At 41.2% G+C, this 72,089-nt stretch overlaps 1 protein-coding gene across 1 annotated transcript; it reads left to right on the forward strand.

The window, feature by feature from the left end:
- Positions 1 to 18,502: 18,502 nt before the first annotated feature.
- On the forward strand, positions 18,503 to 46,146 carry LOC126385830 (solute carrier family 2, facilitated glucose transporter member 1-like). The gene is made up of 10 exons (XM_050037839.1): positions 18,503 to 18,924; positions 32,032 to 32,127; positions 39,045 to 39,205; positions 40,587 to 40,827; positions 40,996 to 41,158; positions 41,335 to 41,522; positions 41,769 to 41,873; positions 42,180 to 42,281; positions 42,382 to 42,585; positions 43,146 to 46,146. The coding sequence occupies exons 1-10, from the start codon at positions 18,910 to 18,912 to the stop codon at positions 43,344 to 43,346; spliced, it is 1,476 nt and encodes a 491-aa protein (XP_049893796.1). The 5' UTR covers positions 18,503 to 18,909; the 3' UTR covers positions 43,347 to 46,146.
- Positions 46,147 to 72,089: the final 25,943 nt, after the last annotated feature.

The following is a 72,089-nucleotide window of genomic DNA, read 5'->3' on the forward strand; positions in this document are numbered from 1 at the left end:
TCAGGCCAATCAGTACCGCAATGCGGTCCGACCCGTTGAAACACAACCCACAGCCCGACCTGTAACCCGGATTTAAAGTAATCATTTTGGGTCATATTGGCTGAATATTGAACAGCAGTGAGTAAACAACGACCTGAATGAAGCAGCTCTCACAATAAAAACCTGACTTCAGCTCCATCATCAACCCTCTGTGTTCTTCTCCCATACGAGTGTAAAAGCACTCATTTGTTAAGTTTAATGCTTTTAAACTTTTAATCTATGTAAAGGAACTTTACATGTGTAATAATAGACTTACTTTCTGTCCAGAGCGACGTTCAGCAGTTACGAGCCGTCACGTGTTTTTAGAATCCATGGAGGAGAGAAGTAATCATCAGGGAAACACTTGAGAAACATTATAAAGTGATAGTTGTACGTTTTATCCACTTATTTCTCAAATACCTAAATAATTATTTACTGTTTTGGAAGCGGCGCTTGTTAGACGGTGGCAGCCATATTGATTCTGTCGTCCAATCACAAATTGTGTTATTAGATGGTGAAACGCGTGTAAACAGCTGAACCAGTGACCGTTGCGAAATAGCGGAGGCGATCCTCAGAGAGTAAATAATGACCAAGATAGTTATCTGTAGTTTACCGAACTAATGACTGATGTGTTTATCTAAAACCCGCGATCCGATCCGCATGTTATTTTTTCCACCCGAACCCGGGAAAAAATGTTTTTTTAAAAAACACCCGCAAATCAGCTGTTTTTGCGGGTACCCGACCCAGTGCAGGACTCTGCCTTGAAGTTAATGTGTTCTTTGAATGGGTTTTTGGTAAGAGGCCTGAAATAAGCTCTGTGGTTGACACAAGCTCAAGATACTTTGACAATTTGTTCTAGGACATAAAATACTCCAGTGAATACCCCATTTATGAATTTTGAAGTTTTTATGTGCCTTCAAAAAGGCAGTTGCCAAAAAGTGGCTAAATGAGACCAAAGAACGTCATCATGCTGACCACGGCTTGTTGTCGTGATGACGTTAAATGATGCAACCATTTGCTTTTTACTTCTGGCGATTGCATTTACGACTTAAAAATCATAAAAGTGGTGTTCATTTGTGAAGATTATCTTGCTGGATAAAACATGTAAGACTCAGAAATGTTTGATTGCAACAGAAATACATTTTCTATCCCACAGGCTTTTTGTTAAGGGAACCAGGGCGACGTTAACTTCTGTGGTGGCCTACACATAAATGTCTTCCCTGCAGCACTCTATTACCTAATAAAAATTAGCACATTAGTCTTGTAACTGTGTGCATTTTAGCATGCTGATGTTAGCATTTAGCTCACAGATCTGCTGCTGTTGTTGCAGACTCTCAGTCCTGTTTCAGTATAAACACTGTCGTGCAGGCTACAGTGGAATGCAGTGTGTAAAAGTAAGTCTGCAGACACTCCAGTTTATATTCCTGTTGACTGTAGATAAAGCCTTTTGTGCGACCTAACAGGTATGACACAACACTGTGGATAGGTTTATCTTCTTAACACTGACAGATATTGAATGTTTCAATAGGAGCGAGTGAGTGTGTGTGCACATACAGTCCAGGTTATCGATACCTGCTGAAAAGGAATGACACAAAAGAGATTAATCAGCCTGATGTCCCAATTTTAGGCGTGTTGGCATTGTTGCGCAGCAGCTCCAGTTTCACAGTAGACCAACTGACCGACATTGCCATCCCGATAGCAGTGACGCTAGTGTGGCTAAAACAGACGTCCAAAGGACTGTGTCCCTCTTTGGTTTATTCCCTTTGTCCCACAGTACATTTCTTTGGATTAGCTGTATCCATGGTTATGTAAGACGTGCCCCTGGGAGTAACGGTTACCCTGTACAACCCCATTCAGCGCACGGACATCTCTCACTACAGCCATGGCATGAGATCCTGTCGGCCAGTTACATTGCTTACGCCTAAAAAGGATAAATGACAGGTCAGCCTATGGCCTTGGCCCACCAGACATGTTAGTGAGGAGCCAAGGGAAAAGATTCAATCAAGAGGCCAAGTCCACAACTCTTCTCCAGTGACAGAAAACAAGGTCCACACGAGGGTCAATGTTACAAGCTTCCGTATACATTACAGTCTAAATAAAGCCCCGAATCTGTGACAGAGACTCAAGTCATAATAACTCCCAGATGATTTATTGTTAATGCATGATTTAAAGCTTCTGTAATCAGTCTTTCTATCATAACAATGGATGACTACTTGCATGTGAACGGGCCGGGGTTGCTCTTAGTGATGAACCCAGAGATTTATCACCCAACTCTGCAGTTTCCCTGAGCTCTACAGACCAATTCAACATCTTTCAGCTTATTGTTTCAGCTTTATGGACCGCTTACTGTTTTTGTTCACTCTCATCACTCTCATCAGTGTCTTTTCTCAGATGTAGCAGCAGAGGCGGAGCCAAAGGTTATAAATATTTGGGCATAAGCCCACCCTAGGGAGGTCTGAGAATTTTTTCCATCTACGGCAGCATATGTGCTATTTTATAAGCCAGTTGAGAAAACAGAATGTCCATAAATCTTGACATCGTTTGGGAGAAATAAGATAGTTGCCAAGGTGAAAAAAACATCCTGTTGAACCTACAGATTATTTTACTTCATCATTCTGAAACCATAACACAGCAGATGTTGAGGATGACTGATGTTGAGGAAGTTCCACTCTTGCCACCTGATAAAGGGGAAAAACTGTCTGGAGTTACTGTTTTTTATCACAGGACATAGGTAGGGTAGGAATTTGGCATTAACAGAATTACTGATCTTGAAACCTATGTTTTGTTAAACTTGCGGCTGATGTAGAGTTCACAGACAAATCTGCTGCATTTGAATGCATGCCATAATAACCTGGGCTGCTCTGAGTGCAAATCAAAGATCCCCAACAATGCCAATTGAATGTACTCTATAATACTTTGAATTGGATCTTAGGCCGACACTTACTCAATTATATTAGAATTCTTTGAGGAGTAGCACATGCTGCCTTCAAATGAGATTGTGTTTACTGTGTTCACAAAGAGTCCATATGAATGCCGCCCTCTTGTGATATTCACAGCTTCATAAGTGGAAGTCTTCCAAAAGCACAGTGTTCCCAATTTGCAAAATGTTTGCTGAAATTTTAAGAAATGGCCAATCTGGTCTCACTACGAAGTTGGCGAAATTTGGCGCTTGGGCAGTGACTTGCGGCGTCAGACACTGATGAAAAAAACTGTCCTTTAATGCTGGCATGATACGCCAGAAGAGTCAGCGGGAAATGCGGCAGGACATGAATGAAAGTTGGAGAGCGGTGTTCGCGTCCTGTCAGATTATAAAGCCAAACCCTGGTAATTTTTCCTAAACCCTTTTGTTACCTAAACCTTACCACGTGTTTTCGTTGGCTAAACCCAACCACATGCGTTAGTTGTTGGAGAAAAAAAAAAAAACGTCAATTTGCGGTGTTGTACCAAGGTAGTGCCTTTATTTCAAAAGAAACAGTATGTAAACCGTAAATTTCCTGTAAAAACAGTATTTTGAAAGAAGACAATGCATGTAACCAGCACAACTTGAAAGTGCATCCCAGAATGTCAACAACCAATGCACCCAGGGTACCTTTCACATTGAATCTGGGCATGGAAAGTCCATGACCAAAGTTGATATGTGACGAGATGGAGTGAGAATGTCTTGAAATGGTAGAGGTCAGTGATCAGTTACTATGTTGTAATTTTAGTTGTATAGAGTTTTTTTTTTTATTTGTATTTTCTGCATTAGGTTACCTGCTTGCTGGGGTGTTAGCTTTGGTGAACGTCAAGCATATTGTGTACACAACCTCCCATGTCGTAACCACAAGCTCATGAGATTAATTTGAAGGCAGCAATAGATTTGGGGCTTTTGAGAAAACATTGTGGTTGGAGCCCAATGCTGGTTGTAGTGAAAAAGCTCTAAGAACTCACTGGATGTTGCTGACCCAGAAGTGAATTTGCAAATCCTAGCAGAGCAAGGAGTGGCCTGCCTTACTCTGCCTAAATCTTCCTCTGATTGGCTTGTCCTGACATTCTTATGCTAACCCTAACCAGTCCCACTCCTCATCATTTAATTAAAATATTAATATGTTTCCAACCACACAGCGTAAGTAGCCTACTTTATGTTACAGTGTGTAAGTATAAGTATTAAGTATCTCAGGCTACTAAAGGGCAAATCTGACGTCTTGGTTTCTAATCTCTCAGGCACAACTGATGAACTGTTATGACCCCACGATGAAAGGAGGCCTTTGATGCATTTGTATTTTGCAGGACAACAACCCAGGCTGCGCAGAACAGGAAACAAACCTGTTTTTTTGATAGACCCAAACCCAGGCTCTTGGGAGTGTCTGTATTGCGTCTGCATGTTTGGATTTCGGAAGAGCTCGTACAAAGATGCAAAGTGTGCCAGACAGGTGGATGCCGTTACTCGCATCCTGCTGTCGCATTTCCGCTCATAGACTGAATTCCTTATCTTTGTACAACGAATCTTCAAGGTTTGAATGGCGTGGTCAAATAAGGTCAGTTTTACAATTGGGCCATTATTATGCAAAGATAAAAAGTAGAAAAGCAAGAACCAGGAATAATGTGACGCAGTGTTCTGTTTTGATGTAGATGTCGGAAATAACAACAGTGAGAGGCAATGATGTGTTCACTTGGAGTTGATAATAGTTTGTTAATCACTCTGCCTATTACAGAGTTGCGTTAGTCACTGTAACTTTTAAGGAATAGTTTGACATTTCGGGAAAAATCTGTATTTCGCTTTTCTTGCCTAGAGTTGGACAAGAGGATCGATCGAAGTCTCTTGTCTGGGCAGTAAATATGACGCTTCAGCCAGACATCGGATTAGCTTATTTTAGCACAAAGACTGGAAACAATTCATTTTTTCTTACAGATTAAATAAACAACATATAAATGCTAATCTGTGAGCTTTAGGCCCTGCACACACTGTACGATTTGAGCCAGTTCCTGACCCGACTTTTAAGCTGCGCGACTAATTTTAGGGTCAGGACGAACTTCAGCTTCGTTGGGTGTCGTCTTTCGTGCAGTGTACATAGGGGAGTGAGGACTGATCATGGCCCCATCTGCTGCTCCCAATCAGCCGTCAGAAGTGAATTTATGATGTCAGAAATTTTGGTTGGCCATCGTCAGGCTCCTGCACAGTAGAAGCAGAGCCACGAGTCGATTCCCCAAGATTAGCGCTTTTTTATCGTACAGTGTAGCTGATGCCCAGCTAGTTTGTTGGTGCTGCTAACTTGTGGAATCAAAACTTGGATCAAACCTTGGACCGACCCAGTTTTGCTAACTCGGTCTCACTCCAAAGTCTTCGAAAACCGGCACTTGCTCAGTGACTACCAGTGTCAGACACTGACAAAGAAGGTGACTTTTCACATCGGCATGACATCCGGCCAGTCACAGTTGTTGTTTAACAGCGCCCCGCGGTGTCAGGGGTAAAAGTGGCAGGACAACAAATAAAGTTAAGGTGGTGGCAGTCTGAGTAGGGCAGGTGGGAGGGGTGGCGGTCGGGTCCAACAACCACTGACCCTCACCCGGAAGGCTGGTATTCGCTTCCCATTAGATTGCTTAGATTAGATTAGATTTTTGTTGCCTAAACCCAACCATGTGCATGTGTTGGCAAAACGAAGGGAAAAACATCAATCCCCAGTTTTGTACCAACGTACTGCGTTTATTTTGAAAGATACTATATGCAAACTGTACATATCTTGTGGAAATGAAAGTATATTTTAAAATCAGACAATGCATGTAACAGGCAGAATTTGACACAGTGTCCCAGAACGTCAACAACAAACACACCCAGGGTACCTTTCATGTCATATCTCGATGTGGAAATGTGAGGAGGTCGGCGTGAGAATGTGTTAGTTTTGCAGAAATGGACTTTTTTTTTACAGATGTCTGTTTCTACATTATTGTGAACCATACTTCTGCAAGCAAGCAAATGTCGACCTGCCCGCAGCCCCCGAGCCCTCAAATAAATCTTAATCTAACTGTCAAGAGCCTGAACAGTCTGCAGGGAAGGACTGGCTGTTTTGTTGTCTATTTTAAACGTACAGTGTGAGCACTTAAGTCAGGGGTTCACTTTTGGACCTACAGTGTGTGTACGCAAATTGTGAGCTTTGGCTTCACGTTGCAGGTGATTTACTTGTACAGTGGGAGTTGGAATTAAACAAGATAGGAGAGATAAGATAAGATACACCTTTACTGATCCCACAATTGAGAAATTCCAGTGTCACAGCAGTCGAGGGGAAAGAGTCAGATTAAAGATTTCAAAATTTAAAAACTTAAAAAACTAGGCATGCAAAAAAAAGTACAAAAAATACAAGAAACAGCAATAAATAACAACAACAACAACNAACTAGGCATGCAAAAAAGTACAAAAAATACAAGAAACAGCAATAAATAACAACAACAACAACAACAACAACAACATTCAGTTCACAAAAGACCTTCAGACGGAGCTAGGCTAATTGTTTCCCTCTTTCCACTCTTTATGCTAAGCTAAGCTATCTGACTGCTGGCTGTAGCTTCATATTTACTGTACAGATACAACCCTTTGCAAGAATGGGAATAAGAATCTCAAACTGCTGTCAAGGTCACAGCCATGACCCTGGGGATGGTCCTTGTGCTCCCTTGTGTGTTGCTGTCTGTCTCTCTGTGTCTGTGGGAACAGCCCTCCTCTGCTCTCCCCTGGCTCCTGATTACTGCTGATTACTAACCCACACCTACCTCCCACCAAGCTCATCAAGCTTCAGTATATCTACCCGGGTCATTCATCCACTCATTGGCAGAACATTCAGTCATCTAGTGGTAGTAGCTCACTCAAGTTTGCTCATCATATTCTAGTATTTGTGCAGATTCTCCTTGTGTGTTTTTGCCCTAATCCTGTTCTCCTCTGTTTCAGTATCATCTTCACTGGTCAGTCCTTCCAGCTAACCACATTATTTCCTCCACGCCTGGCCTCACCCTCTCCAGCCATTACTCCACTCCCAGCCATCTCATCCCACCCATCGCCCTGGGTTGTTTACATGCCTCTACCATCCACATCAATGCCCTGCCTACATACCAACAGAGCATGATGTGAGAGCAGTATGTCCTCCGGGGATTACTAGGTGAGTGTTTTGCTTTTGTGTTTGACACTTTAAGGTGTGTCATGTAAACAAAGGTAATCTGAGCCTCTCTCTTGTGTTATACAGTGAAAATTTACTATGTCATATTTATTATTAAGACTTACAATTTTAAAAATACAACTACGAGAAAATTAAATTAATTTCCCTTGCACTTATTCACTGATGTGTCACCAGTTCGCTCAATAGGAGGGTCACTTGTGTCACTCATATTTAAGGAAGAAAAAACTCGTGAGCATACACCCCAAATCAAAATCTGCATATAGGATTCCAAGAATTTGACTCAGTTTGAAGAAAAGAGGAAGCTGCTTACCGCTTATTAATTTTTGAAGGTAAAGTACGGGTGTAGCTCACAGCGGATACGTACAGAGGATTCATTGAAAGTGACTGAGAGAAAACCGTGAGCTCACACAACACTGCAAGCTTGTCCTGGGAGCAGAGAGTGGCACAAAGGCTGGTGATAGACACCGACTCGCTAGAATAACATAGCAGGGGAGCCTACGTGCAGGCGGGCACACAGAGTCCCGTGCTCTCATTCAGGATAGGAGAATTTGATCTGCCAGGTGAGTCAGGTGAAAATTAGACAAGGCTTTCAATTGGGGCACAGCCAGGCACATGAGAGCTCGACACATACAGTTAATCAGCCTGCAGCGTGAGGAGCTCCTGCCGTGAGATCAAGATCACAACAACAGATAAAATGACGACAGCCCACAATTTAACTGTTCTGATTCAGCTTACTGCTCTTGCAGTCATAGCAGGCAGCTGTTTTGTAGAGAAAACAAAGCCCTAAAATCCCACTGTATGCCAGCTGCCCAGCACCACACAGCTGGTGAACACAGTAGAGCATTCAGTAGCTACAGAGCCAAATATTTTCCTCAAAAGTTAGTGGAGAAAAACCTTTAAAGATAGTACCTTTTGAACTTCATCAAGTAGCCAAGATTGCAACTTCAAAGATCTGCTAATGTTCCTCTGCTAATGACATTGTGCTTTCAGGAATAGTCCCACACTTTGGGAGGTATGCTTATTTCTTTCTTTACCCCTCGATTTCACATGCTAAGCTTCACTAACTGTTGGGTGTAGCTTCATATTTACCGTACAGACGTTAGAAGTGGTTTAGATGTTCTGAATCCAACTCTGGGAAAGAAAGCAAATACATATTTCCAAAATGTGGGACTAATCCATTCATTAGAGAGCTCTAGAGACAACACATTCTCACTCACCTTGTCACATATCGATGGTCAAGGACTTTTAAAGTCAAGATGTGACGTCCAAGGTACCCTGGGTGTGTTGGTTGTTGACGTTCTGGGACACTGTGTCAAGTTCAGCTTGTTACATGTGTTGTCTGGTTTCAAAATACACTTCCGTTTTTGCAGGAAATTTACAGTTTGCATGTCTCTTTCAAAATAAATGTATTACATTGGTACAACACCTCGAATTGACGTCTTTTTTCCTTCAACACAAACTCACATGGTTACGTTTTGCCAATAGGTGGGAAAACTTCCGCCAGCATAGCCTATATATGGCTACATCTATGCACGCCGATGTGGACCCCCAGCTTGTAAAAGCAGACAAAAAGATTTCTGACCTGAAAGAGGACATTCGGCTCATGAACAGTCGCTCCAGATCGCCTCACTCACGGCGGCCCTCCAGGACACGGTGCACTGGGATCCCAGCGCTTGGCCTCCACCGTCCTCCGGCTCAACACCGAGTCGCCGGTGGTCTTGGGTGGAGGTGGTCGGCGTAAAAGAGGCCCTGGCTGTGCTGCTTCACCTCCGCGCCTCAGCCTGTCAAACCGCTACAGCGCCCTGGCATCGGACAGAGATCCAGACGCTGGCACTGCAGACGCTGCCGCTGCGGCTCCTTCCCCGCCGACCGGTGCTGTTCCAGCCGCTCCCCGCTTGGAGGAGTCGGCCTCGTGCTGTGGCTCCCTCTCCGCCGGCCGGTGGTACACCTGTAGCGCCCTGCACGGATGGATCCGTGTCTTCCTCGCTGGCACCTGTGGACCGGAGTGCCGCGGCTGCAGGACCCGACCATCGACTCCCATCCCGGACATCGGCTTCCGCGGCGCATCGGAGGCTCCTAAAGGAGGCTGTACGGAGACGCTCCGGGGGACTCCTCTCCCACAGACGGGATGGCGCTGCTCCGGCCGGGGCCGGGGCCGGGGCCGGGGCCGCCGAGTTGCCGCCGCTCCTGCCCCCCCCGGTCACGCAGCATGGACCGTCCACCTGCCTCATGTGAGTCACCCAATCCCCATCGTGTTCCTCTTCGTCCTCTTTTCCCTCCTTCCACCGTGTTGTTTGGAGAATGCATCATCAGGAATATTCGTTTTTTCAACGCCACAATGCTTTCCTGGAGCCACAGTTCCGGTCATCGTTGACAAACTTCCAGAACTGCTTCATTCACTCCCTTCCTCCATAAATCAGCTGATTTTCCATTTGGGCTCAAACAACACGGCCCGCCGGCAATCAGAGCAGACAAAAATGGATTTTGTTGATCTTTTTTAACCTTTTAAAAAACTGTGGTAAGTCGGTCTTTATCAGCGGTCCCCTGCCAACACTGTCCCGCGGGGCAGAACGCTTCAGTCGGCTACTCTCCCTCAATTCATGGCTCCAGGCTGCCTGTAGCACCTATGGTTTCACTTTTATCGACAATTTTAACTTATTTTGGAACCGGTCCTCTTTTTTCAGGGCTGACGGGCTTCACCCGAGCAGGCTGGGCAGCCGCATGTCAGCGGCTAACATTCAGCACACTGTTCAGTGTGCCCCATGTGACTGACGTACATTGGAAGCACACGCCCCCCTGCTTTCCTCTTTGGTTCATCCCCAACCCACTCCCACATCCACATCCATCCCAGTCAGAATTTCAAACAGATTTAACAGAACAACTTCACCATGGACCAATAGCAACCCCAAAAACTTAGTTCCCCTCACACCTGCTCCACACTCACCACATTGTGATGATGAGCGCACGTTCGGCACAGACATTAACCTGGCCGTGCTGAACGTGCGCTCTCTTTTAAATAAAACTTTTATCATAAATGACCTGATTTTAGATAACAAGTTGGACAGTATTCTTTTAACAGAGACATGGCTTGGCACTGACGCACCTGTTGTTCTCACCGAGGCCTGCCCACCAAATTTTAATTTTTTATTTTCTACTAGGGGGGGTAAAAAAGGAGGCGGAACTGCTTCAGTCACTAAAAATTCACTGCACTCTACTGAAGTTTCTTTTAACAGCTACTCATCATTTGAGTATCATGCCTTTGTTTTTGGCAGCCCTCCTATTCTTTGTGTCACAGTTTACAGACCACCCCACCATTCCACCTCTTTTATCACTGATTTTTCAGAACTATTAACAATCATACACACCACCTATAACAGAATTTTAATAACTGGTGATTTTAATTTACATGTTGATAATACCTCGGATCCAATGTCCAGAGAATTTTTAAACCTTTTAACCTGCATGGATTTTAAACAGCACGTCACACAGCCAACTCACAACAGAGGACACACCCTGGACCTGGTCATAACCTATGGCCTGTCCACTGGTGTGTCCTCTGTTGTTGACCTGGCTGTGTCTGACCACTACTGTGTGTATTTTAACATCACCAGTTTTAGCCATCAGGAGGCCCCGGTGAGAACGGTGAGGAAACGCTACCTAACTTCTGAAGTGGCTGCAAATTTTATCGAGATTTTACAGAGCACTCCTGCTGAAATTTTACCTGCACCCTGTGATTTTATTGTGGACAATTTTAACAGTAAATTAAAGTCAACACTTGACTCAGTGGCTCCACTTTTAACCAAAATCATAAAAACAAAACCTACACCCCCGTGGAGAAATGATAACATCAAAAGACTGAAAAGAAAATGCAGGAGTGCAGAGAGGAGGTGGAGAAAAACCAAATTGACAGTTCATTTTGAAATATTACGCAAACAACTCAAAACCTACAATAAAACAGTCAAACAGGCAAGAATATCCCACTTTTCAAAACTCATTTCCGATCATAAAAACAACCCCAAATTTCTTTTCTCCACCTTCGATCTTTTAACCAGCACCAATTTTAATAAACCATCCAACATATCAACAGATGCCCTCTGCGAGGACTTTGCAGACCACTTCAGAAGTAAAATCGATGATATCAGGTCCAGTCTTTTATCCCAACAGAATGTAATTTTTAACACACCTGGATCATTGCTTTTACCTGAGGAAACACTGGAGAGTTTTGTCCTGGTTGATGCAAGGACACTTGGTCGAGTTTTCTCCCAGGTAAACCCAACAACTTGCCTTTTAGATCCGATTCCCACATCACTTTTAAAGACATTTTATGGATTCTTTGAGGAACAGATTTTAAATATAGTGAATTACTCTCTTCAGACGGGTGTCTTCCCCGCTGCCTTCAAAACGGCGGTGGTGAAGCCCCTTCTGAAGAAGAGTAATTTAGATCCCAACATTTTTAATAATTACCGACCTGTATCCAACTTACCGTTTTTAAGTAAGATTTTAGAAAAACTGGTTTTTAACCAAGTAAATGATTTTTTAAAAAGAAACAGTATTTTAGAGAAATATCAATCTGGTTTTAGGATGAACCACAGTACCGAGACAGCCCTTTTAAAGATTTTAAATGATATCAGGTTGAATGTTGATTCACAAAAACTCACAGTCTTGGTACTACTGGATCTAAGCGCCGCCTTTGATACAGTAGATCACCACATTTTATTAAACAGACTCAGAAACCTGGTGGGCCTCTCTGGTACTGTTTTTAACTGGTTCAGCTCTTATCTCACAGATCGTTGTTTCTTTGTAAGTATGGATACATGTTCCTCCAGAACGCATGAAATTAGGTGTGGGGTGCCCCAAGGGTCAATTTTAGGTCCAATTCTTTTTAATCTATACATGCTTCCCCTTGGGGACGTCATCAGGAGGCACGGCATCAGCTTCCACAGTTACGCAGATGACACACAGCTGTACATCGCCGTGTCTCCTGATGACACAGGGCCAATTGATACCCTTTTTAACTGCATTTTAGATATCAAGTCATGGATGGCAGTGAATTTCCTACAGCTCAACCAGGACAAAACAGAGGTTTTAATTATTGGTCCTGAAGGCCAGAGAGAGAAACTTTTACCAAAACTACAAGATTTTAAACCTTCACAATGTGTAAAGAACCTGGGCGTCATTTTTGACTCTGAGCTTAGTTTTATTCCACACATCAAAAATGTAACAAAGACAGGTTTTTATCATCTTAAGAATATAGCCAGAGTCCGCCCGTTTCTCTCTCAGGCTAACACGGAGGTGCTGATGCATGCTTTTATCTCTTGTCGTTTAGATTACTGTAATGCCCTGCTGTCTGGTCTTCCCAAAAAGACCATCTCTAACCTGCAGCTACTCCAAAACTCAGCCGCACGAGTGCTGACGAGGACCAGAGGGCGGGAGCACATTTCACCAGTTTTACAATCGCTGCATTGGCTCCCCGTGTGTTTCAGGATCGATTTTAAGGTTCTTTTATTAGTTTTTAAATGTCTTAACGGCCTTGGGCCATCTTATTTATCTGACCTGCTTTTATCATATCAACCCTCGCGGATCCTGAGGTCCTCCGGCACCGGCCTTTTAATTGTTCCAAGAGTTAGAACAAAAACCCACGGGGAGGCTGCATTCAGCCATTATGGCCCTCACTTATGGAACAGCCTGCCGGAGAGCATCAGGACTGCAGAGACTGTTGATGTTTTTAAAAGGAGGCTCAAGACTCACCTTTTTAATTTAGCTTTTAACTGATTTCTTTTACTCTTTTAATTCTTCTATTATATGTTCTTTTTACTTTCTAATGCTTTTAAATGATTTATTTTTAAATCTTTATGCATTTTAGTTTCTAAATCTTCATTTATTTATTTATTTATTATTATTATTAATATTATTTTAATCTTTAACTCTTTAATTTTTCCTAATCTCCACACCATGTGTGGAGTCCACCCCGGTCTGTCTGGGTCGGGGTGGTCTCTGTGGCGGCGCTCCCTGTGGCCGTGGGCTGTAGCGCCTCTCAGTGTGGATGGCTCCCCATAGGTGGTTCTTTCCTCATCTGGTTCCTCAGTGCCCAGCCATGTTATTGACTATATTGACTGTGTGTGTGTGTGTGTGTGTGTGTGGACTACTTGGACTTCTACCCCCTTTGACTTACGTTGTTGTCCTGCTGCGTTTCAGGGGGAAATGCTACCGGCTGCATCTCATGCTGATGTGAAAGGAGCCAATGCAGCTTTTTTCGTCGGTGTCGGATGCCGGAAGTCACTGACCAAGCGCCGGTATTCAACGACTTCAGAGTGCAAACGGGTTGCTAGAAATGCTCGAAGCACTGGCAGCAGCCTTGTACATGGGGCGCCTGCTCTACCACTAAGCCACCGATGCCCCACTTTTTGTTATTTTACAGTCAATGTTACCAGTTGTCTAATGTGCATAGACTAACAGTCTACAATCTATGCACATCAGATAATTAATAAGTAAGGAACCACCCATTTCAAGTGTTATCACTTAAGTAGGCGTTAGTAGTGATTATCAGAGTTACTGATAGGGTTAGAAGGCTCCTGCTACACTAATTTACATGTTCAGACTGTCATTATTAGCTATTAAACAGCAATTGGTAAACCCTCACTGTCAACAATGCTGTGGTTAATGTGTTCATAGGCACGGAAACCACTTGGTTATGGTTAGGTAAGGATCATGTTTTGGCTTAATACACCCATATTTGGTACCACAAAAGCTGCTAGAAATGCAACAAGGGGTTGCTAGAAAACCCCCACATTTGGTTGCACAAACAACACTAGAAATGCATCGAACAGTCATTGTTGCTGATTGTTGGTCTGGAACAGTTGTCTGCAGAGGTCTGCAGCTCGGCAGCCCTCTCGCCTAGATGTTGTCTGTTTAACAAGGTGATCATACATACATACATGTTCAGTGTAGCAGGAGTCTTCTAATCTAATGCTGATAACCACTAGGCTACTAACACCTATTTAGTAGAGTGATAACATTCGAACCAGGTAAAGGAACAAGCCAACCTAAGTTCGAAACAATCGCCACATAGAGGACTCAAATTATTTTCACAAGAGGGGCCAGTGATTGTATCAGGGTGGCCATGGCCCCCATGGCAGCTCTTTGGTAGCACCAGTAGCTGGTAAGTGAATTTTTCAGTTGTGTCGCCCTGCGTTCAGCCTTTATGCTAAGCTAAGCTAATCGCCTGCTGGCTGTAGCTTCATCTCTAGAGAACAGTATCAATCTTCTCATCTAACTCTCAGCAGTAAAAGGAATACGTATATTTCCCTAAATGTAAAACCATTGCCTTAAGCCATTCACTGCTTGTCTCTATAATATTATTTTTGGCTGCAGGCCTGGAGGTGTATTGATCAAAGAGGATTCCTCTGTGAACAAGGAAAGCAATTCTCCATGTGTTGCAAACTGTAGAAACGTTTGCAGCAGTATTCAATGTAATGCAAAGGCTTTGTCCAAACAAAACTTGGACTCCTTGTGGCTGGTATCCTGCGCGTTTGATTCAGCGCACAATACTCTCCCTCAGAACATTCGTACATGTCTTTGTTCCAGCAAAATGTCTGTTATTGTTTTCGTTGGGCTTTCAAAGGATTGGCTCGTTGAAACCAAACATAAACAAAGTGTTCCATAATGTGTCATTTTTCCCCCCAGTGTCCCCTCGCCGCTGCTGCCGCCGTATGAATGCACATGCTCTTCCTCTTTCACCATCATGATTATTTTCTTTCCATTTCAGTGTGATTCAACCACCACCTGTAACAAAAGGCAAGTGCATCATCTGTGGAGTGATGACGTCACCTCGTCTCTGCTTGTCTATAGTGGTATGTTTTTTGTGTCTGAAAACTAATATTTCAGTGCGGCACATGAAGTTGGTTTGCATATTTCCTAAAATCCATATATTTGCATTATGGTGCCTTAACAGGAATGGAAAAAATATTTGCTTACTATCACTGAAAAGGCATGACTGAAAAGAGGAAATGGTAAATGTGAGAGTGACGACTGACTTGTTGTGACAATGTTACACCTGTTTAAGGAAAAACTGAAAGTTGTTGCTGTGTTGTTTGTTTCTAATTCTTCATTTAAGACATTTTGTTGGAAAACCGGCGCAGTCCGTCCATGGCTCACACTCAACCTTTTCCTCAGTGTTTCCCTGTTATTGTTTTCCTAAGATTTCAAAGGCAGAAGATAAAATACGAAGGGAACAACTTTTTGACAGATTCCACCCTCTTCTTGGAGCTTTCATGCACTGTGCAAACACATGCATTTCCCATAATTATTTTCTTTTTTTTTTAAACATCCACTCAGACCGGACACCTCCCCTCAACCCCCCCCAAAACAAAAGGTAAAGCGTAGTTTTCATTTGTTAACATTTGTTTTTTCAAGCCTTTTGGTAACAAACATCCCAGATCACAGAGGGGGTTGAATGGAGGGCAGACATGTCGATTCATGTTCGATGCTGAGGATCATTAGATCATACATGTGGATGTTTTCAGTAAGTCTTTGTTAGAAGGCTGAGAACTGAAGGCGACCACACAGATGGTGCGTTCAAAACCAATCAATCAGTCAGTACAAAACACAATTTCATCAATCCATTTGTTTTCAAATATAGCTTCAAGTGGTTTAAATGATTTAATGGTGACACATATGGTGACCTGCACTGATGATGACTTCATAATTATGATTTTGTCTATTTATTTTATTAACTTTTATTGTATATAAAAAATAAATAAATAAAAATATTACTGAATTGTTTGATTTTATGATCTATGGACACATTGTTTTTTTTACTGTGTCTTGTAAGGTGTCCTTGAGTTCACGAAACAAACTAGTTGGGTTACACCTGCGACTGGTATACATTAGAATAAAAGATATTGCAACAATACTTTAGATAACATTGTTCATACACTTAAACACAAAGCATTGTCAGAGTCAGTGAGGGTTGGGCAATAAGATGATCTCCTTTATAACAGTGTATACCTTGTGTGTTTTGTATCAAATTTGAGATTTCAAATTTGATACCACTTTCTAATAAGGCCCCCTTTATAAAGACTTTATAGGTTGTAACTAACAGCTCTGTTAATGGTTAATAAATCATCAATAGATCATGTGTAAACCATTAATGAGAGCAAGGGTTGGGTTGCCAGGTTGTGTAGAGTCAGTATCCTGACACTCATTACACACATTTTTTACTGAAGTAAAGAAAACCACCCTCATACATTTGCAGATTTCTAAATATTTAAATCCAAAATAAGCTTTTTTCTTTCAGAACTGGTTCATTATTTTAGTCATTTTCAATCAAATATGCCTAACCAGTTCACTTAAAACCCCTTTGTCAAAACTAGGAGTGGGCGGATCGATATAAAATCGATTATAGGATCGCTACCAAAAGAGGGATCTGCTTTCTCTTCCACGTTTGTTCTGTTTGAGAAAAACTGTGTGAACAATGTCCTGTTGTCCTGAACACATCTAGAACATGTACTGCTTCAGTGTTGTGTGCACTTTAACAGCATATGGTCACTCACATGCAGCACAGTGTGGGAGAGAAGCTCAGGCAAGGAACATCCAGGTATACAGTGGCCTAGAGAGATATAGTCCAATTTGCTCACCAGTATTGCTTAATGTCAGATTTTCAAAGTGTCACTTCATCATTTTCATTAGCTGTTACTTTCACAGACTGATTAGTCACTTCCCAAATCATGACACACTGTTCCTCCCCAATTCCAATTTAATAGCAATTCACTGATGACCAATACAGCTTATGACCAATACAGCTTCTCAAATGTATGAATGTGACCGTTTTTTTGACCACATATGTCTGCAAGCTGTAGAATTGGCAATTTTGTTTTTTTTCTGACATTTTGTGGAGAAATCTGTACTTAAGTGCACTTTTGGGATATTTGTACCTGTATTCCACCATTCAGTAGGAATTATTGTACTTTTTACCCACGTACCACGTTTGCATTGCACGAGGAAAACTGTCTGTGTGAACAATATGTTGTTGTCATGAACACATCTAGAACATGAACCGCTTCTCCACTGTTGTGTGCACATATGGTCACTCTCACACAATGTGGGAGGCAGGCTCGGGCAAGAAACATCCAGGTATACAGAGGCCTAGTGAAATTAATACTTTGGTCTAGTTTGCTCTCAAGCACTGGTTCATGTGAGCTTTTCAAACTGTAATTGGTCATCACTGTCAGCATTTTTTTATTCACCTCCCAAATCATGACACACTGCTCCTATGTGAAAGTACATACGCTGCTTTTAATAATAAAAAGTGTCAAGATTCAAGAAGTTTGTCATATGCACAGTAAAAACACAGCGGGTTATACCATACGATGAAACCCTTCATAGCCAGTAAAACTCCCCCCAAAAAGTCATTTAACAGGGGAAAAATGGTAGAAACCTCAGGAAGAGCAACTGAAGAGGGGCCCCTCTTCAAGGATAGACAGATGTGCAATAGATGTCATACAGAACAGATCAACATAATAAATGTACAGTGATCCATGCATAGTAGCTAATTACTTTGGTAACTTTTGGTACTTTTAGTGGATTACGCTTCTACTATATTTAGCTAAGGGGTTGAAAGCAGGACTTTTGCTTCTGATAAAGTATTTTATATTACTGCTTTTATTCAATAAGTATAAGTAAGGGAATGCTGACTATTTGCATCACAGCTTGCAGGCATGATAAATATTTTTTTCAAACTTTATTGAAAGGTATAGAAATTTACAGAACAGCAGACGTGCAAAATAAAAATGAAAAAACAAACAGACAGAAAAACAAACAGAAACATACATATTATTCCTCCCTAAAGAAATTATTACTTAATTCTAGAGTTTTAATAGTTTTTCTGAATCAATAAGCTTGAGGGTCTTCAGATATTTCTCAAATTCATGCGTAGAAGCAGTGAAGTTGGGGGTGATTTTTGCTGTTCTACATTTGTGTATATGAAATTTACCACACACACACACACACACACACACACACACACACACACACACACACACACACATAGATAGATAGATAGATAGATAGATAGATAGATAGATAGATAGATATAGATATATACAATATATAGTTTTTTAGACGAGACCAAAAGGAATTTGAATATCTGCAATAATGAAATAAATGTATAAGAGTTTCTGGGTCTGTGTTACAAAATTACAGTTGTTCTTGCAGGCATGATAATTACCATAGCTGCCCTCTGTGATGCAGAAGCCTTTGAGCTCTGATTGGCTGTTTAGGAGGATGGGCCTCGAGCGCGGACACACCCCCCCAAAAATATTGCATCAGCTCCATTATATGAGCCGTGACCCGGCTCCGGTCTGCAAAGAGCTGTTTCCTTAGGGCTGAACAAGGCGGTACTTCACCTCCAACATCCTGGAAGACTTTACACATCCATGAGGCTGCTGAACCAAAACTTGCTGGAGCAGTGACATCAACATATAGAGCGAGGCGCGCGAGAGACTAACGGAAGCTGCCTGGCTTTTAACGACACAGACACAAAACAACTTGACGCTTTTTATTTTATTTAAAAAAAAAACACTCCACTGAAGTTTAAAGTCATTTTAACGGAGCAAAAAACCGTCAAGATGACTGTCTACTGAGTGAAATCCACGGGGAGACCTCCAAGGACGTGCTTCCATCGCCGACAACTTTAACAAAAGAAGAAGAAGAAAACAAAGAAGAAGAAGAACATCTCCGTCTCGTAGCAGCCATGGACTCAGGAAAGGTAAGGATAATTTTATCCCGTGACTCATTTCACTACAAGATGTTTTTAAACCCTGCCAAACCAGTTTGGCTGCTTTCTTTACTCCGGGCTGTCAGTGTGTCCCGAGTTCAACGGGTTCACAGTATTTTTACCCATGAGCCATTTCCACATGTGCTGTGACGGAGACTCATGATGCGGCTAATATTCATGCTAACTATTGCGCCGTTATTACCACTTTATACTATTTAACACGGTTGCTAAGTGCTTAAAACTCTATTTAAAGTACTTTTATTCGCCTTTATCTCCTTATATTATTAACTAAAGTAGCCCAGTACATCCCTGCGCTGAATAATACCCTTTATTATATATAAATTTCTTAAATATTCATATAAAACATAACTTTGCGGGTTAATCTGAGCCCCATGATGCTTGATATCCGTATTTGTCATGACGTCACAATATACCACACTACAAGACAAAAAACTGTATATATCAATACATTATTATGTCAATACTGGTCATTATTTCTCAAAGTGATAGTCAGACTAATTTGCTTTTTTCACATTTGACTAGTAGTTTGGTTGACTTATTGCTTCATAGTATTACTGTGGATTTCTCTGTAGAAAGATTTAAAGAGTTGTATGAATATTTTTCAGTTAAAGAAAATGTGTAAAGAAAGAATAATTAGACCATATGAAGTTGTCAGGAACAATCTGTTTCCTATGTTGGAGGTGTTTGACTTAGTTAAAGTTACGTTAAATATTTGTTGTTAAATAACTGTAATTAACAGACCATCTGTTTCTGTTGTTTATTTATGTTATGAAAAAGGGCAGGCAAAATATATTTTTCTTGTCCTTGCTCCTTTTCGGTCATGTAATGTGTAATAGAGTTGTTTTGATAGTGAATTTGAAGTAATAAAACTGAAGTAAAATGAAGTCTAGTTGGTTGAGGTGAAGCAGATTACAGGTTGTCAGGTAGGAGAAAGTACAGTGTTACCCTCTGAAATTTAGTGTTAGAGTCAGTAGAAGTAAAAAGTAGCAGAAAAAGAAAAACTAAATTAACGTACAAGTGCTGCGACATTGTTCTTGACATTTCACCACTGGCTGAGACACAGATAAATTACATAATATTACTGTTCTGTTATTGAAGTTGTTGAGAGTTTTCTGTCAGTCAGCAAATCAGTTTTAATATTTAAGCCTGTGCTTTTGTTTTGGGATTGTTGGTCAGACAGAACAAAACATTCGAAAACATGATTTTGTTCTCTGAGAATTTGCGAAGTTTAATTTTATTACAGTACATGCTTAAATGCAAAATTATCTAGTTGATTTATTTTCGCAGCCCTTAAATGCAATGCAGATTATTTAAGATACACAAGAAGTGTCTGTGGAAAAATTTGTTATAAGTTCTCCAACAATAAATGCAGCATGATTTTGCTATTCTTGATGTAAACAGTCACTAACCTCATCTATACCTCAGCGTCACTTATAGACTGTAATGCTCGGAAAGTAAACATCACTTATCTGGTATTATTGGTCTCCTCAGACTGTTGTGGTTTGTGGTAACAGATACATACACAGACCGGCTGCACAGTGAAGCACGTACGCCAGGGAGCTTCCTCCTCCTACTTTGTCATTCATTTAAGACCGGTTAAACCCAGTGGATCAGCACAGGGCAGCCCAGTTTGACATTGTGGTCAGAAAATGTATCTGTCACCAGACACAGTGTGCTCACTTGGACCTTCAGCTGGACTGGGGGTTTGTTGTGGACGTGATGGGAACTGTTCTCTCTGTTCCCAGTTTCCACTGTGACACGGACACAGCAGATTTCCAGTGGGAGTGAGACTCTACCGAGGGAGTACACACTTGCCAACCCCGGGGTGTTAAAGCCTTAACCCTTTCCTTCCCAGGCTGTTCGCCTCACTGCCTCTTTTTGTGTTTTGTAGCTTCCAGCAGTGTTGAGCTGTTTTTTTGCGAGTTTGTAGTTAAACAGCAGTGTAGCACGTGCTAATTAACGTCTCGTGTTCGGGATTTTCATACCTGGCTTGTACTTAGTGCTGTGCCCGGGTATGTGCAGATGGAGTCACGTACATGGAAACTGACTCAAGTTTGCGGAAAGCTAAACCATAGTAAAGGAAGTGGTGGAACTACAGTTTGATTTACAGTGAAGTAGCACAGACTCAGACAAGTATTAATGGTGCTGTGTACAATATTAAAACCTGCTCAGGCACCTATTGTTACAGTAAGGTGTTGTCCTCTGATGTCATGCAGTAGGCTTGTCACCAGTTTATGAGCATTTATGTCGGGTAGATTAACTTAATGCCATGTTTCCTTTTAATTCTAAGTGTTTTTTACTAACTTAAAGGTCCAGTGTATGTTTTGTGTATGATCACCTGAAAATAATAATTATTGTGTTGTCGTAACCTTAGAATGAGCCATTTATATACACATAGGGAGCAGGTCCTCGCCCACAGAGTCACTGGCTCTCGATAGGGCCATGTGGGTTTTCGTGTCGGACACCATCATCATTATGAGAGCATCAGAAAACACTGATTTTCAATGTGAAATTACTTTATTCAGTGTTTTTACTGGTTTAAATCACCTGGTCCGTTTGTTTTGGAGAGGAAGAGATGTCTGTGGACACCTTGGCTAGCGGTAAAAACCTCCTGAACGTCCTGATCTTAAGTTATCAGAGTATAAAGATGAGCACACATTAGCAGGTGCTGGGCTAGCCTGTCTGGGACAAGCAAAACAATGTCGGAAAAACCCTGATTTGTAATGTGAATCTGCTTTATTTACTCATTTTTACCAGTTTTTATCACCTGGTCTGTTTGATTTGGAGAGGAGGAGACCTCTTTGGATAATTCGGCTCCTGGTGAAAACCTCCTGAACAATTAACACTGAAGGAATTCTAACCAGGAGAATTTTCAGCTGGTTGCAATCTGCAGTCGTCACTGCTAGATGCCACTTTATCCTACACACTGCTCCTTTGAATCCCTTGCTTTCTGTGCAGCTGTATTCTAATTTTAATGCAGTTATTTCACCTAATCGCACAGCTTCTCCATCAAAACCTGCCATGTTAATGACTTCACATTGTCGGCCATGTCAGACCTTCATTCTCTTTGGGTCTGAACAACTCACCTCAGTGCTCCTATTTTCTCCAGCAAAGAATGAAAATGGTAATTGGGGTCAAGCATACAGTTGACCTGCTCTGTTTTTGAATGAAACAGCCACTAAACATTTTATTCCCGACAGACTTGACAGCACAGGTATTTTGATTGGGACTCCAGAGCCAACGAACAGCCTCACATTGTACATACTTAATTGCACGGGCTTAATTCCTCTCCATCCACTGCCTTTCAGCCACCTGCCAACTCCTGCTCTCCTTAAGACAGTCCAGTAGATTTACTTTTGTCTGCATGACTTGCTCCCTTCACTGCGTCTTATAGTGTAACATGTCAGCTATGTTTTAATGAGGCTTAATGAGGCTTTCCAGTGAAAGTGTGGGATCAAGAGATCTAGGAGGGTTTTAATTCAGATGAACACACAAGCATGTTTAATTCACTTTCTTGAGAAACTGGATGACTTTGCGCATCACTGTAGTGATCACATGGAGGAGATGGATGAATAAAATGGTTCATGCGGGGCATAGCTGTGTCGCTCAGGGCCTCTTCTGACTTTCTCAGGATTCAATTGAAATTAGCGCGCTTTAATAAATCAGAACCCCCTGAAGCATGGGGTGTTAACTTATGTGTTTGACCCTTAAACGTTAGGTCGCACCTCTGATTAAAAACAAACAAACTTGTTATATTAGATAAGACTATTTCTATTAGCCATTGGCTCTTAATGAGAAACAGTTTGTAATTGTTTGTGTTATTGTTTGCTATTTTAGGGTAAATATCCTTTATTTAAACATCGGGTTGTGTAGTTAATGAGCTAACTGGCTAACTTGTGTCTTTGATCCATCCTGACGGCCTTCCACGTTTCCTTTTAGAGTGACGAATACAGTCATGGTGATGAATTATGGATTGTTATGGAGAGTTATTCCCTCCCACGCAAGGGCAGAAAGTACATGCTAGTTGGCCATTGGCTAGAGTCTTTGTGGTGTGTTCATGCGCAACCTTTTGGCCAAGACACGGGTGAATTGAGGTGACACAACAATCGGCCTTTGTCGCCACCAGTTCTTTGATGTCGGTTTGGTGTGACTGGCCCTCTACCGCATATTGTCACCTTTCTCCTTACTAGTGAAAAATGGGGATGACACGATAGTCATCATGTATGTATGACCGTTGAAGGTAAATGCTCTGCTATTGATGATGATACTGATAGTCTTCATTGTAACTGTTCATCAGTGGCGATGTTGAATTCAGGTCGGCATCAATACCCACTTGAACTGATATAAAAATCACTTGAGACCACATGTTGTAAATGCAGTCCCATGTCTCCATAAAAACAATCCCATAATAGTCCTTATAGCCCTTTAGTCTGTATTAGCCACACTAGCTTCCTCAAACATAGGGCCGAACTGTAAATACTTTCTTATCTGATCTCACCATGATGGGCCGGAGTGTCACTGGCCCTAACAGATAAGGGCTTTTAATTTTTGTTTACTAACAGTATATGCAGCACACACAGAAAAATAAACACCTTTTACATTAATTATGTCTCTAAAGACACTGGGAGATGTTTGTGCAAAAAGATAAGTTCCTCATTGTTCTTCAGTGTTTGAATAAAGGTTAATAATAACCAGTACCAGGAAGCACACACAATCACATGGCACATATTCAAGTCTGTGTTGTTTTGCATATACTTGTTTGATATGTAGGGTTTTTTGGTAGGCAAATATGCCCATCCCTTTTACACTATTACATTATTATTTTGCCTTCACTGTAGAGATGAGACTTGGATAGAAGAAGGCTGCACATGCACATGAATACATTTTACCAGAAGTGTAAAAATAAAATTATTTTTTAGTAGTGTTTCAAAATATTCTACATGTAGCATCCATAAGATATTTAGGCCTAAAGAAATAGGGCGATATTAGTATCCTAATTTTAACTTTAAAAACAGCAGGGCCCAACTGTTCTAATGCAGAACGCTATGTCCATACCCTGAACGCTATTTGGAAACTGTCCCTACAGCACAGCTCAGCGTGAGGAGGCTGTACAGCTGAACAGGGCAGAGTGTAGTGGAGATGAGGACAAGACTCCTATTGGATTCCCCACAGCTGTGTAAGCTGACACTGTAGAGGTGACGTGTGGAATAACGTGACGGCAGCAGCCTAGGCCATCACCGAGAATCCGGCTCACACTTAGGAGAAGGAAGTGAGCTGAGCCCATATACAGCCTGCTTCTGCTTCTCTCTTTTTAAACAACTGGACACCGTCTGACCCGATTCCGAGGAAACCCTCGTTGAGTCTGGATGTGATGAGTCACAAACTTGTTAAAAAACACTACAAAGGCCCTCTGTTGCTCACAGGAAAAGAGGCGTAAACTGATGCACAGTTAAGCATAATTTGTTACATTGAACACGTCTGTTAATGGTTATCAAGAAGAGAAAGTCTGACTTTTTGTTTCCGGTCATCTGCTGGCGTTAAATTGACCCACTTTAAGGGTAGTTTTGAAATTAGAAGCTGCCTTCAGGATGTTTGGCTAAATGTTTTTCCTTTGTCGGCTGCTGTATTGACTTTACTAGTTAAACAAAATGTCTGTTTACTCAGCATGTTTGGATGAAGAGACACAAACTGGGATGTTTAAGCAAACCTGTGGCAAAACAGTGGTCAGATATCAGGGCTGGAAAGTAACTAAATACATTTACTCAAGCTCTGTATTTTAAGCACAGTTTTGAAAGACTTGTACTTAACCCAAGTATTTTTATGAAATGCGACTACACTTCTACTCCACTACATCTTAGAGGGAAATAATTGACAGCTTTAGTGACCAGTTACTTTCAAAAAGTTTATAAAATACAACTCAAAAAGTATTTTACTTGTGGAAAGATGGTCTTTCAATGAAACTAGGCTGTCTAAGCATCAAAAAGATGCAGATACTTTTGAAATTGGTACTATATGACCAGTGAAAACAGAGGACAAGGTCTGTGGCATTTGCTTTTACTCAAGAGGTAGAAAACCTACAATTACCAGAATGCACTGCACCCACATTTGACCAATAAATGCCTCCACTGGTGGGTAACTACAGACTGTGCTCCTACTGTTTCCTGTATTGTAAAAATAGAGGCTAAAAAACTGAGATCAAAGTATAAAACTAGGTAGTACTGATCAAATTTGAATCATGTTTTAACTGTAATTCGAGATTGTTTGTTACCAGCCAGTCCTCTGATGTTTTCAGACAGGCAATTTACGTTACGTTATCCACCAGCGAGAGTCTTAATTGGTCCGGTGTGGTGCAGTGCACTCTGGTAGTTGTAGGTTTTCTACTGCTTAAGCAGAAGCCAAGTGGCAACTCCCGGGGATGAGAAATGAAGCCAACAAAGAAGTGCAGTTCTTTGAATGGCCACATGAGGCTGGCTCCAGAAGCCTGTCACCCATGTTAAAATGCCCAACTTTACAGCAGAAATAAACATGTTTACAGTCTGGTACAAAAAAAAACAGTTTAGGTCTCCAGGTTTCTATGGCTAATTTACCTCTTCATGACAACAGCACGGTGGAGGAGGGATTATTCAGAACTCATTTGTTTGCGTTTTATCAAGGCTTAAAATTATGCATAATCAAGGGTGGGATGCTTTGAGTGACCGTCTGTTAGTGTCCTCGATTTTTCAGTCAGATCCACCCCTTGGTCCCTCACCCTTTCGTCCAAATACGGTCACTCCTGGCTTCAAAAAACTAAGATGGTGGCGACCGAAATGCCGAACTTGAGCCTTCAAAACAGGAGCCCACGAACCAGTGGGTGACATCTCAATAGCTATGACCATTATCTATATAGTCTGCGGCAAAAGCAAATGCCACAGCTCTTTTCTCTGGGCATGTTGCACCAGTTTTAATTTGTTTTGTGTTTTTCTACTGCATAGGCAGCCCAGTTTAAAGATAATTCTCTCACCACTGTCACATCTACACCCACGTTTTAGAGAACCACTTATTTCACATTATCTTTTATAGTAGCTGTAAATGACAATACTGTGGTATTCATACCTACTGACTTGTGGGTAGTTGACATTTATATGTAGGTTAACTGCTGCAGTTTTACTTCAAAGTGTTGTTGCCCCATTTTCAATTTCCCCTCATCATTTTTCGTTGTGGCCAACAAAGAAAGAATAATTCATCTTTCTGTGAACTTTTCAGAGTTTAAGTTACAGTTTCCTGGTTTGGCTCTCTGTGTGATTAAGCATCAGTGCTGTAGATGTATTTCACTGAAAATAAGACTTAAAATAACCAAGTATGTGCTTCTAGGGTTAGCAAGAGAGAACTCAGGATCATGTTTTATGTTTGTTGAGTCTAATAGATCAACGTAATGTTTAAAGAGGTTTTGGATGTTTCTGCTCAAACATAAATAGTGACGTGGTGGTTTATGTTAGCTGTTATAGTTGCACATATCCTAATTTGGAGATGACTGCTCTTGATTTCATCATTACACTGTATTGTCTTTAATCCAATAAAATTGCCTGTGATTTGACTGTGTGATTGAGGCAGGGGATAGCGAGGTAGTGTGAGCTGCTGTTTACAGTAAATGTTTACACTGATCTTCATTTTCCATTCGGCTAAATTACCTGCATCTCTCTATCAGTCCTGTTGGCTGCTGTCAGTGTTTACCCAATAAGCGCAGAGTCTGTGGTACCAAGCAACCAAGGCCGCTATCAACAGTGTTAATTGTATGATGCAGCAATGACTCAGCAGAAATTTCCTTTCTCTCTTCCCACACCATGTTTTACTTTTCACATGCAAAGAGGGCACATTTCCCTGATGGGCAGCATTTACATACAGCAAAGGTACAGGAGGAGAAAATAGTTATTACACCCATGAGTCCCTTGATCTCACCATACCAGGTGGTGACGCTGACATCTGACACTGCAGTGAAATTTTTCCAGTGGTATTTAGTTTGGAAAATGCAATGGCAGCACCACAGGGCATTTATTCAGGCTTTGGAGAAGAAAAGTTGGTTTTTCGGGAGTGGGATGGGAAATTAGCACAAACCAGCAACCAACTGCTGCTGGGTTTTGGCTTGGTTTGTCTGTAGTTAAACACTCTTTTGCCAGCTCCAGTCGAAGGTGTTTCTTTTTTTTTATATTGCAAATTATATGGTAAAATAATGAAAATGTGTACAAACGTCACTGACATGCTTAAATTCCCCGAGCGTTTATTGACTTTCCCTATCCTGGCAGTTAAACCTTATGTGTCATGACTAAAAAATGCCTGTAAATCTCTCTGAATCCTTTTTAAGCCACTTTCACACCACCACGCTGCAACAGTGTTCCTCCAAAAAGCCACGTGTTTTTAAAAACTCCCGCTGGCGCTTTGATCTTTGGCTCCAGGGTGTAATGTGTTGTTTTCTTAGATGATTTATCAGTCATCTGAAGTGTGGTGGAAATGTTTTCACCTGGGTGTCATAAGTTGCTAGTGCAGTGTTGTTCAACGCTGGGTATTCAGACACTGACATTATCAGCTCCTCCATCTTGTCGTCTTTCTGCTTCCACAATACCTGCCCCTTTTATTTGATTGGCCATAGCCAGGTGGCTACCACCTGAAGTTCAACACTGTGAACTCTTCATGGCAGAGTGAAATCTGTACGTGTTCATGTGGGCAGCTTTATACCCCTACCCACGTGTTCCTAACTGCTTCCCCTTTGCTTCCTTCCACATATTGAAATGAGTGGCGAGTTCCCGAGCAGTGACGTGAAAGCCCGTTAACTACCCATTTTTTAAATCTGTCTTGTACTTTATTCGAAGTTATGTAATTTATGCTATATACATGCTTTGGTTATATAATTAATTAATTATAATTTATAAATACCCCTTTTGTGGGAACTGTTTAGGAAAATTTGTAAACAGTATTTTGCCTTTTACGTTAAAATACAATCCTTCTCACAGAGAGCATTCCTGTAATCAGCTTTATACATCTGGATTAGCGTTGTATGCAGTGTAATGCCGGGGCCTTGTGAGAGGCTAGCTCAGCCATCATTTGTAAGTAAACAAACTCAAAACTCCATTCAGAAATGTAAACAAAACTGAAAAGCTGCAGCTGAGTGAAACGCGCTTGTGAGGTAACTAAAGGTAAAGAGCCGAGGAACAAATAGAGGACTGGTTACTGGTGGTGGATCGTAAAATAGTTTGTTAGGGTGTGACTTCATTGTTTCTCCAGCAAGGAAGTCATGTAGTATTGTGCTGCGTCTGGTTTCCGTATACGTGCAACACAATCAAACTCACCCACTGTCAGGTAGTAAAGGAGAAGGGAAGGTTTGGTCGTATGAAAGGCCCGAAACATTATGAGTCATATAAATTGGACTGAAAGTCACTGGCTTATACCAACAGTATGTGTAGACTGAGGCCAGGCTGAGGGAGGTGTCCTGGTATCTGGGTTAAAGGTAAAGATGTCACAGAGGACTGCTTGATTTCACATAAACACACTCTGCCGTCCTCACATTTGACATCAACCATCCACATTAAAGGGAGTTTTGGAAATACTTGTAGCTATTCCCTGGAGGGGGCCTGATTTAAACTCCAGTGATAACTGCTCCCAGAGGAAAAAGACAGGATTTCTTTGTTTATAGTAAAAGACACAGCTGGTAGTTGTTTTCTGAAACCTTGTGCTGTTTCGTGTTCATTTCCAATCAGCCGTGGCTCAGGAGAATGACATCAGATCTGATTGGTCTCCTCAATGGCAACGTGGCTCCTTTAAGAGCCCAGCTCACACCGCTGAAACGTGTGTGTATGTGTTTATATACAGTTCTGTCGTGGACTTGATGACCCTCATAACAAGAGACCCTATTGGCTCAGAGGTGGAGGTGGGTCTGTAAATGTCTCTAGCCAGGCCCACTGAAAAGGCTGGACTGACTCCTTCCAAATACACACAGAAGTTTTTTCCTCCCTCTTCATCATGCAGGGGAGGAATTCTGGTCCTCCTCCAAAACGTTGACTTGTGTTACCCAGGCTTCCTTTGTCACCAAGATTACTGCTGCACTTTAGTCATATTACAGAAGAGCATGCACAGTAATTTCGAATAGTTTAAAAGGAGTGTCCTTGTAATGAAACCTGGTGGGGTCAATCTTATGTTTATCTCCTTTTATGGAAGATAAAAAGAAAATTCCAGAGATTGAAGGTTGGGATCAGAGTCTTAAAGTGACAGTTCAAATCAAAAATACATATTTTTCCTCTTACTTGTAGTGCTGCTTATCACTCTAGATTGTTTTGGTGTGAGTTGCTGATTGCTGGAGACAGCGGCCACAGAGATGTCTGCCTTCTCTAATACAACTGAACTAGGTGGCACTTGGCTCGTGGTGCTCTAAGTGCCAAAAAAAGTATTTGAAAAACTCAACAGCAATGTTTTTGTCAAGATATTGTGACCTGGGGTCTCATTTATAAACATTGCGTATGCACAAAACGAGGCCTGAATGATGTATACACCACTTCCCACGCAAAAGTTGTGATCTATAAAAACAGACTTAATGGGAGAAACTTTGACTCATGCTTACAAACATTTTGGAGACGAGAAATTGGCAACGCAGATGGTGAGCTGGAATCTTGATTGAAGAAATTGTTTAATATTTTTTGCTTTTGTCAGTACATACATTTTTAGTATGGGCCCCTGGTTACTCAAGATAATTCACAGACCTTGTTGTGAGCAGTTTGTAGGAACTATTTTCTTTCGACTGAACTACTTCCGCCAACTGTATCATCGCACAGAAGGAGGCATGCTTATGTGAAACTCTTGAAATCCTCTTTCACTCATTGGGATGGTTGTGGAGGACCAATGTAGTACGGCTGGCACGGTTCAAGGGCTAATATCTTCAACACTCAACAACTCGCGCTAAAGCAATCTAGACTGATAAATAGCACTAAAGGTAGGAAGAAAGGAAAAAGTTTGGACTTTGGTGCTATTATTTCTTTGGGGAGGTTTCTTGAAAACCTAGACATGAATCATTTAATTATGTAAAAAGTAATCCATATTTAAAGTGACTATAAACAATATTTTTACATTAACAATGGGTTAAATGGAAGGGCAAGCTTCATAGTGATGAACCAATAGAAAATAACCACACAACATTGCTTTCCCCCTTAAACTCTACAGAGTGTTTGATGATCTTCCTGCTCACTGTTTTGGCTAACGGTCTACAAAGTTTTGGTTTCGTCTCACCACTCTCATAGGTGTTTATGTAGTGCAAAGGCTCCTAAAAAAAGTTAGCAACTAACTAATGAGCACACTGAAGCATTTGGCAGCTAAAGAGAGTTGGTGGAGACCACAAACAGAGTTAAAAGGAGAGTGAATACTGGACTTATGTTTCCTACTTGGTCAGCACCACAACTCCGAAGTGATGCTTTAGTTGCCTTTAGTTTGCTGGATGTGAAATTTTGAAATGAAGGTAAACTTGCAACTTTAAAGGTATTAATATTTTTGTAATATTTTAAAATACCACCTATTCAAATGTGACTCTAGTGCAGCTAACAACAAGCAGAGATCGACTGATAAGTGTCTTGCTCAAAAACATCTTATCAGGAACACCGGCTGTTGCAGGTTTTTTGTTTATGAAGATCTAATCTGTTGATGGTTCAGAGGACTCGCAGTGTCCTTAGTTTGTGTCCATTCTCACTCTGGTCTGTAGGTTAATGTAGAAAATGAAGTCAGAGTATGCAGGTTTGATCCTATGCTACATAGCTGTTAGTGTCCTGGCGGTGTTTTGGATCAAGTAGTTTAATTGCTGTTTTTTTTTGCTGATGATGATGAAGAAAGGTGAGACCTACCTTTGTGAAGGTCAAATCTTCTGTTGCCACAACATAGGGAACCTCTCTGGTGTGAATCACTGTGGAAAAGGATTGGTGTGCGAATCACAGGACGAAAGTCTAAACATTTCTCATCCAGACGTGGTGACTGATGGTGAGATATGAAGGATGGAAATAGTAAGCAGCTCCTCTGCTATTTGTGTTTGCCCAAATTTAATTTGAAGTCGGTGCACTTTTGTCCTTATAACACAAAAACGTGACAGGCGTGTGGAATCCCTGCTTGTGTTGTCAGGTTGCTTTCTTCTTCAACACTGAAACACCTAGACATACAGTTAGAAGAGACAATAGCACATTTGAGCGAACAACAAAAGGTAAACTGTGGCTAGAGGCTGTTTTTTTTGTCTGTCTGAAAGGAGGAAAGAGACAGCGACATACTTCACTCTGGTTTATTAACTTTTTGGTATGAGGAAAATCTCTTCTAATCTTCTGGGCCCGACCGAGGTCGAGCAGCAAGTGAACTCTATAATAACAGGAACAGGAACACAGACAATAACATGCAGACCTGGGTCCAACCTGGACCTGTTCCAAGAAGTTGGTTTATTCAGTTATATCTGGATAATCAAAACCTGGGGCCTCCTCAGACCTGACCAGAGTATTTCTTAGTAAAAGTTGCCCACATAGCTCAGTAAACATGCCTCAGGGAACAGGTGTCTGTCTGATTGCTGGCTGTTGGATGTACACATTTCTCCATCTCCTCCTTGTTTGTCTTGTTCCTTTAGGTGTTGTGAGGCATCGCTCATGGGCCGCCCACTTCCAGCGTGTTGCGTAACAGAGCCTGATAACAAACATCTTTAGGATATTTCAGGATATGTTTGACAGTGCATTCATTATACTTGTTAAGAGCATGCAGTGAGGATAAAGTTAGCATTTGACCAAACTGAACATTTTAAGTCAGTTTTTCAGGGCAACTGAGGCACAACCGCAAGTTTAAAAAAAGTCTGCGATACGGCAAGATCAACACTCACTCTGTCCCAAGAAATCCACTTTAACTTCTTCTCCTTTTGTAAACACACACTGTATATGTGAGAGTCTCTAGCTCAGTACACTGTATTGTCCAGGAAATGGAAACGTTTGCACTCATCCCAGCCCTTGTACAAATCATTGTCCACTGTGTTGAAATGGTGTATAACTGGTCAGACTGGTCTCTTTACTGACACGACTTTCTTTGCTCTCTGTTGTCTTACAGCAAGTAACGTTTCCGTTGATGCTGTGTGTGGGGGCGGCTGTGATTGGCTCCCTGCAGTTCGGCTACAACACTGGTGTCATCAATGCCCCTCAGAACGTAAGTTAAATGTTTGCAAGCATGTTGTTCAAACACCAAGAAGATTTTATGATTTGTTTTAACCCACAAAGATGTAATGTTACTGGTTGTAATGGGGTGGGAGATATATTGATTATACTTGCTTTCACAGCCATGGGGTATCAGTGCGACTTGGAAATATTATTATTATATGAACTGAAGACCTGTTATTATGTTTCCCACTCACAGTGAATAAATCCTCACGTTTAATGGCACCACTGTAATGGTTTTACCTTCTGCTAACTACTAACAAATAACTGTTGAAAAAACATCAACACTTCTGCCCTGAGACGAGCCGGGTGCTTCAAAGTAAAAGCAGTGGTAGTATTGTATTTCATTATAACGATACTTTAACTTAAAATATAACAATACTTAAACTTTACTTCTACTTTATTATGACATTCTTTATCTAACTTTATTATAACAGTATTTTATTTAACTTTATTATAACAGTACTTTATCTAACTTTATTGTGACAGTACTGAATTTAAATTTATTATAACAGTACTTTATTTAATTTTATTGTGACGGTACTTTCTTTAATTTTATTACAACAGTACTTTATTTAAATTTATTATAACAGTACTTAATTTAATGTATTATAAAAGATCTTTATATAACTTTATTATAAGAGTTCCTTATATGACTTTATTATGTCAGTTCTTTATTTAACTTTATTTTAACAGTACTTTATTTAACTTTATTGTGACAGTAATTTATTTAACTTTATTATAACAGTACTTTATCTAACATTATTATGTCAGTTATTTATTTAACTTTATTATAACAGTACTTCATTTTAACTTAATTGCAACAGTACTGTTTTTAATTTTATTATAACAATACTTTATTTAATAACTTTATTTATTATATCAGTACTTTATTTAACTTTGTTATTAGGGATGAGTGAGTACACCATTATCTTTATCTGTATCTGTTCAACCATCAAAATGATCTGTATCTGTATCTGTACTTGGAATTTAAACCGTATGTGGGTTGGATTTAAAAAGAAAATGGGTGAGACCTAACCAGAGGTTGTAATTTTTAACATGAAATGGATATGGGATGATCAGAAGCTGATATAGTTATTATTTATTAGAAAGCAGAACAGCCTCATGATTAAGCTTCAGATCATTTTTGATCACAAGATCGAGAGATTAAACACAGCAAACCAAATGAGGATTTTCCATCATCATGAGTGCGGATACTGACACATTTTATTTGGGTGATACTGTACTTTATCTTTTTTTTTTTATGTTTTTAAAGTACATTATCTTCACTGGATGCTCATTTTATCCAAGTACTAGGCTCAATCCCATTTATTATAACATTTTTTAATATGTAACTTCATTATAACAGTACTTGTTTTTACTTTATTGCAGCAGTAGTGTCGTAGTTTAGTATGTTATTAGTCTACAGTAGTTTAGAGGAGATTTCAATATATTTATATATATGTTCAAGATATGTGTATTGGGATACAGCCTGAAAACATTGCAATTTGATTTATTGGCCATGTTGCCCAGCCCTAGTTTGTTTTGTAGGTATGCTATCAGTTAAACAGTAGATCAGTCTCTCCTGTTGTCCCAGCTCCAATACTTTCTGTTAACTTAGTTGTTGACTTGAAAAACAGCACATAAAGTGGAGGAGGGTGGGGTTAAGGGGCGAGATAATAATAGCCACATTCAGGCCTTTAAGGCCTAAGGACATCTGTATTAACAGACTCTGTGTGATTCCTGTGCAAAAGAGTGTGTCCATGCCCAAACATGGACCTCTGCCGACCAACAGCAGGCTGGGAAAAGCTAGACAAGGGAACTTAGAGGAAATTAAATTAAGGAGGTAGACGGTCACCTATCCCCATAACAATGCCAAGCAATAGAAAAGATGTTTTCTTGCCCCCCTCAGACTTAATCAACATCAGTTTTATTAGCAGACAGGTGCAATTAAGAAACTCATTTCCTGGGGAATGTCAATATTGCATCAGTAACCTCTGTCTGGTTAATTTGCGTTGGTCTGAACACACCCTGTGGCTACACAGCTGTCTGTCCACAGGTCACAGGTGTGCCACCAGGACAGAGCCCTGCCAGCTCTTTTGAAATGGCATTTGCATGCAGAGTTCGTGGTGTGCTGGGGACCGACTGTCACACTGATCTACAGTCACAGCAGCTGTTTGTGGCGCTCTGCCTGTAACGACAGACTGATTTTCATCTGCTTGTCGCCACACTGTCAAAGCTGTGCTGGACTTTGATGTGAAGGACGCTTTGTAAATGAGAGCAGCTTTCGTCAATTGTGTCTCTGAATAGCGGGGGAAAGACAGGATACATTCACTTATTGACATGAAACAGACAGAAGTGAGAGTCTGGGCAGAGATGTGATCTTTTATTCATTTCTGTTTGAGTCAAGAAGAGCAGAGAAGTGAGCAGCAAATGTCAAAGAGGGAATTTTAGGCCTCGAGTCATGTGAGCAAAAATTGCACAATCATCATGACTTGTGCAAACATTATGATCTCGTTGTGTCGAGAGCTCAATCGGTCAAGGGCTGCAAATAAAAATTTCACTTAATGATTAATCTGCGATTATTTTGTAGACTAATCAGAAAATTAAATGGAGTGTAAAGTGACTTCTTCAAATGTCTTGATTTGTGTCTAACAGTGTAAATCTGTATGATATTTACAGTTATATTAAGCAGACAAAAGCAGCAAATCCTCACATCTAAGAAGTTGGAACCAGAGACTGTGTGCCATTTTGCTTAAATTCTTAAACGTCAGGTGTGGAGGATTTAGTGGCTTTGGTCCGAATCAGGGACTAATTTTCTTTCTAAGTTGCATAATTGCCTAGAGTTGGTTCGTGTTCTCACGGCAGCATTTACAAGAAGACCAGATCAAATTCCTTGTGCTAAAAAGCTGCTCTTGATTGGTCAGAATTTCCATGTGGGAAAAATCCAGGAAGTAAACAAAATGTTGAAGAAGAGTACATTTGCAAGATAAATGTGACACTTTCTGATGTCGCAGTGGAGGGACAACTATGCAGGTTGATTTTAGTGCAGTACAGGAGGTGGTGCACATTAATAATCCTCCAGGACTGTAACATGCTCATGTTTAACCCAAACAATGTCATGTGACTGCAGTTGATTCAGATCGAGGTCGGAACATGTTCTCACCACAAACGAACCGCACCAGAGTTCATTCGACCGAGACCATCTCTTCAAGAAGGTCTCGGTCTTTTGTTTGGTGCACACCGGAGTGCGATTGCTGTGTTCACACCTGCCCAAATGAACCGCACTTAGGGGGCAAACAAACTTGAGTTGGATTGAACCGAACCAAACAGGGCAGGTGTGAAAGCACCTTTAGTTTCAGGGGATTATACACAAATTAAAACATAGCTATGGGTATTATATTCCATTTCTGCCAATACATACCCCTAAATCCTACACACTGGACCTTTAAATAATCATTGCAGATCTCAGTCTATCCTTACTCACTGAAAAGTAGAGCTGCAAGTCGATTGACAGAAAATTATTTGGCTATTTTGATCATCAAAAGTTAAACATTTGCTGGTTTCATGCATTTTAACTTAGATAATTTGATGCTTTCCTTGTCTTACATGATAATAAACAGAGCAGCTTTGGAATTTTGGACTATTGATCTGATAAAATATACCATTTGAAGATGTCACCTTGGACTCTGGGTTATTACACAAGGCATGTTTAACTATTTTCTGACATTTTACTGACAAAACAATTAATCTATTAATAATTCTACTAACCGTAAATTGCAGCTGCTAAAAGGTAAACAAGACTTACTGATATTTCATAACACTTAATCCGGTATTTTGCCTCCACCACACCGCAGCTATTAGTGTAGCAGAGATTTGCCTCCAACAACACGTGTTTGGCTTCACGCAGCTCAGCTCAGGCGCCCCAAGTGCCCTGTGAGTGGCTGAGTGAGGGGCTGCAGATTGAGAGGGAGGCAGCAAATATGTGGTCTGTTACACACTGGGCTAGTGTGAACCTGCCCTGCTGGCTCTTTATCCCCTTTCCCAATACTCACACACACACACACACACGCTCAGAGGTCTGAGCAACTTCACATGCAGAAAAACTGTTACTCAACACCGGCTCATAATCCTTCAATCGTTAATGACCCTTTAAGAGGCTGTAACTTTACAACTTCTATATAGCGACAGCCCTTCACATTGTCACCCACACCTCTCCCTTCTGTGCTCCAGTGTATGATAAAGGCTGCAGAGATGCTGCTGCCTGTGACGCAAGCTGTGCACTGTTTTAGAGTGTCTCTGATTAGATACGCTCTTTTCAAGGGCCAGGCTGCGGCTCCCCGACATCCTGCTGCATGTCTGTCTGCCACAAAGCAAATAATATCCTTGTTTGGAAATTTAATGCAAAGGTCATCTGGGTTTTGATGATGGCATTCATTAACTTTTTTATTTAAAAAAAAAAAAAAAAGTAAAAAAAAAACAAAAACTCTTTATTATGCTTTCACTTGTTCAAAGACAGATTATTTTTCTTGTTTGAATTAATTTTCATCCTGTGTGTGCTGAATACAGTGCTCACCTTGACAGCCCGGCGACCAGCCAGCTCTGCTGACAGCATGAATAGACAGCTTGTTTCATTGTGTGGTTAGAGCCAGCTGGTGCTCCAGACTGCACGGTCTATTCAGAGACAGAGATTCAGGAAGAGAACAAAAAATAATTATGTAACTTCTCAAGATCAGCCATTCAAGTGAGTGAAAGTGTCACTTTGTCACTGTAGTTTCGGCCTGATACTCCCACTGAACGACTTTTTTTCTCACTTTAATTACTCTCTTTGACATGTAGGTGATAATTCAGACAGAGGTCTGGAACCCATCTCTATACAGTGCCTATAAAAAGCACCCCCCCCCTGCCCCCTTGAAATTGAAAGTGGGGTTATATGTGGTACTTATGCATAGTCAGTGTATTATATGCAGTAGATGTCAGTCATCTCGCTCCCAGTTTGGAGAAGCAGCAGACTTTTGAAGCGAAGCAATGTACTGCTATGGACAGGGGCAACAACATAACATATTATAGCCACTTAAAAATATCAATAACAGTTTAAGTGTATGCTATATTGAGAATAATTTCACTTCTTTACCCAGCTATAGACAGACCTTTCTGATGAGAAAGCCATTAACAGCTTCAGTTCCCCATCTATGCTCTCGTCAAAGCCACCAGACTCCATTGAGAAAAACAGTAGTTTAACACTGATGAACATGGGAGCTGCTGACCTCAGTCATTTAGTCAGTTTTTAATATTGTGTAAATTTGGTGAATCTGAACAAATGCTTTAAAACACCAAAGTGACACAATAACACAAACTAAACGATCGAGGCAGAGGTAGACCAGCAGCGCCTGCGTTCAGCTGTGTTAAATCACTGTTTTTCTCAATGGAGTCTGGCCTTGAAGGGAGTATGTCCACAGCAGCACATTGCTTGACCTCCGTGTCAGACTGCAGCCTGCTTTCCAAACTGGGGACGAGCCAACTGACATCCACTGTATGTGATACACTGACTATGCATAAGTACCTCATATAACCCCGCTTCAGAGGACCCAGACTTTCCCTTTAATGTGGCTCTGATGAAAATGCAATCAGAAACCCCACTAAACTGCACACAGATGCTGATTGATGATGATGATTTAACTAATAATGTGACTTCTAAAAACCAGCTGACTGCACCGATGATGATTTATGTGTCTTGGTGAATGGGGGTTATTTAGATAAATTTGTGGAGGTCATTTTCTGTTGATTGGTGTCCAAAAACCACACTAAATTTACTTTGTTTAAAACCGTAAAACATGAGAATTTACAAGAGGGGGGAACACTTTTAAGAGGCACTTTATATTCATGGATTCTGGTCCAGTTGTTTTCAGTAACTTTCCTTGCAAACTGCAGTGGGAAAAGTATTAAGCAACAGAAAATGGAGGCAGTTAAATCAAGTTTAAGTACCCTTAAAATTGTACTTTAGGCGCAGTTCTTGAGTAAGTGTACTGTCGTTATATTCCACCACCGCTTGCAAATGTGCAAACACAGAGATCAGCAGGAGCTCCTCCAAATAAGGCAGTTTTTGAAGGGTAGATGTATCGGTTCAGTTCAGTGTATGATAACATACTTGTGACATAATCCAGGCCTTGTGAGTGTAAGTCGAGAGTGGGTATGATCCTTTATGTACCCCTTCACCATAGGAGGTCCTTATCAAATTACAGCATCACTATTCATAACTGGTTGGCAAGGACACTGCTGAGCTTTTATTCCACATTGAGCTCGAGTACATCAGGTGCTCTGGAACATATACAAATATAGGTGATGTTCCACTATCGGAGAGACACATGACAGAGCTGAGTGGACATTTAGTAACGAGAGAGGTGGAGGTGATGGGGGGTCAGGGGCATACTAGTGAAGTCACAGAGTTATGAGCGGTTGCAGACAGGGTGGTGACCTTTCTGGAACATATGAGAGGTGTCACCATGACGCACACATAAACAGACGCAAGGCTCTGCAACTTGACCCTTGTCACCAGCTCGACAGGGCGTGTTTGTCAACACAGTCACCTGATGGTGGTGGAGGAAGGAGGGGGGAGGGGAACAGAAACCTGACACTTAACCATGGCTGGTGAACTTCCTGGTTGCCAGTAAACGGTAAAGATCATACAGTGCTGCCATCAGCTGGTCACACTGTAACAGCTCAACCATGGACAACTATGTCTCAACCCGAGCAGCAGGGAAACATAAAGCACATTATCGGATTATGTAAAGTGCTTATGCAATTATAGCATCACTTTTGTTTCTAAATTCAGATTATAAATATTGTAAAAAATGATCCTCCATTTTGTAGGGAGAAAACTTAAATAACTTTTTGTTTTTCCTTTGGCAGGTCATTGAGAAATTCATCAATGAGACGTGGTATGATCGCTACCAGGAGCCCATCACAAAGGGCACCCGCACGGCCATCTGGTCCATCGCCGTGGCCATCTTCTCTGTTGGTGGCATCTTTGGCTCCTTCTCCGTCGGACTCTTTGTCAACCGCTTTGGAAGGTGAAAAGAAAACAAAATCCCTGCATGGTGTTACAATAGCATGATAGCCGCGGGCTTTTCCAAAAGAAGTAGATTGTGCTGGGTACATTCTCTCTGTAAAGACAGCAGTTTTAAAAAAGCATATACATTTTTTGTTTCATCTTGACGAGGGCAGAATTACTTGATTTTCTGTGGAATATACCGAAAACTGACATTGTGGTCAACAAAGACGACAAAGACCAGGATCAATTGATGATAAAGTGACTGCACACATAATTTACTATCTAAAGCTGTTTTCTCACATGTCAGGAGAATCGAGTCCAGACATTGTCCTGAGTTGCTTTTTTCACCCATGTAGCACACACCAGGAGATTGTTGTGTCTGATGCGTTCTCACCTACTCGAAATACACTATTTGGTGCAGGCGAGGGGTGGCGCTTGGGTCGAATGTGCAGGAGGGAGGACATGACGCAGATTACACCTCAGTCATGTAGTCGGTTCACAGTTTGGTCATAAACAACACAGTCTCTGGCTGTCCTTTTAGTTTGTCTGTAGATTTCGGCACGGTGGTGCAGTGGTTGGCATTGTTGCCTCACAGCAAGAAACTTCCTGGTTCAAACCAAGGGTGGGGGAGCCCTTCTATACCCTTCTTGAGTTTTCATGTTCTCCCCGTGTGAGTGTGGGTTTTCTCTGGGTACTCCGGCTTCCTCCCACAGTCCAAAGACATGCATCAGGTTAACTGTGTGAATGGTTGTCTGTCTCTATGTGTCAGCCCTCTGATAGTCTTGCGACCTGTCCAGGGTGAACCCTGCCTCTTGCCCGATGTCAGTAGGGCACGACCCTCGACAGGATAAGCGGTCACGGAAAATGAATGAATGAATGTAGATTTCAGCTTCGGCCCTAACCGACAGAAGTTCCCAAATCGTGTCATCTCTCCAGTTTTTTTTTCCGCTGCCATCTTTGTGAAAATTACCCTTTTTCTTCATCCTAGGATGTTTGTTATCTTCCGGTTTTGCTTGAGTCTCATGACAGAAACGTCACAGAACACACTTACATGCTTGCTGTGAATCTTCCAAACAATTTCCTGCTAACACATAGGCTCAATCGGACATTAAATAAACTTTTCACTAGAGAGCTGGCAGGGTAAAGTCTGTTTTATGTCTGATCCAGCTGATTCAGACAGTTGCGTTCCCAGCAGGTAATGTCGTGATAATCTCAGGTTTGCAGTGCATGTGTGAAAGAGGCTCTGTAACAATTTTAAAATATTTATTAGGACCTGCATTATTCTCAGGGTCCATACACAACACCGAAAGCATAGTAACAACACACAACTTGCCAATCACAAGAAAATGGCTAAAATGAATTTCATGTTTTAAACGTGTCTTGTTCTCTGTTGCCCACAGGAGAAACTCTATGCTCATGGCCAACGTCCTGGCCTTCATCGCAGCGACTCTGATGGGCTTTTCGAAGATGGCAAAATCCTGGGAAATGCTGATCGCTGGTCGTTTTGTGGTGGGCCTCTACTCTGGCCTCTCCACAGGCTTCGTGCCCATGTATGTGGGTGAGGTTGCCCCAACAGCCCTACGAGGAGCCCTGGGAACCCTCCACCAGCTGGGCATTGTCATCGGCATCCTCATCGCACAGGTTAGTAATCGTTCCAGTAGTTTTGTTTTAATACTGTAGCATATATAGTGAAGTCAAGTGATTATTCTATGAGACAACGCTACAACTTTTTTTGGTGCATATGTAATTTTTCACACAGTGTGGAGCTTGGTGGTTGATATGCGTGTTGTGTCTCTGGATTGCTTTCAGGTGTTTGGATTGGAGGTAATCATGGGCAGCGACAGCTTGTGGCCACTCCTTTTGGGCTTCACCTTCATCCCTGCTGTGGTGCAGTGCATCCTGCTGCCCCTCTGCCCCGAGAGCCCCCGCTTCCTGCTCATCAACAGGAACGAAGAGAACAAGGCCAAGAACGGTTAGTTTACACACACACACACACATGCACAAAAGGTGACAGCATTTACAGCTTGAAGTGGAAGCATGTGGTCATAACTGCTGTATCCTTGCATGATTTTTATTTTTCATACCTCCTCGCTGGCTGGTGTTTTGCCATAATCTCAAATCTCCCGCTTTCTCTCTGCGCATTCCCAGTGTTGAAGAAGCTCAGAGGCACCACAGATGTCAGCTCTGACATGCAGGAGATGAAGGAGGAGAGCAGGCAGATGATGAGAGAGAAGAAGGTGACCATCCCAGAGCTCTTCCGCTCGCCCCTCTACCGCCAGCCCCTCCTGATTGCTGTCATCCTGCAGCTCTCCCAGCAGCTGTCTGGCATCAATGCTGTGAGTGTCCCAGGCTTAGACATTATACATTATCCTACTGTTCACTCGAAGGACTGTCAGCGAGAATCTGAACCAAAGAAACAGAAACCACAGAGAGACATCACTTTTCCCTGACATGCTTTATTCGCATTCACACTAGAGCTACATAATAGAGAATATCCCGGACACACCTACATGTCAAATGTGTATATTAAAAAAAAAGCACACTCTCTCATGTTCAGTCTTTGTGGTTGTCGTTCCTTCTAGGTGTTTTACTACTCCACTCGTATCTTTGAGAAAGCTGGAGTGGAGCAGCCTGTCTATGCAACCATTGGAGCCGGTGTGGTTAACACAGCTTTCACTGTGGTGTCGGTGAGTACAATGTTACGTTGGATTAAAAATTGGCAGTGAAATCTCTATTACAGCTACAGATATATGAAGGTGTCAGAAGCACCAAGTTATAGAGATACCTTCAGCCAGATAATTCAGTCATTTTCAAGATTCTTTATTGTTTTTGGACATAAATACTTTGCAGTCAAACTGTGTGTGATGTGCCTAAACTGTAAATGTAAAATGTCTCCCTGTGCACTGAGCAGCAAATATAAAAGCTGTAACTGGTTTATCGCTTTGTAGCACTGCACTGACCTTATCCCTCGTCTTGTTCATTTTTCCGTGCAGCTGTTTGTCGTAGAGCGTGCCGGACGTCGGTCTCTGCACCTGCTGGGGCTGCTGGGAATGGCCGGATCTGCCGTCTTAATGACTATCGCTCTGGCTCTGCTGGTAGGTGTCTCATAAATCTTTAACACATTGTGGTCATCGGGAGACCCTTTGAGTAAATAGATGTAACTGACCTCCCCTTGTTTCCGCTCTGTGCTTACAGGACAAGCTCAAATGGATGTCATATTTGAGCATCGTAGCCATTTTCTCCTTTGTCGCATTCTTTGAGATCGGACCGGGTCCCATCCCCTGGTTCATCGTGGCAGAGCTGTTCTCGCAGGGACCCAGGCCGTCAGCCTTTGCTGTGTCTGGCTTCTCCAACTGGACTGCAAACTTCATAGTGGGAATGTGCTTCCAGTATGTAGAGGTGAGTGGAAAAGAAAACCGTTAAAAGGCAGTATCTATTTATCTATACTTTAATACCTTCCCGAAATTTCACCGGGGTATTTTTTTCTTACACCAGTTTCCCTGATTAAAGAGAGGAATACAAACTTACACCTACTGAATTAAAGTTTCTCTCTTTCGCCGCATTGCCTTGTTAACACATTGTAAAACACACTTTATTTTAACTCGATAGAATGAAAAGTCACCAAATTCATCTTAGTTGGTCTTGTTAGTTGTTCAGTTCATTAGTTTACTGTTCCAACAATCACCAGCTCTGGTTTGGTCCAAGTAAACCCTTTATTCACTGAGTTAGATGTAAAAATACCCCCAATTGTTCTCATAGACATAACCGTTAAAACGCGGACAACAAAACTGAAAAAAAAAATAAAAGTAAAAAATAGACAGGTAACGTATCATATTGATCTGCTTAGTTTCTCAGTACTTAAAAAAATCTATTCCTCTTTCTCACTGTCAGTTTATCGAGGACTGAACCTTGTCAGGACGCCACTAAACAATCATCTCTTCTCTTATCTCTCTTCACAGGAGCTGTGCGGCCCCTACGTGTTCATCATCTTCACCGTGCTGCTGCTCGTGTTCTTTGTCTTCACCTACTTCAAAGTGCCGGAGACCAGGGGCCGGACATTCGACGAGATCGCGTCCGGCTTCCGCCAGACGGCCGCCACCGGAGGAGAAAAGCACTCGCCGGAGGAGCTGAACAGCCTGGGAGCGGATTCTCAGCTCTGAGTGACTGCTTTTTTTTTTAACTCTTAACAAACTCTTTCTCACACCCAGGAGGGACGAGAAGGGTCTACTAACTAGAAGTAGACGCGTCCATTGGTAGAATAATTTTCACACTGTCACCACATTTCGGGCGTCATTACCAAACACAGAGCAGCCCTGTGTGACCCTCCAACATGACGGCCTCTGCTGCCCCTCACATGTCACACAAAGAAACAAAAAAAAAAACTCAATGGGCACTATGTCGCCTGATTTGGAGAGGGGAGTTTGGGATGGGGAAGGTTTTAAATATTTGAAAAATATTTCAAAGAAGGAAAAGAAGTATCTGCATCAATCAACCAACCTTTCTTTTTTTATCTTTCTTTTTTCACTGAGTATATAACTGATGTGTGCTAATGCTCTGTTCTTTGTAGCCTGTTACCATACAGTCAGTTTGTTATTATCAGGTCTAAGAGTGCTGCAGCTGTAGAGATCAGTTCACTGTGCAACAACAAACTTGTTTATATCAGCCATACTGTAATAACACTGTAGACTCGAGCACTGTAGATGCTGTACAGCTCTGCCCACCAGATGGCGCTCTGCTCCCAAAAAAGCTCCTAATGCTCCACTGATACGTTATTTGTTACTGAGTACACAAACTGTGATATGTTGGTGTATTGCTGTACGAATTAAAATTTTCTCAATGGAATTTATTACACTAAAGGTAACACTCAACATATTATACATTTTTGTTACTTATTTACTCCTGTTGGATAATATTTTTATTGTTAGACAAAATATTTTTCTTTGTGAAAATGTATTTTTTTATATATATATATATATATATATATATATACATATATAAAGACAAATTGTCATGAAGACAACACAGTGATATATCAAGAAATTCATCCTCCATTCGTGTATTTTTACACCATTCCTCTTCAGAATTACATTTGATGAAATTAATATTGACTTGGCTCCGTGCCAGAGGAGCAGCGTCTGCACAGATCAGCACCGGAGCGCTGACAGTGAAGTACAATAAATAAATCATCCCTCCATTTTAACCGTGACATGAGATAACTACGCACTCACAATCATCAGCCGCGAAACCAAAACTCCACTAACCACACAAAAAGCAGAACATTTGTGAGTTTTAAGTGCCCGTCTAAAACAATCAAGCCTTCAGCCTTATCACTTCGGCGCAGTTTCAGGTCAGGTCGGGTTGATACAGACTTAGAGCGTGTGTCAGCGGACGATCTTCACTTTAAGTATTCTTAAGAGCTACCTGTAGAGCTTCTGAAGTCTGGTGAATTGGATTCAGAGCTGTCTGGATGTTTTCACAGCCAGGGGAGCTGCCGTGCTGCACGCTGTTCCCCCCTTGTGACAGCCACGAAGCATCGTCAGAGAAATGAAAGAAATAATGGGGACCAAAATGAATGTCGGCCTTTTGGAAGGTTCTATCCTGACAGTGCTTGTCACCCATCTCGGGTCAAACTCCCAGTGTTCCTTGCACCCCGTATAGCCCATTATGCCTCCTAGGAGGTGGACACACATCGGTGCAAGGCTGTTTTCTCTGTCTTGTGCACTATATTCTGCAGTATTGTTAGCTCTCTCTCTCTCTGCGAGTCGTGTACTGCACTGTATTCAGTAGCTGGTGGAAAGAAACGATGTAGTCTGGCTCACTTTGCCACGCTGTTCAAGCCGCTGTCTATGACTGCTGTATCACTTGTTGAACCTTTCTTTTCTTTAAATGCATTGTTTTAAGGAAAGTTATCTTTTTAGCAGCACTTTATTATGCACAGTGATGTTTCTTTGTTACTGAAACAAACGCTTTGAGGTCGTTTTCTGTTTTTTACCCACAGTGTGGAATCTTTGTTACTGAGGAGAGACTGAAGTACTGCTGATGTTTTTTGAAATGGAAATGTGTGATATAGTTTCATTTGTTCATATCTATTACGGTCTTGTACAGAGCACATTTAGGTGTGTGCACACAGAGGCCAGTTGTGAGTAAACATCGTCATAGTCATAGTCTAATGATGACTCTGATCCAAATCCAACCCTGTAGTCAAAAATCCATTTGAATCATTCCAAAATTGTTAATTATTGTATATTGTAGATCTTTATAGTATATCTTTTGTCATTCGATGGGTCGTTTCGCCCGTCCTGGAAAGCACTATAGCATCCACTGTGTGCCTTTGTGTGATTTTCACATATCATCACCAGCATGAATCATGTAACGGCACCAAAAGATGTACTTCTCCCCACCCAGACTGACGTCTATCGCAAATATCAAAACTGTATTTTATGTACATAGATTCACAACTCTGCGTGGGCATTTTGATTTTTGATGTAGCCTTTGAAATCTCCTGGTCGGTGGTCTAAAACACGCAACATGATGTAAATATGAAACACACTACAGCCTTACCCACTCCAAATTTATAAAATATTTAACTTATTAGAAACTTATTTTGATAGATAAATTAATGATTAGAACTGTAGGGCTGTATGTCTGTGCATTTAGCTTCCATACTTCTGTTCTCTTTTTGATTTTTTTACCTGAAGAAATGTCGAGGCCTAATAATATCATAATAATTTTAATTCAGATTTGACATGTAAGGATTGTGTTAATGAGATGCATTCAGTAGTGTTTTCATTTTAGTGCACAAAGCTTATTCTAATGTTTGTAATAATAAAAGATCTGTGTGTCTGGTTTTTGGAACGTCAGCTTCTGTCAGGGGAATACGAATTGTGATGGATGATGTCCTGAATGGTTCTTGTGTAAGTGGTTTAATGGCTCAATAAAAGAAAACATGCATACAGATACTATGCTTTCATGGGTTTGTCACTTTTGTTGGAATTTAACCTGCAATACCTGATTATTTTAGGCCACTAGGGGGCAGCGCAACAAGCTGGAAATGCAATGTTGACACTCACTCACCAGCCACTTCATGAGGTACACTGTTCAACTGCCAATCACGTAGCAGCAACTCAATGCATTTAGACATGTAGACAACCTGCTGAAGTTCAAACCGAGCATCAGAATGGGGAAGAAAGGCGATTTAAATTACTCTGAACGTGAGTATTTCAGGAACTGCTGATCTACTGGGATTTTCACACACAACCATCTCTAGGGTTTACAGAGGATGGTCCGACAAAGAGAAACTATCCAGTGAGCGGCAGTTCTCTGGGTGAAAATGCCTTGTTGATGCCAGAGGTCAGAGGAGAATGGCCAGACTGGTTCAAGATGATAGAAAGGCAACAGTAACTCAAATAACCACTGGTTACAACCAAGGTCTGCAGAAGACCATCTCTGAACCAACAACACGTCCAACCTTGAAGCAGATGGGCTACAGCAGCAGAAGACCACACCAGGTGCCACTCCTGTCAGCTAACAACAGGAAACTGAGGCTACAGTTCACACAGGCTCACCAAAACTCTCACCAAAACTGGACAATAGAAGATTGGAAAAACGTTGAGTCTGGATTTCTGCTGTGACATTCAGATGGTAGGGTCAGAATTTGGTGTAAACAACATGAAAGCATGGATCCATCCTGCCTTGTATCAACGGTTCAGGCTGCTAGTGGTGGTGTAATGGTGTGGGGGAGATTTTCTTGGCACACTTTGGGCCCCTTAGCACCAACTGAACATCATTTCTGGCTTCAAAAATCCAACATGGTGACGGTCAAAATGCCAATTTGAGGCTTCAAAACAGGACTCCATGTCCATTACTTTTATTCAGTCTTTATTCACATTAAAATACACTTGCAGGCTACTTTATTAGGTGCACCGTGCTAGCACCATGTTGGACCCCTTTTGTCTTCAGCACTGCCTTAATTCTTTGTGGCACAGATTCAACAAGGTGCTGGAAACATTCCTCAGAGACTGCGTGAGATTTGAGATTGGAAGTTCATCTCTCAGTCTTCATTGAGTTTACAGAGATGACTCAGGCTTTATCATGTGGGAAATTTCTGTCAAATGAGTTGTCATATATGACCTGAGACATCTTCATTAGATGAAGAAGACAGTGAAATGTGGATGAAAGCTTTGAAAAGCAGTGTTCCTGTGTTCACCCCCAACCTGTGCTCTTGGTGTCATTCCCTGCTCCGTTTCCTGCCTGGTGTCTTGCGTTCTGTTTGGATTTCTTCCCTAAATCCATCGTATTATCCCGGGTGGTCTTCAGTTTAGGTTGGGTACTTCTTTCTTTTGCACTTTGAGTTAACTGGATGTTTTTTTTTATCAGCTTCATTAAAGCCCGCTTTTTGTTTTAATCTCCAACCTGCCTCCTGCTTTGCATTTGGGTCCTTCCTGAACTGATGTATGACTCCATATTAGCAATGCAAAAAAATAAAACTAGTCTCTAAACTTTAATGTACACAAACAAGTGTTATCTCCTTAAACAGCCTCCCCCCTGTTGTTACTGAGCTGAACACACATTTAAATGAAAGAAAAGTCAGAATTTAATTTAAAATGTGAGGGGTAGTGGACATGTTTGATTTACCTTCAAACATTTGCCAGCAAGACACAAAAAAGTAATTATTTTTTCCCCGTCTGAGTGACCAGATGTGATTCTCTCTTTGAAGATGACTATCCTGGAATCAGATCCCAAAATGATTGAATCTACAGCATTCACCCAAACCCTGTCTATAGCTCTTATTAATGCTACAAATAACAGACGTCACATTTTCCTTTAACCTATTACACAACAGTTATGACACTGGGTGACTGGTTTAAGGCACGGCAGGTTTATTTATATAGCTCATTTCAAGAACAGGGCAAGTCCAAGTGCTAGAGATGCAAAGTGCAAAAGAAACACAGTATAAAAGGACCTTTAGTTAAAATATAATAAGATAGGGATAAAGTAGAAGAATAAAAGAATAGATAATTATTAGATTTAAAAAAAGGCAGCGGCAAACAGAAAGGTCTTCAGCCTTGATTAAAAAGAAATTAAAGTTGCAGTGGACCTGCACTTTTCTGGGAGTTTGTTCCAGATATGTGGTGCATAAAAACTGAACGCTGCTTCTCTATGTTTAGTCTTGAATCTGGGGAGAGGAAGCAGACTTACTCCAGACGACCGGCGTGGTCTGGGTGGTTCACAGTGTAGCAGAAGGTCAGAAATGTATGTTGGCGCCAATCCATTAGGGGCTTTATAAACCAACAGTAATATTATGAAATCAGTGCTTTGACAGACAGGAAGTCAGTGTAAAGACCTCAGAACTGGATGTGATCGACTGTCTTCAGCGTTCTGAATCAGCTGCATCTGTCAGATTGATTTTTTTTAAAGAGACCTGTAAAGACACTGTACTGACAATAAATGCATGGGCATTTATATTCTTATGGTGATAGAGGGCTGACTTTGTAATTGTCTTAATGTGGCTTTTTTGGAATCCGCGTCAGAGTCTTCACCAAGATTTCTGGCTTGGTTTGTGGTTTTTAATGATGTAAACTGAAGCTGAGCACTGACTTTTAATCATTCCTCCTTATTGGCTCCAAAAACTACCTTATTTGTTTTTGTCTAACTGAGGAAAATTCTAGCATGTCCAATCGATACATGCTAGATGTTAAAAAGGCAAAATGTTCTTCTCTGCTGCGGCTTGTTGTGGGAGACGGTCCAGCCATGCGTGCATGTTAGCTCCTGGTTTTCCAGTCATACCCAAATTATGCAATTTCAAGACTGTTCAGGGACCCCAGTATGCAGAAATATTTAAATATGCCATTTTTAGAAAATGGCAATATTCCTTTTTCCCCTCACCAACATTTAGTGTAAACTTGGAGCCTCATTTGGCCCCATTTCTGATGAGATAGCTTGACATAGTTGGTACCAGTGGATGCCTCAGGTCCTGTATTTAATATGATTCCTGTGTCTTCACTGTAGCTTTAAAAGTGAGCCTGATACAGCAGGTTTTATTTGCTAAAAATGAGTCTGAGTCTTCCTTCCGTTCAGCTTTGCCTGTCATATCTGGTGCTTCTTCACTTTTTTTTCCTCCTTGTTCTCTCCATGTACCCTGATTTTTTCCTTAGTGGCCCCTGGGGGCATCACATGGCACATTGAAAGGTGTTTTAATGATAATAATACATTCATTTATCAATTGTATTGTCAGTGATTTAAGTCAGTCAATAAATTGTTGCACTTGATCCAGTTCAAAGGTCTACCATTGACCCTTCCTGCCAGCCTGCCCATAGCTACACTGAAGGACTAACGTTACATGGTGAGTTCTGAAAATGTACCTGGGACTTGTGTAAGCTATTTTGTTTAGTTGCTTCTTTGCAAAAAGCTCTGGGTGACTTAAATCAGTCTTTTATTGTGGAAAGTAAACAACAGAAGGCATGAAGCGGTGATGTGCTGCCGTGACAGTATGATAAATAATAGGAGTGTTATTTTCTTGGTTCATGCTGCCTCAGGGCAGAGAGCCTCCGTGTTTAATGTGTTTACATCCAGCTATTGGTTGTGCTTCACTGCAAACCAAGCTAGCCGTTAGCTGCCTCGTGCGGTCAGTTTGCCAGCATAACCATTAGCACAACTGTTAAGGGTGAATACTCACGAGTTGCAAAATGCTCCATGCGAGAGTAACACAATGCACCATTAGCACGTTTCATGCTGGCGGCATGATGGTGCAGTGGTTAGCATTGTTGCCTCACAGCAAGAGGATTCCTGGTTTGAACTCGGGTGGGGGTACTCTGGCTTCCTCCCTCAGTCCAAAGACATGCAAGATAGGTTAACTGGTGACTCTAAATTACCGTAGGTGTGAATGTGAGTTAGAATTTTTGTATGTGTCAGCCCTGTGAAGCCTGGCGACCTGGGTCCATGTCATTGGTCCGACATCCCATTAGTCCGATGGTCCGCGGTACTGAACGGCTCCTGGCGGGCGTATTTCTGCCTTGATGGTGCGCCGCGACCGGCTATGGGTCAGCTGGAAAAGGCTTGAGGTGAAGCAGGCTCACAGCTTATGTGTTTGTCACTTTCTTTTTCATTTTAACCCACACCATGATCTTTTCCTGACCCTAACCAAGTGGTTTTTGTGCCTAAACCTAACCAGACCTTAACCACAGGGCATCATGATGATTTCAGAACAGACTTCGGAACAATGGGTTTAATATGGTCGGACCAATGGGCTGTTCTCAGCGACCTGTCCAGGGTGTATGCCACCTCTCGCTCAATGTCAGCTGGGATAGGCTCCAGCCCCCCCACGACCCCCAATGGGATAAATGGTTATGGAAAATGAATGAACGACACCATTAGAATGTTTCACACTGTTAGCCCCGTTAGCTGCTAGCTGCCGGCTCAGCCACCTCCATGTTGAGAGCCATGTGAAAGCAATCCCCGCTCAGACTCTGAATCATAGACATGCTCTGAATGTCACATCTCCTTTAAGGTTTATTTAACCCCAGCTGTGCAGACCACTGTAGTGAGGTCAGTGAAAACAAAATGAGTTTGTGTCACCCCTGCATGTTTGACCTCAAGATAAACGAAAGGTCATCCCTGGTAGAGACATGCTTCACTTCACCTGTGTCCTCCAGCCGTCATTAAAGGGCAGCAATCTAACCTCACTCGTCTGTCTTTTTGATAGACATCTGGTAAATCACAGCACCAGCGTTTCTTATTTTACATTGAACTGCTGCTCTCTCTCTTTGCGGAGCGGCAGCTGTACACCTGCAAACATTAGAGTATAATGATTATCCATCATCTTTGACCTCTAAGGTTGAAACTGTTTACAAAAGGCACTTTTACAGCAGAGAGCAAACAACCAAAACACATTCTGAAGTCCTGGTCTGTTCCTGTGAAGTAGAAACAATTCTCAAGGTCGCCAAGAGCAATCTCTCGACTAATGAGATACAGGAGAGGCCCAGGCAAATGCAAGCATTTGAATATGTTTGATCGTGCCCTGGCACATGAGCGTTTGTAGCCAGACAGTGAGACAGCGTGAACCTCCAGGGAAGAACAAACCAGAGATGCCTTCAACAGGGCGCACCTCTCATATCTCCGTCCCCCATTATTATTGCACATATAAATCCCCCCTCGTTGATGGATAGGATCAGAAGGTTCAAAGGCATGTTTGGCTGTTAAATATAACTGTGACGTTGCTTCGTGTCTTGCCATTATTGATTTCAGCGAGGGGGAAAGAAGAGAGGGGATGAAAATCCTCATATGCTGTACACAAGGTTACTCGGCCCCTATTAAAAAGCAAATTTCCGCAATTTCCGCGGATTACCTCGGATTCATGAATGTGTAATTGTTGTGACCACTGGAGCTTCCGTGTTTGATTGTCTTCTTTGTTCCCTAATCCTATGCTTATGTGCCATAGAACATATCCTCACTGTGAGTTTATTGATAGGAATGGATGTCTGGGAGTCCATCCATGCTCTTATCTGTCACTTACACTGATAAGGTGAATCCAGGTAACAACGATTATAAAGTTAAAAAATAATCCTTAAACTTTGAAACAACTGTGATGTGGATTATGTAACGAGGCTGCAAATCGATACCAAGCAGCTGCAGCTAATATTTTATACATTCAGTTGTTCTGTGTATAAACCCACGGCATGCACAAGCCACAGACTCACAGCTGTGAGACAAACTCGCGACTGCGGATGAGGAAGATTTAACTGAGGATGAAAATGAGACGGAGATGGAATCGATACATGAATATTGATGCGGTGGTGAGATGTATTTGAGGATACATGGGTGCTGACGAGAAGTCGATCAAGTGAGAGTGTTACAGGGCAGTCAGATGAAAGATACAGCAAGTGCTCGGGACTGTGGGTGACGTCTCTGTGGAGCAGCATCTCTAACCTCTCTGTGATCCCACTGCATATGAGAGGAGACCGGAGCCTTCATGGGTGGGTGGTGGTGTTCTAGCAGAATGGGATCATCTGCAAACCTAAAAAGCGAGCAAGAACCACTTTCTGTTTTGTCTTTGAGCAGGATGTTTGACCTTCGAGCCTGGCATGATGGTTTGCTTGAGTGAAGGTGGCATCACACGAAAGTAAGACGTCCTGTACCCTCCGTGTCAATTGTGTCAGTAATGTAGTTCAGTCCTGTTTTTATCAACTTCGAATGGTTTCAAAAATCAGATCATTCACTGACTTTTAGACAGTTATTCATGCTTTTATTTTTAATAAAATAGACTACTGTAATTCACTCTTTACCTGCCTAAACAATAAAGCACGCTCACGCCTTCAGATTGCACAAAATGCTGTAAACCTCGATCAAATAAAAGAGATTACATAACCCCAATTTTGACGACCTGCCGTTGTTTATCTTTAGGATTGATTTTAAGGTTTTACTCATTACTTTTAAAGCACAACATGATCCAGCATGCATCTGTGAACTTTTATGCCCCTAGAACACATTCTCACTCCGACTTGTCACATATGGATGTCTGATCATTTCAACGTCTGTGGAGTGAGACCGGGTTGGCCCCTGCCTACTTGCACACAATCTCAGATTGTTTGACAAAAATCTACTAACCGTCCCTCAATAGACTTCCAACTGAAGGAGACTTTTGCTGTCAGGCCCCAAAGCTTTCTAACAGTCTCCCTGTAGAAACCTGTCTTGCAACCACACTAACCTCTTTTAAATCACTACTTATTTTTTATAAACTTGCTTTTCTGTAATTTTGCTTGATATGGTTTGTAGTTTTTTCTTTTTGGTTGGTGGGGTTTTGATGTATTATTTTATAGAATTTCTGTAGTGTAACAAACCCAGCCCTGAGGTCATCTGTACCTTTTGACCCCTCTGACGGCAGGCCAGCCTGTTTGCTCTGGGGGAAACTGCTCAGCAGTCAATGGTAATAGAGCGGTGGTTTCACAGGAGACTGAACAGGTTGATTCTGACAAGTGACTGTGTACCCAGCAAACCTTCCCTGGAGGAATAAATGTTGAGAGCCGGTTGAGAGGGAGAATGATTGCACAGGGACGAGGTGTAACAGGTGAAATTGGGTTTTATATCTCTGCCGTCTCAGAACACATTGGCTATCGGCCAACAACGATAAACCTTTGGGGACGAGGGCCAATATTTTCAGCTCATATGTATAAACGGATATCTGCATATGACTGCACATTTAAAAAAGCTAATATAAAGCTAACTTCAGACTATAGCTGATGGAGTCCGAGATTGCAGTTTGGCCAGTAAGTTCTGCCTCTCTGTCGGGGTTTCAGCTTTGCCTCTTCCTTGTGTTTCCTGTTCCCCTTCCTAGTCTGTCTCCGTCAGTGCGTTTACATGGAGCCATGTATTCCTTTTGCATTCGGGTTGGAAGCCCTACCCGAATAGAAATGCTCCTTGTAAACACCTCAGCCCGAATGAAAACAGCCAACCCGAAAGAAAATCTAATCGGGTGCACAGGGGTGGAATATTCCTTTTCAGAACCCGAATGGAACAATTTTTCTGTCTTGTATACACCTCCTACCTGATTCCAGCCATTCCGTTCTTTCTGCGCATGCTCGTTTCCTTGCCCTTCTGGCACGATGACGTAGCGTGCATAGCAACGGGCTGCGATAGAGCAGTCGGACTCATTGCACTCACCGGTTTCCATACGCCACAGCACGGTCTTCTATCTTCCTTCTTCGACCTTCTACCTCTCTTCTCCTCCTCAACAGACGAAGCATTAGCAGAACAAGGTTGTTGTCGTACTGCTGCTTCAAGAATATAAGCAAAACAAGCCCGAAAAAGGCACTAAGAACGTCGTCGTCAAGCATCTTGTTATTCGGAGCGAGGACTACAGTGTTTTCTTCCGTTAAACGTAAACACGTAACATTGCCCCGCCCCCTATCCAATCAGAAACCTTCCCTGCCCCAAACCTTGCGCGGACCTGAATAAAGGCGATTAAACTGATCTCCCGTGTAAACCCTCATATTTCCCATGTAAACTACCTGGAAAAACTTTAATTCCGAATGATTTCATTCAGATTTATTTCATTCCGAATGAGAAGCCATCATGTAACCGCACTTAGTGTGTTTGATGGGCGTGGCCTCCTGGTTCCTTCCTCCTGCCAATCCTCCTGAGTGCCAGCAGCTGCTGAACCTGCACACCTGAACCTCATCAGCACTCAAACCACTGCAGTATAAAACCCGGCTCAGACGTCCAGACTCTGCCAGATTGTTAAGTCTCTGCAGTACATGCGTCAAGGCCAACTTCGTCAACAACACTTTGTCTTTTTGTAGTTTTTGAACCCCAATTCACACTTTGTTCTGTGTCTCAAGTTCCTAACTGCCACAACACTGTCCACCCAGACTGTTTACTTGCCTGTCCAACATGATTGTTAAATAGGCTACTACTCTGACTACAAACAGACTACAAATGGAAATCAGAATACTTTCTATACCAAAATCTTGTTCTGTCGCTTACAGCTTCTGCATATATGTGTAGATATCTGTTTATAGAGATTAACACCTCTGTAACAGTATCAGAATAACAGATTAGCAGGCAGGCTAGAAGTGGATTGGCATATTAATGCATCAGACCTCTAAAAATTAGATTAACTCAAACAATTCTATAAGACATAGTTTTCCCATTTCCAGGCAGATATCTCGTGTTTATCACAGAAATAGGATGGTTCCTGTTTTCCACAGTTTCATGCTGTGTTACAATATTTGCATCAGAAGGCTTCCTCATATCTTTTGCTAACAAAGGCAGATAAAACAAAAAGACTCCTGGCTGTTTGAAGCTGACAGATTGTTGCAGTCAGGCGGCAGACGGGTTTCCAATCAATGATAAACCACTGTTTTGTCTTAGCAAAGGTTGACTTTCACGTGTAACATCTTTAATTTCATTTTGCACTGCAGGACCATGCTGTGCAGTATTTTATACTGTCTGCCATGACACTGTCTGGGTCCCAAATCCATATTGTATAATTGCCATAGTATAGTGTTGTTGCAGTTAGTATCAAATAAAATGAAGATAACATAACATAAAATTAAGCAAAATAAAATAACAAAACAATAAAACAAAACAAAATAGAATAAAATAAAATAACATAAAATGAAATCAAAAAAAGCAAAATAATATAAAATAAAATGAAGCAAAATAACATAACAAAATGAAGCAAAATAAAACAAAACAAAATAGAATTAAATAAAATAATAATAAAATAAAATTACATAACATAACATAAAATGAAGCAAAATAAAATAAAATAAAATAAACCAAAACAAAATAGAATTAAATAAAATAGCATAAAATAAAATAAAATAAAATGACATAACATAACATAAAATGAAGCAAAATGAAATAAAACAAAACAAAATAGAATAAAATAAAATAAAATAAAATGAAGCAAAATAAAATAAAATAAAACAAAACAAAATTGAATAAAATAAAATAACATAAAATAAAATAAAATTACATAATATAACATAAAATGAAGCAAAATGAAATAAAATAAAACAAAATAGAATAAAATAAAATAAAATAAAACAAAACAAAACAAAACAAAACAAAACAAAATAAAATAAAATAACAATAATAAAAAAGGTAAATAAATACTGCGTAAAAACAGGAAACGACACAATAAAGGTCAGACGTCCATCAAACTAAGTGTGGAATCACTGCTTAGTTAAAGTTAAACTTCACAAATACAAAGAAAATTCGTTTATTTGTCCATATGTTACATTTTGTGCCCACACTGCAGACCACAAATCCATAGATTACCATAGAGTAATGCTGTAGCAGTTAGAATAAAATAAAATAAGAGAAGTTAATCAGTCAATCAACAGAATAGAATAAAAAATAAAAAAAGGCTCCCAGAACTGAGAACAGTGAACAAAACAAACCATTAATTTTGTATAACAGTTACTTTGTTGAATTTTTCAGTTCTTTCTTTCCAACAAGGATGCGTTTGGTACAAAGCCACAGCTCGGGTTAATGATAATTCTCCTCTGTATACGCAGCTTTTGACCATTATGAAGAGGATTTAGAAAATTGCATTAATGGTGCACCCCTGTGCTGTGATGCTTTGCCGGCTCTGTGTGCACATATCCCTCTCCTGAGCCTTTTATAAAGCCTCTGCACTCTGTCTCCCAGATTGTTTTACACCGGATCCAAACCTGTAATAGCATCCTCAATTCTCCCGGCAGTCAATGAAAGTGTTGAGGAGAGACTTTCATGATGAATTAACACACTGGAGGGAACAGTGCCTTTTATTTTACAGTGAGAACAAACACCAAGTGGGATTTAAAGTGTATTTGACGTGTGTGTAACTCCCTAACCTGACACAGTGACTGAACGTGTAAAAAGAGTTTCAGTCTTCTGGAAAGCCACTGTATAATTTAAAAGTTTTGATCAATTATACATAATATAAATAATTACATACATGGTAATGATGGTTTCTGATATTGTAATAACATACAAGGTCTTAGAAATAATCGTGTGAGTGGGTAGAACTACATGTGCACACTCATAAGCTATATATACTACTCTGTATGTACAGACACTATTCATGGATTTTCTATAAAGAAAGACTGTGGTAGCTGACGTGAAGAAAGTTTTTTGTCGAACTGTCTGACAAACTTTACACACAAATTCAACTGTCACTGGTTTTGGCAACAGAAATCTCTCAAAGGAAGATTAAAGTGTAATGGAAAATGAGTTTGCTGCCATCAATTGGACTGAGCAAACTGTGCACGTGTCACACTCTGCGTCTCTGTAGGCGATCTCGCTCCAGCCACAGTCCCTCTTCCCCAAACCCATCATCCCCATTCTCATTCCCATTCCTGTCCACCAGATGCCCTCAGGCTGCTCCACCTGCTCACCTGTTCCCACTTTCCTCATCAGCCCAGCAGATATTTTAATCAGCCCAGATCCACTCACTCCTCGCCAGTATGTCAAAGTTGTGTTGTTGTCTTGTGTTTTTGCTTTTGTGCCTCTGTAACCTGGACCTGGACTGCCTAAAAGTAAGTCTATATCTTTACTTTTGGCATTAAATCATTGAAATGATCCTGTCTGCCTACTTTGTGTGCGTTTGGGTCTAATCCTGCATTTTGTGAGTCGAGACAGATTCCGGTTGTTTGGAGCTACGTCCATTTAGGCAATTCTTTGTTGAGCTGTCACTCACAGGACCTCAAATTTTAAAGGGGGGCCTGTGATGCTTTTCTTTATTTTCTGTCACATACATAATGTTACAATAATGAGGTGAACATGTGTAGAAGTAAATAGTCCCTGTGAGCAAAAACTTTAAGCTTCAGACTGTTCTAAATACTCTGTTTTCAATGTTTATTCTTCTTTGGCTACAAAATGAAGTTAGATCATTACAGATTTCTTCATATGGTCATATGCTCCTGGCACGCTACTGCAGGTTCTTACATTACATAGCTTATATTGCTACATGTAGCTACATGCTAAGGGCAGGGAAACATGTGATCTTGGTTGTCAGTGTTGTTAATTTCACCCCAATTTCGGATCATATTGCTGCTGCAACATCTCTGGTTGTGTTTAAAAGCTTTTATTGGTGATTTTTAATGTGAGAAAGTGCCGCTATGTACAGTGACTACCAGCTGCAAGTACACTGCTACATGTAGCTACATGCTAACAGCGGGTAAAGATGTGATCTTGGTTGTCAGTGTTGTAAATTTCTCCAATTTTGGATCATATTGCTGCTGCAACATCTCTGGTTGTGTTTAGAAACTTTTATTGGTAATTTGTAATTTGAGAAAGTGCTGCTATACACAGTCATTGGCTGCAAGTACACTGCTACATGTAGCTACATGCTAACAGCGGGTAAAGATGTGATCTTGGTTGTCAGTGTTGTAAATTTCTCTTCAATTTTGGATCATATTGCTGCTGCAACATCTCTGGTTGTGTTTAGAAGCTTTTATTGGTGATTTTTAATTTGAGAAAGTGCTGCTATACACAGTCATTGGCTGCAAGTACACTGCTACATGTAGCTACATGCTAACAGCGGGTAAAGATGTGATCTTGGTTGTCAGTGTTGTAAATTTCTCTTCAATTTTGGATCATATTGCTGCTGCAACATCTCTGGTTGTGTTTAACAGCTTTTATTGGTGATTTTTAATGTGAGAAAGTGCTGCTATACACAGTCATTGGCTGCAAGTACACTGCTACATGTAGCATGTCCTCTTACAGACCAAGTCTGCCAGTTTGCCTTCTGGGCGCTGCTGAGGTGCCCTTGAGCAAGGCACTGAACCCCCAAGTGCTCGGGGTGCCTGTCCAAGGCAGCCACCTCACTCTGACATTGCTCTATGTAATGCATGTATAGGTCCTGTTTGTATATTACAACAGAAAATAAGTTCCCCTTGTGCATTTATAAAATATATCTTCTTCTTCTTCTTCTTCTTCTTCTTCTTCTTCTTCTTCTTCTTCTTCTTCTTCTTCTTAATTTCTCCCCTATTTCGGATCATATTCCTGCTGCAGCATCTCTGGTTGTGTTTAGTAGCTTTTATTGTTGATTTTAAATGCGAGGAGGTGCTGCTAAACACAGTCAATACTAGCTGCAAGCACACTGCTACATGTAGCTACATGCTAATGTCAGGGAAACATGTAGACTTGGTTGCTGATGTTGTTGATTTCTACGCGATTGTGGATCTTATTCCTGTTGGAACATGTCTGGTTGTGTTTAAAATCTTTTCTTGGTGATTTTTCACAGAAAAAAGTGATGTATTTACATTGATTCTTGAGCGCCCTTTCCACTGCACAAAAAACAGCTTACAGCAGCTAACATCTGGCTTTTTAATGTAATGGGAAAGAATTCACGCCTGGGGTCAAATGACTCTGCAGTAGTCATGGGTATTTATCTGCTCCAATTAGCATTAGAAACACAACACCCAGGTGAACATGCTAATTTTAGCCCCTTCACCAGCGAGATGCAGCACACATCACCACAAAATACCATCCGTCTCCACCCAAGCAGCACTCAAACATCGATTCGAATTAGTCTGCACCAAGATTGAAAGAGAGACTTAAGAAGTAAGAGATGTATAAGATGAAGTAGCCACTGTAAAGTTTTAACAGGCCTCCATGCTGCTTTCTGCTGTTTACTAACCTGTTTGCTGGCCTGTGAAATCCAACGTTACACACCAATGTATATGCCTGACTTCCTCTTTTGCCTCCATAATAATTACTGCTACAGTCGTGGGAGGTCACTGCCTTGCGAAAAAAAAAAGAAGGAAATATAGGTTTTAATTATTGCTCGTGATTAGACATTGGAGGAGGACAGTCTCCCCATGTGTCTCCTCTGTGTGAACACCCATATATTCAAAGACTGATAACAACATGTCATGGTTGTACAGAATTTTGGACATAAAGAAATCCATCCAGTGATTGACAATAGTGACTCTTTGCCCCCCTGCTGGGAGTCATGGAGCTGAGCCCTCCTGTTGTTTTTGTTATTGTTGCTCCTGTGGAGTGTTCATTAGCCCTTTGTCCCTGGTGATGATGCCGTCTCTGAGTCTTCCTCCCTGCCTCAGGCGCTGTCTTCTCTCTGGCACTCTGCCACCAGTGCTGTGACCTGATACTGTATGACTCCGAGATGATTTCAGATAGTCCTGTGCAAACAGTGTAGCGGTGGATGATACCAGATCAAGCTGGTAAATCCACTTGAATGTCTTGGCAGAAGATTGAGATCATATAATAGTATAGTATTAATATGAAGGTAAAGTAAACACAAACAAGTTGTAGAGGAGAGGAACCCTAACCCAGAAATGTTGCTCTTGAATGAAACAATGATCAGTGACAGCAATTTGTATTCAATCCAGCTGCCAGGTCCAAGATAGATTAAAAGATTAAAGCTTTGCATTCTTGCTTCCATGCATATCATTTCATTACCAAATAGCAGTAACTCAGCTGCATCTGTTATACAGTAACTGTCATTGTCAGTCAAAACGTTTAATATGCACAAGTGAGTGTGTTTGATCATTATTTTTTAATCTTCAAGATCACTCTGCTGATGTCAGTACTTTATACCCCCATGAGGAAGAGCAGCAAGTAATATCTTTAGAATAAATACTGATTTGTGTTCTAATGATTGAGAGTATTATACTGTATAGTTATCAAGTATATTTCAAGGATACAAAATAACTTCACAGAGACATGAAGAAACAAAGAAGCAGCCTGTTGGAGAAACCTGTTTGCTGTGGAAGATACTCAGCAGGTGGAGCAGGATGTGCAGTAATTGCAGGGTTGGTGGTTTAATCCTCGGCTGCTCCTGTCCCCGTGTCAGAGTGTTTTTAGGCGAGACGCAGAACCCTAAAATTGCTCTCAGTTTTCAGGCCAGTGTTTTGCATGGTAGCCTGCTGCCATCGGTGTGTGTGTGAATGGGTGGATAAAGCACTTTGGATAAAAGCACTACAAACATAAAGTCCAGTGCCGAGGAGCCTCTCACGTTTGCAACCCTGTCCTTAAGGAAATGTAACATATGACATATAATGTATGTTACCTATATTATTATCACATTCATACATCCTCTGGCTGTAAGAAGATGTAACTTTATAACATAAATGAAATACCTATAGTACATTTTTATGTACATATATTAGGATTAGGATACCTCATAGACACTATGTTTGTCTGCCACTTTTTGGTTTTCCCAATTCCTTTTTTAAGAAAATGGAGTTGGCATTTGAATATGTGCTGCTTGGTGAGTGTAAAGTATGAGGAGGTAAAATTTCCAGCAACACTTGTAGTTTACAGAACAACTTGAATGTTAGACCGAGGTGTTTCAGCTTGTGGCCTGAAACTTTGTGTGAGTGTGAAGCAGGATCAGGTATGAAGTAAATCTCCATCTGCTGATTCCCACACTAGATAACCACGTTACAGTAAAGTATAACTGTGACAGTTTAATTATGTCTTCTTTTTGCAGCTGCAGCTGATTATGATAATGTTGTACGCACCAAATTGCCAACACAGCCACATACAATGAGGCCAGATGTGACCAAAACAACAGCAGTCAGATGATGCGGCAGGTTGTGTACAAGCTATTTGTTTAGTCTGGTCGTGTCGACCACTTAAAAACTGAAAGTGAGTGCATCTATAATGTCTATAATGATTGTTCAATATACAGGAAAACTGTGCGCATGCAAGTACAGCAGGTCAAAGTTTAATCTGAATGTGGGCGGGTGAGCTGTGATGGGGGTGTTAACTGTGAGGTCAGTGTTAAAAATAAGACCCAATTTATATTTTGAATAAATCCAGAATTATATTTTAACATAAATACATAAATAAAGCATGGGGCATGACTTTTCATCAAACAGACAGCGCTGGGTACAAATGTCAGCTACAGTTAATGTCCTGCAGTTTTATAATTGAAAAATCTGCAAGTTCATTTTTGAGTCATCATTTTCAGCAAGCTGTGCACAGTCAGTGCATACACACAGTCAGTGCATACACACAATGCTGAACTTTGTCAGCCTGGATAACAGCATGTACACAAGGCTGTGTTTGTTTTAGCAGCAGTCAAAGAGGGGTGGAGGGCAGGAATCAGGGCACTGTACGCTCTCAGCTGAGTTTGTATCTCCATAAACAATGTGCATTTATCAACTGCGAAATCCCTCTCCTGATAGCAATTGCAATCACCATGTGTGATAAAGACTTTGTTATGCAAATTAAGTGAGATCCCTGATCCCTCAGGGTCATGCAGCCCATGCTCCAGCGCCTTCTGTCAAGATGCAGCTACACTTTGGATTCATGCTCTCCCTCTTGACAAGAATCTACACATGCCAGTGTGTTAGCCTGTTACCTGACAAGGGCAAACACACGACAGTACAAGGGTCCAAACGGCTCCACTGGGAGAAATGAGCTGCAGCTGCAGAATTAATGACGATTCAAAAACACATACAGAAACCTGAAGAATTACAACAATGGAAATGTGATGCAGATGAAAAATGTGCCACAGAAAGTCAAAACAAATACATTAAGAGCAAACACGTTGCAATGCAAAGTCAGAAACACACAACCCATGAAGACAAATAATAAAATCTGTGAAATCTGGTCAACACAGCGGAGGTTTGAAAAGTGAAGTGAAGAGGGCGTAATCTTTGTTACATTTCTCAAATGTTAGGGCCAAATATAAAGAAGATTAATACCTTTTTATGTTGCCTCCTTAATCCACTTTACTCCCTGCTTAAAGACACCCTCATGTGGTCTCTTTCTGTTCCACTAAGCGCTCCTCCTACAGGCTGAGAGAATTTCCATAAGCGCTTTTTTTTTTGGCCTTGTGTAGCATATTCTTTATTTGCAGCATGTTTTTGCCACTGTATGTGTTTAGGATTCTTTATGTGTTGATGAATTGGCATAGTTTCTGAAGCTGCTTCACATAATCCCCAATGGAGATGTTTTGGGCCGTTGCAGCCAAACCCCCTGCAGGGGCAGCACTGGGCTTTGACGCCAATGCGACACAGTGGCCAAACCATTGGATTACAGCTTACAGGTCTGTTTCATGATGCCATTGGGCCCAGAAAGACTTCTTCTAATAGACTTAACATTGTGGATACATTTACATATTTTGGAGCATAAAAACCCATGCACTAACAAAATGTGATCCATTCCGTCTGATAACATTACGAAAGTCTAGAAGAGCTGCACAATTGAATCCTTCCATCCCTGTTTAAGTTAGCGAAGGGCTAAACCGCTGGTTAGCCACTATACTGGCAGAAGTCTCTAGTGTGCTTTGCCCTGTGAGTCCAAGAATGTGGATGATCTGGAATATTTTATTCCCAGTCAAACTTTTTTGGCTTCATGTGCCACTGAGCAACTTCCATAGGAATGAGCGTGGCCCCGCCTCCAATGCTGTATCCAGTTCACTTTATACATGCATAGTTCATCTCTCATACATCTGGGGTGCATTCCAAATCGTCTACATCTGCATTTATCTGTCATTGCTATTTTCATAATTATGTCCTTTTGTTATTTGTAATATGTTTGATCATTTTGTCGCCCTAAATAATTAACATTCCTATTATTACCATTCCACTGATCATCGGTTACTTGAATGCGCTGTCATCCGTCATTGCGACTTCTGACAGCTGTCAATCAGCTGTCAAACAGCTGGCAATGAGCTGTTAACCTCACATCTGTTTGCGGCTCAGTGGATGTGACGTATTGTTCACTGTGCAGAGGATTGTGGGTCAGAAAAGCCAGAAAAACGGACTGCATGTGGCAACACATTTTCACTTGACCTCATCACATATTGACGTTTGATCGTTAACTTTCCGCATCCACATACGATGGACGACGTACGGTCTGGGACACCATGTCAAGTTGTGCCTATTAAATGCATTGTCTTCTTTCAAAATACACTTCCTTTTTCACAGGAAATGTAACCTTTACATAAAGTCTCTTTAAAAATAAACACACTACGTCAGTACAACACCGCAAATTGATGTGTTTTTTTCCGTCAACAACAAACACACATGGTTGGGTTTAGGAACAAAGAACAGGGTTTGGCTTAAGAATCTTACAGGAAGTGAAGACCGCTGTCTCGGGTGAAGGTCGGTTTTTGTTGGACCCATCCACCACCACTCCTGTCCTCCTTTCTTTCTTCCTTGTCCTGTCGCATTTTCCCCTGTTGCCGCGGGGTGCCATTAAACTATAACGACAACCAGCCACGTATCATGCTGATGTTAAAGGGTGCCTGTTTTCGATGGTTTCTGACGCTGCAAGTCACTGCCAAAGTGTCGGATTTCGATGACTTCGGAGTGAGACCGGGCTCGATGTAGTAGAACATCCTGGTATTTTTGGCATACTGCATTTGACATACTGTTTATTGGGACAAACAAAATATTTTCTGGCACACTATATAGTATGGTAGTTTGAGTAGTGAAATGTACAACTGGTCTCTCTCTCTCTCTCTCTCTCTCTCTCTCTCTCTCTCTCTCTCTCTCAGGTCGAAAATCAAGCTATTCTACTTCGCACTCCTCCTAGAGATATTTTTTCATTTTCCACATGACTCTGTTGTTGTCTTTATCTTAGATTTGGCATGTTTTTTCAAATGTTTTTTTAATTGGCATCGTTTCTGAAGCTGCAGCACATTTCTCCTGATGGACATGTTTGGGGCCATTGTAGGACGTTTGCCCTTGTTGGCCGCTGCACTTACCACAAGCTAACATACAAAGTGACTGGAAATGAAAAGGTGCTGCACTGAGACAAGACAATGTATGAAGGTTAGAGGGAATCCCAGCAGGCTGGTATGTGAAATTTCCCCTGAGACACAAGACAGATTAATCAAACAGCAATCCTTAATCAAGCATAAAGAAATGGAAGGAAATGAAACACTGATGCTGCCTGACTATAATGAAGAAAGAAATTGTTTTCTAATAGACACCGACAGAAGATTTTTATTCTAAGACACTGACAGGAACACATTTTGTGAAATACATATTAATCTCCTTGCTGAGAGTTAGGTAAGAAGATTGATACCACTCTCAGATATATCAATTTTCTAACTCAACAAGAAGCAAATGAGCATTTTTCCAAAATGTCAAAGGATTGCTTTAAGCATCAACAAAGCAATAAATCTCCAAATCCTTAATTATATTTACAACAAAAGATTGAAACCAAAACAACACACTCTGTTTAGCGTCGTCTCTTTTCAGCTCTCAGTGTACCTTATTGACCCCCACACTGGAAGACGGGAGACGGAGAGAGAGAGAGAGTACGACATGGCCCGAGTACACGCTGCTATTCATTTTCTGTCTTGAGTAATTATATCTGACATCGCACATCAACCATGACAAACTGTGACAGCTTGAGACATTCAGGACTGACAGTGTGAGCAACATGACAGCGAAATGAACCTTGAGATAAAGACAGAGGGAGAGACGGAGAGAGTAAGACGACAAAGTGTTGGGAGCAAACCGCCAAACAGCAGCATGGCATTAGTGTGTGAACTACGAGGAGGTGAGGTGGACATAAAAGGGCGATGAGGAGGCTGCTGCTGTTGTTGGAGGGGGAGGGAGCCACAGTTGTATGGACATGGTGTGTTCCAGTAACAGCTATGTGGAGGGAATTATGATGTATTGAAAACACAGCAGGAGGCGCCGCCCACCCCCATTGCTTTGTACTTACATTCCAAGTCATCTGCTGCAGGGAGAGATAGACATGAAAGAAACCTGTGGTGATGAAGACAAATGTAGTGTCAGACTACACATCGGAAGACTAATGGGAACAAGTGTAATTCCTTGATGCAATATGCAGATTTTCATTCTGTCTTTGCACGCTTGCTGTTGTTGTCAGTGGGATGAATTTTTAATGTGCATCTTCCAACAAGTCCTCCAAATTAAAAGGCGAAATACTTTGTCTGTAACCGCCCTGTGGAACGACACATGGAGGCATTTCCTGACCTGAAGCCGCCATTAGGACAACATCCTCATTTGTCAGCTGTCAGTTCCCTCCAAAATTGTTCAGTAGAATAAATCCATTTAACGACGTGACAACACTGTAGTTGGTTAGGGTTGAAATAAGAGTGTACTTTGTTAAGGGGACCTGTTTTGTTTTTCCTTATTGTCTCCCATATATATAATGTTACAGTGTCGGATGTTCGTATTAAATGTGGCCATATTTTCCAACAATGCTGTAAATGTGTGTGAAACTAATCCCAATTAGCAAACACCAGTGTTGCCAGCTGAAAGTGAAAGTAGCTAGCACTAGCTCCAAAAGTTGCTAATAGCCACCAGATGGCGATATGCACTTACTTTCATATTGGTGATGTCATCGCACATTAATGGCAACATGCATGGGAATTAATTACACTATATTTTTCTCTCTTTTTCCCTTATGGTGTGAATAAGTCACTAAATTTGCTGCTACCTGCTTTGTGAGAAACAGTGTTGCCAAGAGGGTCTGAAAAGTCACTAAATCTAGCGAGAAAGTTGCCACAAAAACCTCAGGCTTTTATTTTTATTTTCATGTTTTTACTTAACCTTTATTTTAAACATTTAAAAAAAAACTCTTGAGATTAAAAATCTCTTTTCAAGAGTGTCCTGGCCAAGACAGGCAGCAACATAAGTTACAGACAGACAACATGGAACAAAAATACAAAATAATAATATACAGCTCTAAAACAAGCAATGTAAAACAAAAAAATGAGATTACTACAAAGAAAAGCCAAAACGTTTGTTAATATTTGCTATAGGTGAACCATAAAAACCATACAAACTACACATTACAAAGAAAGAAGCTAAAATACACCCTGACACTGGCATATAGATGACTGCATACATAAATCCTGCAGCAGTGCTTTTAAACAGCCGAGAGGAACCAATGAGTGCAACTTTAAGTCCCTCTGCTTTAGACAATTCTAAATACTTCCCAATGTTTATTTCTTCTGTGACAGATTTCTTTATATTGCCATCTGCTCCAGGCACGCTACTGCAGGTATTTGCATTACAAAGCCTACACTGCTACATGTAGCTACATGCTAATGTCAAGGACACATGTAATCGTGGTTGCTAGTGTTGTTATTTTCTGCCTTAATTTCGGATCACATTCATGCTGCAATGTGTCCAGTTGTGTTTAAAAGCTTTAAGTTGTGATTTTTAACAAGACAACATACAGTTATATACAGTCATTTCCTGGCTGCAAGTACACTGCTACATGTAGCTACGTGCTAACATGACAGAAACATGGAATCTTGGTTGCCGATGTTGTAAATTTCTCCCCGATTTCAGATCATATTCCTGCTGGAACATGTCTGATTGTGTTTCCAAGCATTTATGTTAGAATATGCCTCTGTTTCTTTACAGTCATTTTCTGGCTGCATAGGCACAGATATAAGGAAGTCGTGGAAACACTGACCAGTCAGAGCAGACTTTTTTTCTGCGGTAGGAGGGCTTGAAGAGACAAGTGTTAAAATGGAGTGTCTCAGACAGAGGGTGAATATATGTGTTCCAACTCTCAAGTCGTCGAATCCTGGCACTTGAGCAGTGACATCGGTGTCAAACACTGCTGAAAAAAGCTATCCTTTCACGTCATTATGATATGTGGCCGGTCATGGTGCCTGGCAGCATCAGGAGGAAATGCAATGGGACAACGATGTAAGTTAAGGGGGCGAAAGTCCGAGTAGGATGGGTGGGAGGGGACTTTCAACCGGGAGGCCGGTGTTTGCTTCCCATATGATTGTAAAGCCAAACCTCGTTCTTTTTTTCTAGACCTAAACATGTGCTTTTGTTGTCAAAGGAAAAAAATGTCAATTCACGGTGTTGTACCGACATAGTGAGTTTATTTTGAAAGAGGCTGTATGCAAACTGCATTTCCTGTGGAAACAGAAGTGTATTTTGAAAACAGAATAGAACAGTCATATGTTGACGTAGACAGTCCATGACCAAACGTTGATATACAATGAGGTCGGAGTGAGAGTGTGTTGGGTGTTCCAGCACAGACAATTTTTAGAACATTAAAGCATATAAACATGTATGTAAGTTTGAACCTGAAAATGTGCATGACAGGCCCTAATAGGAAGACTTCATTGTCATGGTTACAATAATAGCCATGTGATTGTGATTAAGGAATGACCGTGGTCATGGTTAAAAAAACAACATCAACTGGGGGTTGGGAGAGGAAACCGAACAGCATGATCTATAATAAATCATAATTTTATCTCTCCATCATCCGTGGAAAACTCAGCGTGAGAAACAGTGGCCTGTGGTGAGGCTCCCTAATAAGGTAGGCCTGCTTTCCTGGGACTCTGGTGAATGCTAATGAGGAGCAAAACTAATTCTCATTAGCCGGCCTAATACTGAGCTGGTGGAGACGTTCAGTCGAAGCTTTGTGTCCGCGAGGTGAAAGGCGAATTTGACATTTTGAAGGAGGCTGATAGGAAGTAACAAGTACAAGTGTTCCCTCCAGCAGATCCATTTTCTCCACAGTATCTAAGGTCAGACAAATTTAGAGCCCCTGGATCGGCCACTGTTTAACACTACCTCTCTGGGAAGTTGTGTACGTCTTGGGCGTGTATGCATGTGCACATGAACTCGTGTATGCGCATGTGATAGATGTGTGCAGTATGTGTCTGATTGATGTGTTTTCACAAGAAATATTGATTTCAGGGGTGATGTTTTTATCTTTCCTTTAAACTTCAAAACAAACGCACAGACCTATGTTTTCCTTTCAAAACAAGGAAGGCAAAATAAGCTCCGGGCTGTTCTGTCTACTGAAGTTTTTGATGTAAATCCAGCCCAATTTTAGCACCTGTAATACCTCGGGGTATCATGATGTCTCTATCTTGTAGCTGCGTCTGTATAATTTGCTGCAAACACCAACAAAGAGCACCCCATTTAAGATTTAGTGAAGGGTAGAGTTGGAGATCTTTCATTCACGCTGTTATGGAGGTCTCAGTCGATGCACTGCAGAGAGAAAGGGATGCAGGCAGGGTGGGGGGACATGAATAATTCAGCAGCTCTGCCACAGTGAGCCCCGGATTCCCATCCTCCACCCCACCAGCCTCGATCCCAGAGGACCCACAGTGGGCTTGTAGTGCAGCTCAGCCCGGCGCTGCAGATGCACTGGTGCAGCACTCCATAGCGGAAAAGACCACACGGGAACTTCAGGTTCGTGAGGTGACTGTGGGGAAAATCACCTGAATGCAGGGACTAATTTTCTGTTACCATGACAAAGTGGAAAAAAGCTGCTTAAATTGAACCCTTGAACTCATGTAAAGTAATTAACCCACACCACGCTAATGGGAGGAGGAGGAGTGGATGGCACGCTAGGAAGTTTGCTAAATTTATTCTGCTGGTTCCTTCAGTGTAAGCTGCTTTGGAAACGAGCATCAGCTAAATGCTAAAATGGAAATATGATGCAAAATGAAACGTGAGCAAAGTCCCTGAAAGATAGATAGATAGATAGATAGAAATCATAATTAATTTATGAGACACAATTTTTGAAAACCTTTGCTTTTATCCAGTGTCTCGAGTATTCTGGATTTCAAGTGCACACACTGAGCTTGCATTGAATGGGGTGATGTAGAGCTACTACACACTTAACTGACTAGGCTACATAATAAACCCACGTATCGCAGCCTCACACACACACACACACACACACACACACACACACACACACACACACACACCAATGTTCTCCGCATCTCATTTCAAAAAACAGGAACCAAGAAAGAAAGCTGTAATTAGCGAAGGTCTCTTTCCAAAGTAATTACCAATATCCACTAAATCAGCTGCACTGCAAAGCACAATCCCTTCTCTTCTAAACTGTGCAAAGTGTCTCTTACATACACACACACACACACACACACACACAAACGAATGTGTGCTGTTGGTTGATATATGCAAAGTGAATTGGAGGAAGGATAAGGAGGCACGCTTAAATACTCTGTTGAAACAACGAGTGAATTATCTTCAGTATGGCTCCTTTGGGACCGTATACTGTATGATGTGTCATTATACTGTTTACAGTTATTTATTAATATACATTCCACTCATTTTAAACAGGAACTCAAATTTGCATCTTCCACAGCCACTCGTTTTTACTCACTGTGCGTAGATATAACTCTGTGCTCTGGCTGAAATGCAGGGGAAGTTTACTGACAGAGCTTTGGACTGTGGAAATGAGAGAAACTGAAATGCAGCCATGCAAAGATGGGGAGAAGAATAAGAATAAGGTGATCCACCACTCTGCCTTGACTGAGAAATAAGGATGAAGACCAACTGAATGCTTTAAAGCGGAAATCTGTGATGTTTTTAGATATATCAGGCATCTTTAGGCCAGTGATGCTTCTGCCATGGAACTGACCATTTATAGTTGATGGTTACACAGTTGGATTTTGCAGAAAGTGCCAAGTAATAAATGGCCCCATTGTACACCTGTATGAATATGATTGGAGGCCACCAAGCAGCTGGTGAAGCAGGTGGCTTTCCCTGAAAAAACTCAATCCTACTTGTGTGGTGGGACACTAAAAATGATGAAACAGCTGTGGTTGCAGACAATTTGCTCTCTTACTATGTAGAGCAGGTTTGCTCAGTAGATCTATCTGGCTGACCAGTGCAGTGCCATTTAACTTCAGCATTTCAGTACGTCATATAACTTTTCATTCGTTCTGAAATTACATTGTTATGCAAGAAAAAGTGAGGTAACAACCAAGTGGCAACCTCCAGGGCTGAGAAGTCGACACGGACGTTATTAAAACTGTAGTTCTTTGAATGGAACCTTGAGGCTGACTCCAAGAGTAAGTCACTTAATTTTATATAACTTACCTGTTCAGATGCTATTAAAGCAAAAATATATGCATAAAGAAGGGCACGACCGCTTTGAATGACAAGTGCTGTCCGTTGATAATTAAGAGTATAGGTGTAGCTGGAGCTGACGCTATTTTAGGTCATGAAAGCTAACTGTAACACTTTGGTCGCCTAAAAAAGCCTTGTTCAGTGTTTGTTTGTATTAAAAGTCCCTCTATGGAGTTGCATTCTCAGTTTTTCCAGGAAGTACATTTGTTCTGATGGTTTTAAGCCCGTTTATTGATAGTAAAAATTAGCATTAGCATTATCCCAGTTAACCATAGCTGTAAACCTTGCTAATCAGGCTAGCAGCTAGCATTAGTGTTAGCTCCACCCTCTCATCTTAATACAGTCACTTCTGGTTCCAAAAATCCAAGATGGCGATGGCCAAAATGCCAAACTTGAGGCTCCAAAACCAATGGGTGACGTCACGGTAGCTATGTCTATTATTTTTGTACAGTCCAGTAAAAATACTTCACAAGCGAACAAGTGCAAGTTTGCAATGGCTGCAACCTCCATGCCAAACTTCAGCCACCTAGGGCAGTGGTTTTTAAACTTTTTGTGCACAAGGCACACAAACGGGCAAGCCAAAACCTCAAGGCACACCTGTATTTATATCTGTGCTCAGTAGCTCCTATGACGTGTGTTATCACTCTTATCAGGACATAAGACAACCAAAATAATAAAGACAAAGTAGCTTTTGTGATACTGTCTTTCTTTCAGTGGTAAGTCGTTTTGCTGGCGCTTTGTTGTAATTTGCTCGGTACAATCAAGTGATCCATTGTCCCAGTCACAGCGTTCTCCTCTCAGTTGTTATCATCCCTCACACTGGCTGCCAATCAGGGCTTTTGATCTGTCAAACACTTTCTCCACGCAAACGGCAACAAATAGGTGCCCTGTGAAGGTTTTTAAAACTAAATTAAATTAAATCACATTTTTTTTAGCTGGAGTTTGCCTCTTTAAGGGTGCACACATCATGCTGATACAGTCAACAAAAAAATCATTCATTTGGCCCATTTGAATTGCAAAAATAATCTGTGGTTATCACAAAATCCCACAGCACACCTGGATTGGCTTAAGGCACACCAGTGTGCTGCTGCACACCATTTGAGAACCACTTAACTAGAGCAACATCTGTGACTGAGAAGAGGTGGGAAAATTTTTATGGATCAACAAACCAACTGACAGAGTGAGATATAGCAGGTTGCAGCTAAAAATGGGAACCAGCTGTGTTTTGAATGTGTATCTTTAAAGCCCTCCATCTAAAATTACATAATGCATGACTAAATAAGCAGCAACTATAATTAAAGTTCAGAAAAAAATATTCTTAATTTTATTTATTGAGAGTTTAACTCTCAAAAACTCCACAGCTGTGGAGATCAGATCAGATTTCTCCAACAGAGCCTTACCCTCTGCAGATCAGTGACAAGCGCAACCAAACAACCAAAACTGTTTTAAATTTGGCGGGAAAAAAAAGTGTATTTATGTAGGTACCCATTACTTTTGGTATGAAACTGATAAAGAAATGGAAATGTGTCGTGCAGATGGTTGCCTGGAAAAATGCAGGCATGACAAAGAACGTTTACAGTCTGTTATTTC

Source organism: Epinephelus moara, chromosome 24, assembly GCF_006386435.1.
Source record: "Epinephelus moara isolate mb chromosome 24, YSFRI_EMoa_1.0, whole genome shotgun sequence".
Classification (NCBI taxonomy): domain Eukaryota; kingdom Metazoa; phylum Chordata; class Actinopteri; order Perciformes; family Serranidae; genus Epinephelus; species Epinephelus moara.

What these genes read in the sequence shown, in the direction of transcription:
- LOC126385830 (XM_050037839.1), top strand. An exon ending in AGCTGTCTGGCATCAATGCT is followed by an intron (nt 41,523 to 41,768) that starts GTGAGTGTCCCA and finishes CGTTCCTTCTAG; the next exon opens with GTGTTTTACTACTCCACTCG. An exon ending in TGTGCTTCCAGTATGTAGAG is followed by an intron (nt 42,586 to 43,145) that starts GTGAGTGGAAAA and finishes CTCTCTTCACAG; the next exon opens with GAGCTGTGCGGCCCCTACGT.